Below are 72,089 nucleotides of genomic sequence, written 5' to 3' on the forward strand. Positions count from 1 at the left end.
CAAGAGATGATTGGTACAGTTAAAGCCACTGCTGGCTTGTATCTTGTCACTACCTTGCCTACTTCTAGTCAATCTAAACCGCATTGTTTTGCTCCTTTTATTAATTGTAATATCACAGACAAAACACTATGGCATTATAGACTAGGACACCCTTCACATGAAAGATTACATGTCTTAAGCAAACAATACTCTTTTATTACTGTTGATACTCATCATGTATGTGACACTTGTAGTCGTGCAAAACAGAGAAAACTTCATTTCACTTTAAGTAATACTGTTACCTCTGCTATTTTTGATCTTGTACACTTTGATATTTGGGGACCATGTTCCATAATTTCTATGCAAGGTTTTCGTTATTTCTTGACTATTGTTGATGATTACTCGCGTTATACTTGGGTTATTCTGTTGCATAATAAATCTGAAGTGCGTCAGCACATCATTAACTTCACTGTTTTCGTTCAAAATCATTTCAAAACTAATATCAAAACGATTCGTACTGACAATGGTGTTGAGTTTGCTATGTCAAATTTTTATGCTTCAAAGGGAATTATACATCAAAAATCTTGTGTTGAAACACCACAACAAAATGGCATTGTAGAACGTAAACATCAACACATACTAAATGTAACCCGGGCTTTACTTTTTCAAGTAAATCTTCCTCCTATTTTTTGGGAATTTGCTGTAAATCATGTTGTTTTCTTAATAAATGTTATTCCTACTCCATTACTTGATAACATCACTCCTCATGAAAAGTTGTTTGGAAAACCATATGACATTTCCTTTCTAAAAGTGTTTGGTTGTCTTTGTTATGCTAGTACCATTACTGCACATAGGAAAAAATTAGATGATAGATCTATCAAAGGTATTTTTCTTGGCTTCCCGCAAAATACAAAAGGTTATATTATCTTAAATTTAAAGTTTCATAGCATAGAGATATCAAGACATGTAATCTTTCATGAAAACCACTTTCCATATAAATTGGACAGTGGCTTGCCTAAGGACCCTAACACTTTATCTCTCCCTATTTCTAATGCATATAATTCTGCTTTTGATTTTTTTTCTGATACTGCACCTCCTGTCGAGCCATGTGCCTCTACTCCTGCACCCAATACTGTTCCTCCACCAGCCTCATTATCCTATGATCTTCCAACAAATAGTGCCTCTGCTCCTGCATCCAACATTGCACCTCCATCAGAATTATCACCGCCTGCATCTCACCCCAATTTCCAAGAAGATCAGCTCGTCCTCACCGACAACCTGCCTATCTTGCAGATTTCCACACTGCAACCAATACTGTAAGTACTAGATATCCTATTCATAATTACTTGTCTTACAATTCCTTATCTTCCAATTTTAGAAATGTTATTTCCTCTATCAATTCTCATCCTGAACCTCGGACATATAACGAAGCCTCCAAACATGCTTCTTGGCAATCTGCCATGCAAGATGAGCTTCAAGCTCTTGCTGCTAACAATACTTGGCAACTTACCCCTCTCCCTCCAGGAAAGAAAACTATTGGTTATAAATGGGTATATAAAATCAAATACCATTCTGATGGCACTGTTGAGCGCCACAAAGCTAGAGTTGTTGCCAAAGGGTTTACCCAACTTGAAGGACTTGATTTCTTAGACACTTTTGCACCTGTTGCTAAACTCACTACCCTCCGCCTTCTGCTTGCTATTGCCACTACCAAAAATTGGATTTTAAAACAACTTGATGTCAATAATGCATTTCTTCATGGTGATCTCCATGAAGAGATATACATGACCCCCCCACCTGGCCTCTCTCTTCCTTCTCCCCAGCATGTTTGCAAGCTTCAACGGTCTTTGTATGGCCTTCGTCAAGCTGGTCGCCAATGGTACGCCAAACTTTCTACTTTTCTTTTATCAAATAATTACTCTATTTCTATTGCTGATCACTCTCTTTTTCTTAAATATAATAATGATAAACTCACTGTTATTCTTGTTTATGTTGATGACTTGCTCTTAACTGGTGATGACACGGAGGAAATCAATACAATTACTGCATCCTTTCACCATCACTTCAAGATAAAAAATTTAGGTAATCTCACTTACTTTTTGGGACTGGAAATTGCTCGCAACAGTACTGGTCTTCATTTAAGTCAACGCAAGTATACTCTTGATCTCCTTCAAGAAACTGGCATGCTTGACTCTGCACCTGTGGCCACTCCTATGACTCACACCTCCCGTCTCTCTCCCGACCAAGGCTCACCTCTCGATGCTGATGCCACTTCTCAATACAGAAGACTCCTTGGACGTCTAATTTACTTAACCAACACGCGACCAGACATCGCCTTCGCTGTCCACAATTTAAGCCAATTCATATCTGACCCACAACTCATCATCAGCAAGCTGTCTCACGTCTTTTGCGTTACCTCAAGGGCACCCCTGGTGAAGGACTATATTTTTCTCACACTAGTTCACTTCACATTTGTGGTTTTAGTGACTCTGATTGGGCAACATGTCCTACCACACGCAAATCTGTCACTGGATATTCCATCTACTTAGGAGACTCCCTAATATCATGGAAATCAAAGAAGCAGTCAACTATCTCCCACAGCTCCTCTGAAGCCGAGTATAGAGCCCTTGCCACCACCACATGTGAGTTACAATGGTTGTCTTACCTCCTTCAGGATTTACATCTTCCTCTCTCCCAGCCTGCAACCCTGTACTGTGACAACAAATCTGCCCTTCAAATAGCTTCCAATCAAGTTTTTCATGAACGAACCAAGCATATCGAAATTGATTGCCACCTAGTTCGTGAAAAACTTAACTCTGGTCTCCTCAAACTACTACACATTACTTCTGCAATGCAAGTTGCTGACATATTCACCAAGCCCCTTGCTTCCGTACAATTCTCTACTCTCAAATCCAAGCTGGGCCTGACAAATATCTGCTCCCCAGCTTGAGGGGGTGTTAATATATTTAATTTTCTATTTTAAATTATTGGGCTTTATTTGTTTGACCCAACTTTCCTTTTTCTCTTTCAGCTAGATATTAATCTTTTTTTTATATATACACCATGTATTTTACTCTCTAATATACAAGTGAATAAAAGTTTCTTTTATATTTATTTTTCTCTCTACAATTAGGGTTCATCAAAACCTCTCTTTCTTCATTACGATTACGTGAGATTACGTATGCTACATTAAAGCATCACATCAGACAAGGAATATATTCATCTTCATTTACTGTAATATGGTTTATAATGAAGTCATAAAATTCGCCAATAATTGGCAAATGAAGTCATAAGATTGTTAAAAAAAGGAATTGTTTTCAAAAAGTAGAAAGGAGATTGTGGGAAAAAGGATGAAAGAAAAGGAAATTATTATTAAAGAAGATGATTAGGGATAATAAATAAATTTGTATATATAAATTTTATTTAAATATGTGTCAATGTTCATATAAAATATTTTGATTACTTAAATATGAGTATAAATATAACTAATTTTTAAATTTTTAAATTAGTACGAAATGAAAATTAATATGTAATATTTGTCTTATATTTATTTTATTTTTAATTTATTTAATTTTATTTTAAAATTTAGATAAACAAATTACTAAATTTTGCAGGGCATCTCTGATTTGGTGGTTGTGTTTGTTTCCCATAATAATAATAATAATATACTTCACACTTCTTGAACAGTAATAATTCGTCAAAATCCAATTTTGTATGCGCATCAAAATGCATAAAAAAATATTTTATATAAAAAGTTGAATCTTGTCATCAAATACTTGAACTGTAATAGATAAGTTGATGATCACTTTATCACAGAAAGACGAACACCAGGAATTTGTTAATGCCATTGAAGACCAATATCAATTTTTGTTCTCGGTTACAACAAAATGCAGCTTTAGCTCCTATAAAAAGCCAAAGGAAAAAACAATTCTAGCGAGGAATCCACCAAATCATTCATGTACAGTTGGTGTTCCAAGTTTCTCAGAGCAGTAAGTGGAATAGGGAGATCTATATATCCAACTACGTCTCTTGATCATGTATTGTAGCTTGACAAGATGGTTAGATCAGAATCTAGAATCAACAAAAAGAACCAGAATGTTTTCTTAATGTGCCATACAACTGCATTTAATGCAGGGTTAGATACTTAGTTAGACAGATTCTGCCCCATAATGTCCATCATGGGTGCTGCCATTTTCTTTGCTGAGTTTAGATTTTGGTAAAATAGAAGCCTGTTGTCGAGGTGATGGCTTGTTTGATTGTTGCCTCAGATTAAGGTAAGTGTAAATAGACATGCCAGCAATAGCTGTGAATGCGCCACAGATACTGATTTTCCCAGGATTGGATCCAAAGAGATAATAGTTTCCTAGAAGGAGGACACAGGTCTTGAATTGTCCAAGGACAACGTGGGAGATGGCAGATGTAGCCCTGCAAATTCAGGGTTGAAGAGAAAATATATGAAAAGCCCAACTCTTTAGAAGATTAGTAGACCACAGTGCATTCAGCCAAAAAAAACAAGATGACAATAATGTTCTGAATGTCACAAAGAATATCATCCAAAACATAGCACTCAAATGCAAGTGGTGAATGAATAGATTAAATTTGCTACACCAAAATTCATAGTAAAGAATCCATCCTAGTATTGTCACAATTTTATAAAAACATATATACAAGTTGACACTCGATTCTTGTATTGTGAACCTGGCCATAGAGTTCAATGTTAGTAATTTAATTTTAGCACATAATTATGCAATGCCATCTAATACAAACTTAAGTTAAAAGCAAATGTGCCATCACTGGTACTTTTCAGGTTCAAAGAGTGCTTCAGACATTGGAAATGGATTACTAAACTTTAGTACTACTAAAATATACAAATTCCAAAAATGCTTTAGGTCAATGGGATGCCAACCATAACAGGGATTCAGACTCTTGACTTCAAGTGATGGTTAAAAGCTAACAGTTCCGCGAGGCCTCAAGAAGTGACAGAACCGAGAAGAACATAAAGAATATATCAAATGCACCTCATGTTCTACTACAGTCTTACAATCTAGACAGCCAGTAAAATAATCAAGTGCCCTATAAAGTTCAACAGGAAATATTTTATGTAAAAGAAATTGAAATATCTTTTCAAACAAAATTATTGAACAACTAGAAATCTTACGTACCCAAGTGCTAAAGCACCAGACCACTGAAGCAAGAATCCAAGGATAGCTGATGCAAAAATCACCAAAATATTGCTCAAGTTCCAGTCAAAGGAGAGAACACCAGGTGGGTCTAAGCAGGGTAACATAGCAGCCAGGAAAATCAAAGTAATGGGTGTTGTATTCCACATTAGTCTGTTTGATCAATCCAAATTAGACTAGATAGAAAGAAATTATCTTATCGAAACTAAGAATTAAGAAGGGAGATGACGATAAAAATTATAAAAGGTGTAATTACTCACGACAAAGCAGTCCAGTTCTCTTGTTGCTGCAGTCTAGACCACAAGATTTTGTTTACAGCACTGGGAACAATCCATGCCAATGCTACACAAGCACCAAATACATGGAACTGCAGATCAGTCACAGTTGCCACAGCAATACCAATAGATACCACCGTTAATGCTAATGTCTGAAAAGTTTCAAATTTTCTGGTAAGCATTTAAACTTTAAATATCACAAAAGTTCCCAGAGGGAAATTGCTCCAGAATATAGATTGCACATATCATTAGTAGCAAGAAAGTATAAGCCAACTAAGTCAAGCAAAGGTTTTAGATAGGATGATGACAATAAGGATTCCAAAAACAATACACCTTTCGGCCCTTTACATAAGAAACAACTGAGCATATTTTTTACCTAATTATAAGAAATACCAATCCATTTTAAGAGTATATGTATATCCTTAATTTATTGTGAAATCTATTAATGAGATGCTCACATATTCTCCAAGCAAGTGGATGCATGTATTGACTTATTAACAATACAAGTCACTAATTGGTAGAAAGAAATTATCCCTTGAATTTTGTGTAGAGTCACTAAATATTACAACTAGGTACTTTCTATGGGTATTTTAGGTTAAACTTCAAGTATTAACTAAAACTAACTACTTTCAATGGTTGAAGAATTTGTTATTTGTTTTTTTTCATATAAAAGACCGGAGAGAGTATAATACAATCTAATAAGTAAAAAGCATTATTATATGATCCCAGTGGCTAGAACCCGTTAGCAACCACAATTTTGAACTGCTTACATAGGACTTTGGATACACATATAATATCATGTCACATGAGAAATAACATTAAATATACTCAGAGATTAAGTTATCTTCCACAAAGATGTAGGTGCAAAATAGGTGTTAGGATAAAAGAAGACCCATATATTCCTACTTATCTTTTCCTAACGAGAAATAAATTCAACACCAAAGTGAGTGCATATACCTTTGGGAAAGAAACTTTCTTCCTATACAATACAAATTCTGCAAAAACTATTGACGGTGTCACTGCAATCTTTGCCATCTGATAGAAACCAATGCTGAAGGTATAGAAATTAAATTAACAGTATAAAAAAATACTTGAATAAAAATATGAGTAGTTGGTTACCTATTATACTTCAAGCTGACATTAGCAAGGCCCGTGGATAGAGACATAACAAATCCAAGAGTAAATAAAGTAGACAGTCGAGTTGATTTTGAGGAAGGAGAAGCCGGAAGGAGAGAAAATGCTTTTAGTAATGCCATGAAGAACCAGCTCACTACATAGTGAATCAGTGTAAGAAGTATAGGAAATTTGAATTTAACAGTTTGAAGCACCTAAAACAAACAAGAAAAACCCAAGAAAGTCAGCAAATAAAAACCATGATACATTGAAATTTCAAAACAGAACACAGCTTAAACCAGATATAGGGAGAAATAAGAGTAAACAAACCATTTTGTTCATGAAAATAATACCAACTGCAACCAGAAAATTGAAGGAAAGTGCAACAGCTGGACCACATATGCGCTGCTGTTGACGCTTTGCACCTTCAGAGGAACGGAATTGATTAAAAAGAGAAGCTCTCACATCTTCCAAAGCTCTTCCTGCAATTAGAGGATGATTTAACTTTGAATTGACTGTTGAGTGTAAACACAAAGGAAAAGCCAACATTAACCATTGATTATCCAGATTAGTTTCAAGTAAAACCAATCTGAACCATTTATGTATGGTTGTGTGGCCAAGATTGACTCTTCTTACTTTCCATAATCACTTGTAAGGCATACAAACATATGTTCATATTTTGCATTTCAAATGTGAACTCAATTTCTACACCTACTACAAGGCTTTTGATGGGATTACAATGAGACACATACACTAGATTCTACTCTATAATTAAATTGTGCTTAGCAGGAACAGCAGTTACAGAAATATCTCCCTTATAAGCAGCAAAATAAAGGAAAATACACAACACCAGAACTTAAAAAAGTATATATTATCTCTTCATACAAGCTTAGAAAGATACTGAAGTGAGAACACGCTCTCAAAGGAACTAATCTGGACCATACACCATTATGCACAGCAACCTTCACTGATCATTACCAAAACACAGAAACACAGTTAATAGTGTACCATCTAACCAAGCCCCATTTGACAAAATGGTCCAAAATGCTCCCCAAACACAAATGGGCAAGAATGTGAAAGATAGAAACACTCATAAACTCAAGAAATTTGATGAAATAATAAATATAAAAAAAAAAAACAACCTTTTTCGCCAGCATCGCTGTCTTTGCGCTTGAGGATCTTTCTGACACCTTTCCTGATGAAGAAGCTAAACATTTTACAATTGCAGAGGGCAGATTGTTGAGACCAAACCCTAGAGAAGAATTCCAAGGAAGCTGAAAATAAATAAGTAAATTAACGAATGAGTGAGTGAGTGTGTGTGCAAGCTAAATTGCTGTTTATGCCGTGTTTGGTTGAATTCAAAATATGCAGAGGGGTAGACGGAGAAAAAAAGGAATAAGACAAAACAAAAACAGCAATGACACGTGGCGTTAAAACCGATAACAGCGGAAAATAGCAGCTGTCGGAACTCATATTCATCATAGCGCGTGTTTCATATACTTACTTCAGATACCACTTAACACCTAAATTTTACTATATGTTTGGTTTCACCATCAAATTTCGATTCTGAATTCAAATTAAAATTCATCATGAGACACCCAAATGCAATTTTAGATAGGATCAAAAAAAATTGAGATTTATTGTTAAAATATTTTCATTAAAAAAATATAGAAATATAAATTATACTATTTTGAAATTCATCATGGTGTTTCAAAACCACATATTTTAAAGTTAAAACAGTTAACTTAGATATAATGAGAAGATTAATACTTTAAAATAAAAATAAAAACAGAAACAGGAAAGATAAGATGATTAATGAAAAGTTTAGAAGTTAGTTAATTATTTACTAGTTCTAATAATAATAGGAAGTGATAATAATATATGAATTTATTGGACCACATTTATACAAAGTTGTTGTTCCCTTTTTGAGTGCTGTGTGTCGGCAGAAAGCTAAGTTCCCCCAGTCTGAAGAAAATATCTAATATCTAAAATAAACTTTAATAATAAAATATAAAATTGTATAGCCCAATTATATTGGTTCTGTGGCTTTGTTTTTAAGTGGAAAATAGGTTAATTCCGTGAGAGAGACTCATTAGTGAAGATACATAGCAAACAAGGTGAGAATAAAGACAAATTACTATGATTTGTGGTACATAACACTTTGGTAATTTCCATAGATATTAAAGTGTTAACTCTACCTATTTATTTATTTATGTGAGGCATTTCAAATTCTTTGTTTTCTCTAATCATAATATAATACTTAATTTCGTCCGAGTAAATAAAATATGTGTTTAATTAATTTGAGAAAAAAATATCAAATAAATTTTTTAAAATAAGGAAATTATAAATAAAATAAATACATAATAAAGTTAAAAAATATATATAATTGTGTTTTTCAAGATTACAAACTAAAAAAAAGCGGTTTTTTTTGTGGGCTGATTCATTCGGCCCAGCATTTCTAATATTTGCCTTTTGGCAGTTTCTTCCTGTACCCTTATATTTTTCTTCCTGCACTCCCATAATATTACGCAAAGACAAAAATAACCCATTATTTTTTGAAACCCCCCAAAATGAACTTGAGATCCACACTACTCTTTCTTCTTTCTTTGCTCATAGACTGCAAACACGTATTCCATTTCTCTGTGAACAGCACAGTGCTGCTCCATCTCAGCACAACAAGGTCTTTCTTTTGGTGGTAGTCAATAGTGTCTCGGATTATCATTTCCACAGTTTATATCCAGTATTCCAGACAATGCAATTCGGTAATTTTATAGAATCAAGAATTCGCATTTGTTTTTTCACATTCCAGATTTGAAAAACAATAAACCTTCTAGATTTGGAAATCTGTAAATCTTTCAGATTGGGAAATTCGTAAATCTTTTAGATCCATCAATCTGTAATAGAAATTAGACTTCCAGATTCGACAATCCAGAAATCAACAATACAATTTATTAACAATTTGCTTCCAGAATACCTCCTCATTCAGAAAACAGCATGATTCACTTTCAAATTGATGAATCCGTAACACAGTCCACCATGGTGCCCTTTTCCAAATAAAAGGTTAAGGCCAGTTTCGAAAATTTTAAAGTTGTGGAGGTGCAGGAAGAAAAATATAAAGGTGCAGGAAGAAGAAACCTCAGCTTTTTAATCTGGGCCCATTCGTTTGGCCCAAATTTTCTATTATTTGCCTTTTGTTTTCGATATATACAAATTTTGGGATAATTATATGAAGAAATATATTTTGAATAATAAAATTAATTTATTGAACAAACTATGTTGAACCATAATAATTGGATTTTTTACGTTAAGTAAATGAAAATGAAAAATAATATATATATATATATATATATATGAAATTGAGGTGATTATATTATGTCTACTTTTATATTATTTATTTTATTATAATATTAGCAATAGAAGAATATTTATACATATAGAGTAATTAATTGGAGCACTAAGTGAAGTGTTATTTATAATTAATTAGTTAAACATAATTTAATTAATTACAAAAAAATATTAAATAATTTAGTAGCACATTGATTAAAGTTTCTAGATCAACTTTTAAATTTTAAATCAAAATCATTTCAAGTTTTTTTTTGGAAAATAGAATTAAAAAACTAAATAAATTTGTCGTGCTTATGGTTTAATTCAGTTTGCTTCAATTTTAAACATGAAAATTGTAAATTAATTATAAGGAAGTAAACAATACAAGCTTTAATTAACTATTTTTTTTATTTGAATTGTTATGGTAAAAAGGTTTTATTTGTCAATCAATTAAAAAGAACTATTATAGAAGAAAAAAATAATATATATCACAATATGTAATTAAATAAAATTATAATATGTACATATTTATACACACTGTTTTTCTAAATTTTTAAATAATTTAAAATGTAGTTAAGTGTTTTATCAATATTTCGAGAGTGAAATACCATTTTAGTGTGTACCCATATATATATAACTTTGTAACGCTAATATTTAAAACTAAGGAAATTCTACATAAGCATAAGTCATCAATTTATTAATCTAAAATTCATAAAAGAATATAATATAAGTGGTAATTTTGATACTCAAACGAAAAATAATTTAAAAATAAAATATTCGAATATTTCCTAGCTTTGAGAAAACTAAATTGGAAATTTATTAGTATATTTAATATATAATTTAAAATAAAGAAAATAAATGAAAAGGAAAATCCACGTAAGCCTCTGAAATAACCAACCAATCACACACACCATGTGACTCATACTCACTCACCCTTTCTTTCACAGTTTCACACTTTCACACATAACTCAACCAACTCACTGCTCCTCTCTGTGGAAAACCCGACCCGCAAAATGCGAGCCAAATCGGAGCCCGCGGCCCAACCTCCATCCTCCTCCTCCGGCGGCGCTTCCTCCGGCGCGTCGCTGGATCCAATCTTCCACCTCCTCCGCGTGCTCCCCTTCAGCTTCCTCCGCCCCCCGCGGCTCCGCCTCAAACTCCCCTCCCTGACCCTCCCATCCCCCAACGTCGTCTTCGCCCTCCTCCTCCTCACCTACTTCATGGTCGTCTCCGGCATCGTGTACGACATCATCGTGGAACCTCCAGGCATCGGCTCCTCGCAGGACCCCCACACCGGCTCTGTGCGCCCCGTCGTCTTCATGTCCGGCCGCGTCAACGGGCAGTACATCATCGAAGGCCTCTCCTCCGGCTTCATGTTCGTGCTCGGCGGCATGGGCATAATTCTCCTTGATCTCGCGCTCGATCGCAACCGCGCGAAGTCCGTCAAGGTCTCCTACACCTCCGCCGGCGTCTCGTCCATCGTCCTCGCCTACGTTATGAGCATGCTCTTCATCCGCATCAAGATCCCCGCCTATCTCAGATGAACTCGTGCGCTTTAAGTCATTTGTAGTTTCACTTTTGATGAGGTTTCGTTTTCGCGGTTTCTAGGGTTGATGAAATTACATGGATATAGTAATTGAATCTGATTTGGTGTTATTTATATGGGATGTACTTTTTGGAGTAAAATTAATATGTCACAGCTGTGTTTTCTTGTATTTGATGTGCTCTCTGAATGTGATTCGTGAGTGTTGTTTGGATCGTTGTTAGTGTTGATTGATTGTGGATTGCAGCATGTTTGTTAAGGTGCAATCCTCTTTGGTGAACTACCTCGTTCTTATACACTCTCACACCCTACACAGTGTTTGGATGTTTTCTTCATTATTACTATGAGAGAGACTATTAGATTTGGGATTGCAGACAATCCCAGGAGCGGAAAAAGCTGGACAGTGAAAATGGGAGTGGCGATTCGATTATGGATTGGCTGATTGTTGTGTATGTGTATGAGCTTTATCTACACTTTTTCTAGTTTAGCTGTGGTTGTGGTATGATCTTGCTCTTCCTCTTGTTGATATGATGTGTGTATCCCTCTGTTTTGTGATTGAATGTCCTGCATTCTTCTAGCTTCAATTACTTAGAACAATAGTAGCTTGTGTTGTTGACCGCTACAAACCCACATAGGCCTCTCTTGTTCCAAGTAAAAATTTCCCTTCACTCCTTCCTCTCTAACACATGCTAGAATCTAAGTACTTTAGACAGCAATTTATGTCTTTGTTGTTTGTGAACTTTAGACTTGTTTAGATGAACTTCGCAATAAACACGTTTAGAAAAAGAAAATGAGAAGAAAAAAATGAAATAAGTTTTCTATAAACTAAAACTAGTTTATAGTTAAAATCATCATTTAGTGAAAACTAATATGAAAAAACTTTTACAAATTGATTTATGCATAAGAAGATTTAACTTAAGAAAAAATTTATATTAATTCTTTTGTTCTTTTCTTCATCTAGAATATTTATCGACCTTACTGCTTATAATAATCTTTCTTTCCTTATGTATGTCCTAGGGATGTCTGCAGAGCCATAAAATTTACTTGATTATTGCTCACCTTGCTGTTGATAATTATCACCAGGCTAATAGAAGGTGAAAGTCTCCTCTTTAATACCCAGTTGATATTCCATAGAACATGCATGCAATAGAATTATCAGAGTGGAAGATTACTTTCTTTTTTAGTTTCACTTTCAAATGATCTAGGCAAATCAGTCATTGCAGTTTTTTCCTCATTACCAAAAGCCTTCACTCAAGTGGCACCAAGTTCTTTCTCACTAAAGCTGATTTGCCCACACTTTAGTCTTCCATCCTACTTCCCAAACCAAGCCTTAGATGCCATTAGTAACCCTGAAACCAAAAGTTTAAAAATTGTCCACACAAAATGATTTTTGGTCTTGATTAGCTTTGCTCTTTTCTTCCCTCATTGTCTTTCTCCAGCCTTTGTGGCACTTTCTTACGGGACAGATTCCCCTTGGCTATGGAACTGAATTTCCTCTAAATTACTTTCTCCCACCTTGCATCCCGCATTGTCCAGCATAGGGAGTGGCAAACAGGTTACTACTGAGTCTTGTGGCTAATGGCTTCTCAAAATATTATTGTGATAGAAGTTGTGATTGAAACAAATCTTTAAATCGTGTATATGCAGTATTTCAAGCTTTTGGAGGAAGATTTATGTTACGAATTTAATTATGACCTGTGAAGGTTATCAGTTTGAGGTTTCTCTTGCAATCAGAAATTCAACTGTTTTTCACCCGGAGATATATATCTGTTTTTTGTGAGAGTGCATTATGTTAAACTGTCTAAGTTTGGCCTGCTTGCACTTTGTAATTTTATAGATACTTATTTCTTTTTATATATTTCTATACCAAGTGACTGTGTCAGCTGTTGTATACTCTTGCTTTTTAATGCCTGATATATGGTACTCGGGGATCATAATTAAGGGATCTTGGTTTCATTAAAAATCTTTTTTATAGACATCTTTAATATACTCGAACACTAGTTGAAAAAGTGAGTCCATAGCTATTCTTGACAAAATACTTCTTAGACATTGTTATCAAAAAGAATAAAAAAGAAATTTAAAAACAACTTTTATTATAAATAATGTAACACTCTTAACATTTTTTTCTGTGAGGCTTGATTTAGTATGACTTAACTGGTTATATTTTTAACTTTCAAAATGTTTTTAAAATTTCTGTTGTGAATTATAGGAAGTTGTAGAACTTAACAAAATTGGTTTTTTGGTGTGAATTATACCGTCAATTGTGTCTATGTGTCCTATATTTTGCACATTAACAATGTCTGTGTTGGAGTTTGTGCTTCATTGATAGCATTCTTGGAGTGTGGTTCAACCTTGAACTTCGTCATAGGTGATTAGTGGATGTCTGAAATGGTGGTTTGGTTTATTGTTCTACTGGTCTGCATGTGATAGGAACAAAACGTGCCTCAAAATGGGATGGCTGATCATTTCATGTCCGTTTTGCCTTTAAAGATTTTAAAAAAATTCTTTCTAGATATTCATATCACTAAGCCAAATCACAAATTTCTGTATATAAGTCTAGAATTAATATGTCACTTCTACACTTTGTTCTTATCTGAAACTTTGAAACTTTATCTGGACAACATAAATAACCTTCTAAATGTCAAGCTTCGTAAACAAATATAAATAAGTTATGAATTTCGATACTCAGTACCATTTACAGAACACCATTCCGGACATGAAAATCTATAACTCATAACTCACTTATGCAGATGGTCATCCAGAATCTTAAATGAAGTACGAAAATAACCTTTCAGATATCGAAATCCAGAACATATAACAATCACTTCTGGATTTTTGCTTAACGGTAAGCAAAAATGAAATAAAGGACAATGTTGAATTTTAAATTTTGCATTCGGGACATGTCTTAAATGATATGGTCCAGGAAAAAAAGTTGTTAAATGGGATAAGTTATCAGACTTAAGGTCCAAGCCCAAATCTAATAATAATTTGTGTTTTTCTTTGATAAAAGGTAGAAGGGGTCAAAAGAGGAATTTGGGTTGAGGAGGCATTTTTTGGAGGAGCCTCCACTCTTACCTTTCCATATCTCTTAGCTCAACCTTCTGTAACCATGGGATCCATGGCTACCACATTGCCCTACTCTTCATTTTGGAGGACTCTGAATTGCCTTTTCCAGAACTATAGGGTTACCATTTTGTGAAGGAAAGGCAGTTGCAGGTGGGGGTTTATCAGAACTCATTAAAAAAATAACGAAAAACAATCTAGAAAATATAACTAATTAAAATTTAATTTTTTTAATCAATTTATATTTTTTTTCCCCTAGATTTGAGTAGTTTGGTTGGCATTGTCATTTCAGAACGGTTCAAATCAAAATCAAACATTTAAATATTATTGTATCATTTATTATTCCTCTATATACTATAGAGATGTGTGTAAAAGAGGATAATCTAATGTATTTAAGTGTACTGCCTATAAATTTGTGACAAAGGATCAACATATTAATAAGGTTGAGGAAGAGTTTTCTTGGTAATGTGAACATTTAATTATCATTAGTCTTGAGGAAAAAAATTGCTAAAGCAAAATAAAATATTAATAGAAACAAAGAATACTAAGGCAAAATAAAATACTACTAGAAGCAAAGAATACAAAAGAATTAACTTTAATGTTTATGTTTTTGAATTTTGTTTGTACAAGTTTGTGTAAGTTTTGTTAAGTTTATGAAAAGTAAATCCTAGGGGTTATGGAATACTTATGACACAATGTATATATCTTTGTTATTTAACTTTCCATATTGTTGTAAAAACATAGAATAAAATTATTTAACATGATATAATGTTAAGTTGTCATGTAAAAAAAATCAAATACATATACTAATGTACTAATGAAAAGTTATATGATAAAACCACAAAACTAATCTAAACAACCCATAAAAATTGATTTAGTTTGGTTAAAAAAAATTATATTCAAACCACAATAATGAAATTAAATTATGGTAGAATAAAATTAGACATGAAAAATTTAAAAATCTAACTAAATTGCATTAACAATTATTTCATAACTAACCACATTTTCATCACATTCAACCGCCATAATGGATTGTTTTTAAATAAAAATCAAATTACCATGTAGTATACTACTAATAATATTTACTTAAATAATATTATTTACTTTTTAAGGTCAGAATTAGTTCCTGGAATTATAAATAAAGAAAATTGTTAATGAAAGAGAGAAATGTAAAAAATTATATTAATGAAAAAAAGAAGTAAAATAATTAAGAATATGCATTTATACATTTATATTGTTGCCCTATTTGTGTGGTGTGCTGGTTTAAATGTTTTTTAAGACTATAAAAGTTAAAGAATAAAAAATAGATTAGGCCTTATTTATAGATAATTGTAAAATACAACTAAATTTTTTTCGTTCTATCGGTTAGAAATTAATCTCACTTGTACTACAGCAACTTTGAATCACACTTTGACTCTCAACTTCTTTCATATATTTTGTTGAATTTTTTTCTCTTGGTTGATATTTTTAATTGGATATTATTGTTTGGGCTTAGACTATACCTAAAATTGGTTATATAATTGTTGACGTGTCCGTCATTGGGTCGCTTCTTTTGGTCTCACTCTAAGTCTCCTTTCTTAATTTGTTGGTTCTTGATTGGAGTTGACATGTAAAAGATACTTCGACAATCAAGTAAGTACTCAGCATTCAGAGTATATATTAAAGAATTGGTTCAAAGATTACCTTACTTTTGAATAAGGTTTATTTATAGTGTTTGGTCATGAGTCATCGGTAGTAATTGGCCGAATCTATCATATGTCAATGTTAACTTATTTTTAGGGAGATTTCCTGATTTCTTGGGATGTTATCGGATGTGTCCTCAATTCGTATGGAGTCTTTACCGTTGCCTTAACTGTTATTGATTGTAACTGTTTTAAATATGTTTTCGACCGGTTGGTTACCGTGACTGAGTAACGCAACTCGTCCGATGCCGACTAATATAGTTTCTATTCAAAGAAGCTACACAAATTTTTATTCATTAACATGATTTTGGTTTTTTTTTTCAACATTTTTTTACCACACGTCCTTCTTATTATCCTTGAAAGAATTATATTCAAAATTCATAAGCTGAGTATTTTTACTTATTTCATCAATAAACCCATAAAACATTTTAAGCATGTATAACAAAAAAAAAAGTGAAATACCTTTTGATCCTCTAAAAATTCTAGGTGTTTGCTGATTGATTCCCAATTTTTTTTATTGCAATTTGGCTATTAATTATATTAATTATATTAATTATGAATGATATCTAATAAATTCTCGATTTTAATAACATAATAAAAGTGAACTTTAAATCTTATAAAACCTAGTTATAAAGGAGATTTGCATTTTCTTATAAAAAAAGATAAGATTTCAATAAAAAATGAAGTCACGTCACAAAGTAAGATTTATCCCATTTCTTGTGTTGATAATTGTAACACCTTGATCGTTGGAATCCAGCACAGAGAACCAAACCATTCAACAACGTAGTTCGTGCCATCATAATCTTTAACATCTTCATGCAACATATTCAATTTTTTCAACTCCATGCAACATAAAAAAAAACTCAATTACTTATGAAAATCAATAGTAAGATTATGAACACAATCGATCTTAGTTTATGCAATAACTAATTTCTCTGGAAACGACAGTGATTTACAAAAGCATTCTCAGCTGAAGGAATTGCGGGGCGACGAGAAGAACCGAAGGGGTGAAAGCATGCCCATGAAGCCCGGCGAAGCAAGACCGTTGATATTCTGATGCTTAAGCATGTTGTAACCTTCTCCTCGTTTCCCTCCTCTACCTTGTTTATCGAAGGTTCCACACTTGACCATCTTCATCATCCACCACCTCTTCTTCGTTGGACGTTGATCACTCGAGTTCATCTTATGGTGCAGGTACTCCATCACCACATGCAGTCCCTGCTCCACCACCTCCATTGAGGGACACACCAAAGGGTTCCCTTCAACACTGAGCTTCTTGAGGTTCTTGAGGCAGCCAATGGAGTGAGGCAAGGTCTTGATGTTGTTGTAGCTGAGGTCAAGTTCGAGCAGGGACAAGAGGAGCCCTATGGAATAAGGGAGGGTTTCCAAGTAGTGGAAGTTCTGGCTCACATTCAGAGTCTCAAGGTTCACCAGGTTCTCTAGGTCCTCCGGAAGTTCCCTTAGGCAATTCAAGCGTGCATCAAGAACCTTCAGAGATGTTAGGTGTGAGGTTGAGCTTGGAAGAAAAACCAGCTTGTTGGAGTTCACTGACAGCTTCTTCAGGTTTATCAGCTCAAACCCTACTGTGTCTGGTAACTTGCTCAGCTTGTTGAAGTTTGCATTCAGTTCTTCTAATGCTCTGATCATGTCAAATCAATCAACCACCATCAAAAATCATATATGTATGAACTAGTATAAAGATGTGAAGATTAATAATGAAAGATCATGCAGAATAATGCATAATTTCCCTCACTTTCCATTCTCAGAAAACAATAGTTTCACCAACTTAGAGTTCTATATAATTTTTCATATGATGGATTTATAAATAAATACATATAATATATTATAAATTTGAAATTAAATAATGTAAAAAAATATTAAAATAATAGTTGTAATGTGGTTGTATAAAGAATTGTAAAGATATTATTATCTTATAGATTTTAATTTCATTTGTTTAAATTTAGAGTTTATGATTTAGGATAGGGTTTATGATTTAGGATTTAGATAGATTTTTGATATTTTGGAAACACTTACTCTATTATTTTTAAAAGGATTAAAACATCTATAAAAATGTATTTTAATTTGAAAGGAAAAGCATGATGCATGGCATGTTGAATTAGGATGGAAAATGATTGAGGAATTAGAATATTAAATGGAGATTATTCTTGTGGTTACACATAGTCCATTCATTTGACTTGTATAATATTGTAGAATTATTATTGATGTGCCTTTTGACAATGCAAAAGGTTGAGGTGTTAGATCATCAATTATAATTGGCCAAGAGTGTTTTGTTCAGTCATGCATTCAAACTCTTCCTTTACAACACCATTCATTTCAATCAAATTAACCCATATTTCAAATTTGTATTAATTATTGGACCTACCTTTGATTTTGATGTACAATCCAAAATATAACTACAATCACGGAAAATAATATAATATAAAAAAAAATGAAGTGTTCGTTTTTTCAAACTGTAACCCTTGATATCTGTGACTGGCAACCCACACTTTGGTTAGATTCTCAAATTATTTAACTCCATTTTCTTCAAAAGAATAGTATATGGGTTGCTATCATCAATACATTAAATAGCTCTAAAAATCTTTTAGACTATTATTTATTAAGCTTTCGAATAGGAAAATGATAGTGTGAGAATTTAAAAAAGTTGTGATAAGTTTAAAAATAAATATATATAATAAAAAATAAATTTATAATTAAATGATATAAAAAGTATTAAAATAATAGTACCGATGTAACGTTATATAAAAAAAAAAAAATTTGTCCATATCATTGGTCTTTCGAATATGAACATGGAGAAGGGTTTTTGCAGACTTTCGTACACAGAATTTCAGGCCGTTTATCACAAAAGAAAAATATAAAACGGAAACGTACGTTTTCTCTGCAAATTGTTTTTTATCATGATAACGTAGACCACAGGAAGAACCTTTCATATATATATATTTATAATTCTTTACTTTTAAAAAAAAAAGTATAATTCAGATAAAAAAATGTCGTTTTATATTAGATTTTAAAATAAATTCTCAGTGGTGTTTGATTTTCGTAAAAAAATACTGTTTTTTATGGTGATGTTGTTCTTATATATTTATTTGTGAATTTTATAATTTTCTATACTGAATTGACTCTTCCCTTTTCTTATAGGGTTGTGAATCCCAAATAAACAAATAAATAATAAAAAACATACATATTACAAACCAATAAAATAATATTTTAGTTATATTTAACTTATTTTTTGAATTTTAAATATCATTATATTATTATGTGGTTATGTGTTTCTAATGTGTGTGGTGTGTAAAAGAAATCTTTTCCCTTCTTATATCTCTCCCAAGTACTCAAAAAATGTGTGAAACTTGAATTTCTATTCTACAAAAGTGTATTCTACCATTTAAACCATAAATTGATTAAGTTTGTTGAATGCTAACTTCCTTAATTTAGTATAAGATCAGAAGTGAGTTAAATGGAGTAGATAGAAATAATTAATGAAGCGATTTGAACAGGATTAGTTTTAGCTAAACAGAAAAGTTTATAATTAATATATGCAGATTCCCAGAAGTTGATGATATAATTATAGCAGTGGAAAGAGAAGTGGTGAAAAAAAGATACCTGCAATTCTCAATGGTTTTGGGAAGGAATTGGATGAAGTTGGCAGAGACATTTAAAACCTTAAGCTTAGAGAGACAACCAATGGAATTCGGAAGAGACTTCAGCTGGTTCGACCCAACATCCAACACCTCCACATTTAGCAGTCTCGCAGTTAAGGATTCAGGAATCTCCTGTAACAATATTGACGAAAAACAAGTTCAGAAGTAAACAAACACTTCATTCCAACCTTAAAAAAAGCTATAAAATCAAAATCTCTTTATCAATACTGAGATTGGTTCCTTGATTCTTGAATTAATATAACCATAGAATGAAAGAGATTTGAGACTTCTTCTTATTCTGTATTAAACCAGTCATTAATATATATATTCATGACATATCCTTCAAAACTCATTTTTGTAACTGCATATATAGTAATAATATACAGTCAATTTTGTGTGAGAAAAATTAATCAGGAATGACTCTGTCAGATGCACAGAAAACTGGTATTATCAGGTTTTGAGCTTCTAAATAGACAGAAACATGATTATTTTGCAGAGATAGGTTTGAGAAGTGATTTTGAAAAGGTGGAAAGTGAAGGTACCTGGAGATTGTTATTAGACAAGTTCAACTTTGAAATGGTGGCTAAATCAAGAGAAGGTTTGGGAAGAGAGTCCAAGGCCATGCCACTCAAGTCCATGACCTGAAGCCTCTCTTTCTCCATGCCTTTGTTTCTCTCCCTCTTCTTCATCATCATGGGTGGTTGATGATGATGATGATGAAGCTGTTGCAAATGGTGCATATCTTTTCTTGGTTTTTGACTTTGAACAAAAGCTTGAGAGAGAAGAAGAGAAGAAGGGTTTGGATTATTATATAGTGTGAAGAGAAGAAGAGAAAGGCCAAATGGGAAAACAAGATAAGACGTACGGAATAGGAAGAGATGTTGATACAACACTGACGTGGCATCAAGTAAGAGAGCCGTAGGGTCAAATCTTGCTTCCAGACCCACGTTCTTTACTATTTACCACCACCTCTTAAATTCACATATATTAATAACTTCTTATTCAAAAAACATTAATTACAATAAAAAATATATACAGATAGAGAGAGATTTTAATATATAAAAAATTCCATACAACACCTGTTTCTGTGTTATTTCTTTTCTTTCACTCTTACCAATGTTCTCTGATATTCACCAATTATTTTACTGAGCTGTAAGTATGTAACGTGATTTATATATTTAATGATTATTTAATATGAGATTTAAAAATTATATAAAGTTAATATTTTATACTGGGAAGTGGTACCTTGACTAAAATACTAATAAAGGTTAATAGAAATTAAAATGGAATTAAGAGAACGTGGGGCTACAAAAAGAATTTTCAAAAATATTTCTTTTGCAATAAAAATTAAATAAAAACTGGAAAATAGAAGAAGCTTTGTTTTTCTTTTTAACTATGTTATTGGTATGAAATATCTTTATTTTACAACCATGAAAGATGTTTTTACGAAACATCTTATAAAGTTGCAGTGGCTTTGCTTTAGATTCCAGAAATTTGCACACTAAGATTTTATGTTCACATGTTATCAAGGGTAGTTATAGTATTCTATCATACACATTAATTGATTATGCTCATAAAAAAAAATTATTATGGTTTTTCTAATTAGGTTGTTTTGTAAAGTCACTATCTTATTTTAGAAAGTAAAGTAAATTGTTATAATAATTGATGATAAAAATATTTTTGATATTTTGTGTATATGAATAATAAATCGAAGATCTGTTGAAAAATCAATGCTATTTTTTTTATTAATGACTAATATTGTTTTATTTTTACTCTTTTGGATAAGCCTAATATATTTACGAAAGGTACATAGAAGATTAGATACATGGTTGAATGAATCTTGTGGTAGGAAAGTTAGAGTCATGTTTGAATTTATTTAACCTTTAACATCACATCAAATTTTAATTAGCTTGAGTAAGGTCAATCAAATTTTCATCAAATATATTTATCCAAATAAACCCAAACATTTATTCCTTTTTTCATTCCAATATTTATTAATAATAAATTTAAATAAAAAATAACTACACAGAATTTATCCTAAATGTTTTAAGGAATAAAAATAATTTGAACACAAATATGGAGATACATATCATCTTTAAAATGTAGGACACGAAGAAACATATTTATATATTATATAATTATGAATTATATAAATTGATAATAAAAAATTATGTACATGTTTCAAATTTTTTTTTACCAAAAAGATATTTTTCATGACTGGTTCAAAAAGATTTTTTTTTTAATTTTATAATCATAATAAAAATTTATAAATAAGTTTGAATTTTTAGAAAATTAATGTATTTTTTTTAAAATTGTGTTAGACTCGTGTTAGAATTGTCAGAAATCCAACAAATATTTTTTGAATTGGACACGATATGTGTCCTATGATATACGCATGTTAGTGTCCAATACATTTGTCCAACACAAACACATTATTTAAGTATGAGGAGTGTCTAAGCTTCATATTAAAAATAAAATGAAAATTTAAACTAAGTCAGATTATTTTTATACAAATATAAATAGAAGTGTCACTAATTAGATGAAATTTGTTTTGATATTTTGACTCTGACCTAATATTGTACCTAATCAACCTGGCACACCATATAAAAAACAAACACACTTGTGTAATTAAAAAAGGTATCGTTTTAAAAATAAGAATAAATAATGTCCACATAATTAAGAATAACCGTCAAAATAAGAAATAATTCTTTTTAAATTATACTAAAAGAAATTGATTCTTTCCATTTATTATATATACATATTTCACAATGTCAAAAACTTTATACCCTCCATTTTATAATAATCAACTCAAAAATTAAATTTATAATACTTTTATATTAATTACTTGTATAAAAATTATTATATCAAAATATATAAACCTCCAACTTCAAAAATAATTCTACTCAAAAAATAAATCACTGAAATATCTATATATTCACTTTTTTACTGTATTATTTTATTTTAATACATTGTATTTTTTTAAAATATAATATTATAATATACTGTTAGGTGGATATCACATTATTTATTCATTCCTTTTTCATATGATTATCCAACCTATTTTATTTTTTATCTTCGATTTATTTAATTTTTTAAATTAATACTTGTTTCTTGATTATGGATATAGTAAAAAATTGATTTGTATAGAGTAAACGTGAGAAATAGATAGCTAAAAAAATGATATATAAAGTTGAAAAAGGTTCTTCTTATCTGTCTTTGCGTGCCGCGAATCTTGGACTTGTTGTGATTTGTGTTGAGTTTACATAAACAATCATGCATTTCATTATGTTCATTCACATTTTTATGCACACACCATAAGTCACATTAATTTGTACAATTTTTTCAACTCTTATTATCATTTTGAATTGTTTAATCTTGTTAGACCAAATCAAACCTAGTTGGTATTGTCACACATCAATCAATCTCTACAAAATTAAGATTATCATTGAATTTAGAGTTGCAAGGTCAACAACTCTAAGATAAATGTCCTACAAATCATGCATAACATTCCAAAACATAGATCATGATGTTTTTATTCCATAAGTAACATGTGAATTGGATTCAAGATTTATATCAACTAAAAATATGATTAAACTATATGTATAAATATTACTTTATAAATTCATTTTATGAGATTAAATCTTAATTTATTTCTTAAGATAATAATATCAAAATCTATCTTAATGAAATTTATTAAGTTTATTGTATTATATATTATCTTATCTTATAATTTAATTTTGTAGAGTTGATTTGGAATTAAAATTTATTTTGTTCATTATAAGAAAATCATCAAATAGCAACCAACTTTAGAGACAGAAAAATAATTAGTCACTACATTAATTAAATTAGATACTATTTTAGAAACTAAAAAAATATTGATATATTTATAAGATGATGTCTAAATTAACTACTATATTTTAGATTATAAATTAGTCTCTAAAAGACAAATTTAAAATATAAGTAATTAGTAGTTAATGACTAAATACTAATTTAGAAACTATTTTATAAATCTATATTAATAATATAAACTATTATAAGGTGGATTTTAAACCTAACTCAACCCTATCAAATCAGCTCATGAGGTGAGGTTTGCCCCCACTTATATACAATAAATTGTCCTCATCTTTAGTCGATGTGGGATTTCCAACGTAAACTACTTTAGATATTAATAATTTTTAATTTATAAAATGATCTCTAATTTAGTCAATATAATAATTAATTATTTTAGTTTTTAAAATTAATTTATATTTAATGATTTTTTTAATGTGATTTCACTTTAACTATATGATTTTGCATTTTAAAATAAATCACAACAAATTAATTTTATTTTATTATGTTTCATTCATCATGTTTTAATAAGAATGCTAGTTACTTTTTATACTATATATGGTATCGTATGCTTAAAAATTGTTAAATTTTTGGACAAATATTGTTTTTAGTATAAATATAAATAGTTAAATTATACAGATAGTTATACCATTTAATGAGTTGTTTAATTATGATCATAAACTTTGGGCAACAATTTATTTTTTTTACCTAACTTTTATTCAAAAGTTGATTTTAAAAAATTGGTCAAGTTGAAAAATAAACTTTGGAGTGCTATATACATATTATTGAACGGTAACATAAAAAAAGCCGTACTTTAGAGATAGAAGAAAATTCAACTCTTCTTACAAAAAGTGTTAGCTCTAAATTTTTGTTAATACTATTAAATGCTAAGTTATAACCATCTTTAATTTGTAACTTCTTAAAGTTCATTTAAACGACTAAATTAGCTTTTTTTCTGACTTAATTAATGATATAGAGTTAGAATAAAATATATTTTCCATCTAAAAGATTTGAAGTTACATTAGTTTCAGTAAAAAAGAAAATAATCAATTTCATTCTCAAAAAAATTAAGATTTTTTTTCTCAATATAACTCTTTAACATTAATTTGAACACAAAAAAAACAAGTGTTTACAATTTAATCTTATAATAATTCCACAAAAATATCAAATAAACATAATTAAGTAAATTAAAATAGTAAGGGTAAAAATTGGTCTGTAAACCTAATTTACATTAATTCAATCCATCAATCGTACATGAACTTTTTTCAGTTAAGTCTATGGACTTGTTTTTAAGTCTTAGGTGAGAAAGTTTAAAGGTTAAAAGAAGAATGATAAGTATATTTTAAGTTTAGTTTTAAAGTTATAAATGGAAAAACAAATTATTTTATTCTTCATTTATCTTGATTTACTATCTTTTTAAAACTATTTTCTTTTACTTTTTCTTTACAAGTTTGCAAAGTTTTACTTCATCTTTTGATTAGTGATTCTAAGATATTCATGATCAAGCTTATATCATTGAATGAAAACTTAGTTTGGGAATATTAAGTTTCTTTTCGAATTTCTAGTTCTCTCATCTTCTTAGGTCTTACATGTGGGTTAAGAAAGTTCTATGAGACTCTCATTTTGTAGTAATGTATTTATTTGCTATGTTTTGACTCCCTAAAAACAATCTAAATGATCTTTTGAATGTAATTGATTCATCATTCTCTTCGGAGTTTAGTTATCTTCAAGAGCAAGACAACTTTAATTAAAGGGAAACTAGTCTTTGTATCATATTCTAAATTAGGTTTTTGTAATTATTTGATTTTCTATAGGATTAAAATTTTCAAATGAGTTATGAATTTAACTCGTGTTGGATCCAACACTTATTACTAGGTAAAAAATTATAGTTGATAATCAGAGCATAATTTTTTTTATTTAAGAGTGTAACAACTCAAACATCACGATTGAATTGTGACTTTTCACTCCGCCATGGGATAATCCAAAGATCATGATTGGACTGTTACGTTTCTCCGAACCTCTTCAAATATATATATGGTTTGGATAAAAATGAAATTGATGGTATTGTTTCACTCCAATTGTGTATTTTAATGTTGTTTTGAGTTGAACAAATTGTATGTAAATGTTTGTAGATTAAAAGCTAGCAATAATTATGGTTATTGTTTGAATTTGGTCATGTTTATCATAGGAAATGCTATATGTTGAAATGAACTATTTTACCTTAGGAAACTAAATAAATTGATTGAAATACTTGAAGAACTTGAGTTTTAGTAATCTGAATTACCTTGTGGTAAAATTAGATTAGGTTGAATTATTTCCAACATTTCTAGGATAATGGTTAGAGAAATTTTAGTGATGGTCAAGAATCTGTCAATAAATTTACTATTTATTACTTAACATTAACATTTTGTTGCAACATGGACTTGAACCCAAATTTCATAAGTACATATATAATCTATAAGCACTATATAATTTTTTTAATCGTCATGTTATCATTATTATAATTATTCTTATTCTTATTAATAGTGTTAATAATAATAATAATAATTTATTAATAATATTAATAAAACAATTATTATTCACAGTTTGCAAAAAGAAAATCAGTTCTTAGGCCTAAATTACTTTTAAGTTTGCAATCCCAAAGATTAAACTGATATGGAAATATTAATTTTGAAATTGGTTAGTTCATCATCACAAAGAGGCTAGTCGATTTCGTGTAATGTATAATTTTGCCTATTTTTGTGTGTGAATGGAATGTGCTGTTCATCTTTTTGTTTATAGAGAAAGATTATTATAAAATAATATAATTTGTGTTGTATGTAACAACTCGGTTTGTAATGTGCAGGTTCAATGTTCAGAAAATTGATCGTACATATAATATAATAATCATGTCAACTTTTAAAATACTTTTAAAAATTATCTTATAATAATATTTTTTAAAAAAAATCATTTATACTAGAATCATGAGCATATATGAAACATGTTAATATACATCTATTGAGATAAAATGTCTATCAAAAAATAATATTTTATGTTATTCATAAATATATAAATATGTAAAACTGATGTTTAAAGTTATTATTGTATTAGAAGAGAAAAGACATTTTTATAATAAAAAAATATTATAAAATAAATTATGTCAACTCTTATAAGAGTATCACTACAAGAAAATCATGAAATAAAAACTAATTTTAGAAAAAAAAAATAATTAGTTGCTACAGCGATTAAATTAGATACCATTTTAGAGACTAAATTTTATTATTGTTAAATGGTTTCTAAATTAGTATCTAATTAACAACCAAGGTTTTTGCTACCAAATTTAAAAACTGAATAATTGGTAGTTAAAACTTTGGTAGTTAATTAGATACCAATTTAGAAACCATTTAACATTTAAAAACTATTTTTTTTTTAGTTTCTAAAATGATCTCTAGTTTAGTTACTATTACAACTAATTATTTTGGTTTCCAAAAGTTGATTTCTATTTGATGATATATACTAAGACTTTATAGTCTTTGTAGGAATGTTAATTTAAATTTTGATAAATTATATATAGTTATTGATGATTTTTTTATAAAAAAGTTGGAGTACTTTAAGTATTCACATATAATATTTTTTTTTGTACTTTTAAAAGAAGATATATTAAAAATATTAGTCTTCCAGTACAATTAATATAGTCTCATATAGTTCAGGAGTCGAGGTTAAAGGTAAGGTATATATTCTTTCAACTCATCAAAATAATTTTAAGAATAAAACTATGACGGAATACTGACCTCTAAAGTGAACAATACCTCATATGCAATAATCAATCCTAACGATATTATTTCTTAGACTTGAAGTCAACAAACACTTTCGTATTAAAATTCTTGAAAGTTAATCAACCTCTCAACTAAATACCTTAATAAAAAAAATATTAAAAAAGCATTGGCATGTTTAATTCTATTGCATATGTGAAGATGCAAATGTTTAAAAATAAAAGAATGATAATACATGTGCATTTGTGTCTAAGTAGTTGTATTTGTTTTAAAAAAATGTTTTGGAGAATCTTATGTGGTTGAGTTACACACAAAACAATTCCACAAATTGTAACAATTTTGTTTGTTTGTGGTGTCTAGTAGGTGTACTAGGTCATCCAATGTTTTTGTTGCTTCCAAATCTTAAATTTTGCAAATCCTGTGATAAAATCTCAATATAAAATTACTTTGGTACAACTTTATCTTTCTTTGACTTTTCTCTATTTTGTTTTAATTTACTCTGACTTTAGTCTAGTTTGCTATTTTTATTCAAAATAAAACAGCTAATATTCTTTACTGTTTATTTCCCCCTTTTTCCGTACAAAAAAAATTCAACAAAGGTGACTTTACATCTGGTCAACGCTGGTACACAGTACGTTAGAAAACGGGCATTAATTTTTTAATGTCCATTTGGGAAATTTTAAAAATCAATTCCCATAAGTATTTGTTTCAAATTTAATATTATTTTTATCTAAAACAATTATTTTAAATTATTTATATGTGTTTATGAGTATTTTTGTGCCATTTATGAGTTGTCTTTATTGAATTGAAATATATTTAGTTTTGTTTTGCAAATTTACTCAGTTGTTGTAGCCAAAGTAAACAGCAGTTGGAATTTAATATTTTTAAAAAGTTAAATATTTTATTTACACTCTTTTTTATTATTTATTTATTTACTTAAACATTATATATACTTGTATCAAAAGTATATATATTGTAAATTAAACCCACTTTACTATATCTACTTTAAAAAAAAGTCAGTCGAAAAAAGTTGGAAACACATACAGCTGTAAACGTTGACTATATAATTATAATAACTTCATAAGGTTACTAAAAAATTTTAAATAGTATTTTGATTAATTGAAAAGATATTTTAAGGAAGTTCTTAATAAAAGTTGAAATAAAAGTTAATATCTTAAAGTAAAGTTTATATTTCTAAAAAACACAAAGTCTAGACCTTAACTTAACCTTTATTAAATAAAATTCTTGTTTTACCATATGCTTTCTTCAAAATATCTAATTTGCATGAAAATTTGGTCTATTATATATGCTTGTGTTTAAAAAGAATGTTTTGTTATAAGACCACCAAAATATTGAGGTTCTTATCATATTATTGGCCTATGTTAAAATTTAGAATTTTGTTTAACATTATTATATAATATATTTGTAACATAGTACCATGATCTATATGAGGACAAAATATTAATAGTTTATATCGAAAAGTAATGCATGAATATTAAACATGATGAAAACCATTCAAGTTCAAATCAAGTGCTAATTACATCATTTGGATTAATTTTTCACCTTGAGAAGGAACTATATTAGTCATAATAATGTCTTAGAATTTGTCAGAAGGTTTTGGAGTCCTTCTAACCTTGCAACAAGTCAAGTATTTTTGGAATTTCTTAATCCATCTTTCCAAGGTAACTCATTATTTTGCCAACTTTCTAATGTGTTTACAAATAAGCTAAAAGTGCATGTGGGATTGCAACTTGTGAATAGTCATATATAAAGCAACTCTCCCACGCCCCATAATTACCAATCAATAACTTTAATTGGACCAACATGACAAACAATAAACATAAATCAATTGCTTACTTTAGAATGTTTGAAGTCATAATCTTTTTCATTGTCTTTCATCACTCCCAAGTAAACCATGAATGAAGAAATTGTTGTTTAGTGGTCTTTGTAATAGCTTGTGATGCAATTTACACATATATGATGAAGCCTAAGTACAAAAGAAGGTCATACAACACTGAAGTTCAACACAATTTATCTATAAAGTATAGTGAAAATTTAAATTAAACTTATATTTTTTCTTACCCTCCACCATATGGTTGAATAATAAGATGATTCTTGGGTAGAGGTTGTTCCTCTTTTAAGTTTGAATTAAGTATGCAAGTAGACAAGTTTGATGATAAATTATCTTGTAATAATGATGGGACTCGTGTACATTGGGGTTGTGACTGTGATGTAGCTGCTTTTATGAATGCAGTTCATTGACTTTAGTATATCTAAATAACTTTTATGCAACCATAAGGGTTTATGGATATATGTTATTGATGAGGATGAACTTGTTGACACATATACTTGGTGATCTAAACTTGAAATTGATTGGTTCGTCCCAAGTTTCACTTTCTTTGTATCATGAATTGTATCATCTCAAACAATGACAGTGGTGAGATTGTCCACAGTGTATGACTAAATTGTCCCTTATTTTATCTGAATTGGATTGGTTATCAAAAATAGTGTCTTACATAAGTTTACATCGATTAAAGATTAAGATAATCAATTAAGATATTTCATTGTATATAATTGAGTGAAAACTTCATTCCATTTGAGTTAGGTTTAAAATCCACTTCATAATATGGTATTAGAGTCATTTAAAATCTATCCTAACAAGTGTTTAGTGAGCTTATCAGGTCATCCGATATCAGACCGTTTTCGAACCACTCATAATATGTTATCCTACACAAAACAAATTTCACTGGTTCTTCCAACACCTCTATGTGATTTTAAATATATCTATTTGTGTATACCTTTCATTTAGATTAAATAATTGAAAGCTAAAATTAAATCTGAGATTATATATCAAATTATACAATCTAAATCATAAATTTAATTTATATACAAAATGTATAATTTCGGATCTGATTTTAACTTCTCAATTATTCAATTCAATATATGCATTAAATTTATATTGTAAAATCTTGTATAATCTGATATTATAGTCAATTGTATAATCCCATATTATTTTTTTAATAATATATATATATATATATATATATATATATATATATATGGATCCGTTATATAAGGAATTCGTTATATATAACGGATTATCCAATCTGAAATATTAACAAGTATCAATACTACACAATAAAATAAAAACAAAGTCTGATGTGAGGAAGATTCACATATCTTACCTTCACAATAATAAAAGTTCTTAATGCTGATTGTTATCGATGTAATAACCTCGTATTGGAAGATAAACTATATTTTTATTAATGCACTTTAATCATTTTTGGTAACTTTATTTAAATTTTTAAGAGAAAAAAAAATTTCATATTTATTGAGGTTTCCTTCACTTCCATAATGTTCATTGTATTTAAAATCTACAATAATCAATATATATATATATATATATATTTGTCAAACAACTTTTCAAGCTGTTAAAGAAATCCTGTTAGAGCGAAGAACTTTGTCAAATTATTTATCCTAATTTTCAACAAGTACTTGAAAAAAAAATACAATGTATCATTGTTCCAAGTACCAATCAGATCAGAATAGAAAAAGAATCATAACGAGATTTTACAAAGATTTCAAATACCAATCAGAATAGAAAAACAAAAAAACAAAAGAGATTTCAAGTACCAATCAGAATAGAAAAACAAAGCATAACAAGATTTTACAGAGATTTCAAGTACAGAAAAACGAAGCATAACAAGATTTTCAAAAATCACCACTCAGATAGCTTCTAATTGGTCAATATTGAAACGGATTAACTTTCAGATTTTGCACAGTTTACACCCTTCATCAACCACACATTTGTCGATATTCGTATAAATTAATACAAGAAACTATTTAGTCGCAAGCCGGTGAAATTAACAGAAATACAGTTTCTCATTAGACTATATAATTAACTTCGAAGGGAATGAATGAATAGAAACACTGTTACTGAATCAACAGAAGAAACTGTAATCCAAACATAACCAAGAACAAACAACCAAATTGAAACCATTCATATCTTTACAACTCTCAAATCTGCAAAATATTAATAACATTTGTCAAGCTTGTATATTTAACATAAACCAAGACTGAGATTCGGTGTATTCTGGTTAGAACCTAGGTATAAGTTAATTCCAAATTAACAAGATAAAATGATGTTAGATCAGTAGAAAGATAAACTTCTTCTTCGTGTGTAGTATCCATTCCATTATATGCAGACAGTCAGAGAACCAAAGAAACAGCAGAATGAGATTCTTTGAAAAAGCAGAGACCATATCAATTAAGATTCCTCGGGCTCCTTCCTTCTAGAAGTTCCACATTTCGAAAAAACGTTATTGATAGGAGTAGTTGGCACTGGTATCAATTTCCCAATCACAGCAAGAGGCCAACTGAAAAATATGAAGAGTGTAAGGGGTGATATCCTGTGACCACTCTTGCATAATAAGCCTTTCAAGAAAATGCTTGGCAAGATTTAAACAATCAATTCTAAACATTTCAAGTTTTCACTCTGAAAACTTATTTAAAAGATAGCATGAAAAGAAAAGCATAAAATTTCGATAGGGCGTATGATTAACTGACCTAATGAATCCAATAATGACACAGATGATCCACTGCTTCCAATTTAACCTCACTGTTTTTGTAAACTTGCCCAGAAATTCAATGATGACAATCTGAAAAACAGTTGCAATTGTATGTCGCCCTTAGACACCTTTCACAGTCATGGCTTAAAACTACCAGAGGAGTGTTAAAGACTAACCTGAAGCACAAGAGTTAATCCAATTATACCCATAAAGAGGTAGTTTCTCGTCACTCCTTTAAATATGTTGTATTCATCTGGCTTTCGAGCATTAAACTCATTAAATATCTGCAGATTTGAAAGAATTTTGTCTTTCTCGTCACTCGTCAAATACAAGAGAATAAGAACAAAAACAACTTGACCACAAATATAAGAAGCAAATGAATTGGGAACATATCCCATGTATTTCCACAATCAAAACGATTTAGTAGCGATAAATGGAGGAAGAACCCAACATCAATGTTGATAAGAGGAAGTAGAATAAAATTGCTGGAACAATGAGGTAACAATCAAGCAAAAACGGCAAAACTATATATTGGAGGCAAGCCATCCGAAGTCTTTTGTGAATGGAAGTACTTTGGTTCTGTTACTTCATATCAATACGTATGAATAAGTTTAGCTCAAAAAGTTAAACGCTTCCAAGTGACTATAAAAAATTCCTAACACTTTCGAAAATCATGTATCTAACAACAGCTCCAGAGCTAATATGCAATTATGAATATTACATCAGAGCATATATCAGGGTATGGCTAGCTTTAGGCCACTAAAGCAGCCTCCTAACGCCCTCCTATATTTGAAGCCCCCCCGAAAGAAATTATTTTTAGGCAAAAAGCTATTTCGAGAGAATTTTTAGAGCTGTTTTTTGGTATTTTTATATCACTCAAAATGTTTAGTACTAGAAATTACTGATAACATATCCAAGTTATAAGCTTATCGCCATAATTTCCCTTATAATTTTATCCTCTAAACATGTACCATGAATATGAATTACTTTCTCTCTATCTAGGACAACTTCATCAACTGTCAATACCCTAAGTATATTCCCTCTCATTTTCTGCCCGAGCACCCAACATAATTTCAACAATGGAAGTGGGCAAGTCAACAGCTGAACAAACCCCCCACAACCAGATCCACACAATTGAAACTCTTTTGAGTCTGTTTGGTAAAGAAAAACAAATTGAATTGAAGGAAATAGAAAGGTGAAAGAAAAGACATCAAAACTAAAATAGAAATTTAAATAGTATAGTTGAAAGGAAGCAGAGAAAAAAATGAGGCAGAAAGTGAGAAATAAAGTGCAAAGTGACAATGAAATTAATCATATTTTTACTCTATTTCCATCCAACCAATTATTTCCACTCTTTCCCACCCTATTTTCACTCTATTTCCGTTCACCAAAATTAAATCCACTCTTTCCCTCTTATCTCCATCCAAGGAAACACAGCATAAGGAGGGTTGGTACTCAGGCCCAGTGTTGTTAACCAAATTATAGTATAAATGTGGATGTAAACTTCACCTTGCAAGGTGATTTTATAAAGTTAAATTAGACCTAAATCTACTTTCTAAGATAGTATCCAAGCATATGCTAATATCTAGCTGAACTCTCCATCGAGCCCATCAGCATGGATCAGCATGAAGTATGATCCCACATCGACCAAATTATAGTATATAAATAGGTGCAACCCTGTTATAAGGTTGAGTTAAGCCTAAATACTTTATAAGACATATTTATCATATATTTCAACTATTATGTGACTTCCACTCAAGATATAGCAGATTATTGGTTTTCCACCATTGACAACACTGCTCAAGCCGTGCATATATATCAACATTTTCACCTCCTAGTCACAAGAACCGCCAAACTATTATATTTGTCTAGTTATTGAAGGATGAGGTGCAAATTGGATTCGGCCCAGAATAGGAGAGGCAAAGTTGTCCAAGGAGAAGGATGGATTTTTGCATAGCAACCATGTTAAAAATCAGAAAGGTTTGCTTGTGGATGGGAGGAAAGAAGATGAGGCAAAAAAATGGATTTTAGAGATGAAAGCATCCGGCAGATTTCATTATCCAGTGGGACAGGTCTATGATACCACTTGCTATAGTGCAGTTCTTAAGCAGAGGTATTGATATTGTGTGTAATACTAATAGCCAAATAACATTGCTGAAAGGAACTCACAAGTTTGTCTATGACACTGCAAGAGTGAAAGCAAATTTTGGCGGCAGTGATCAGGTCAGGTGGGCTTGGTTATCATGCTTCAGTCAGTTAGAACATCACAGGGACTTTATTTTCATCAAAGCCCCCAGTTGTCCATCTTGAGGTCGAGGACAAGGTGAAATAGATACCCCTTACTAACAGTTAGTTGCAATAGTTTGTCAAGTTAGTTGGTTGAAATAGTAAGGCACATTGACAATAAGCATAGCTATCTGTATTTTCCCATTACAAGGTCATGAAGACTTACTTGACAGAGAACAAATGCGTTAAATATCAAAGTGTTCTTCACTTTAATTGCATGCTGATTGTTGTCATGGCTCAAACCCAGTATGCTTCTACCTCGGAAATTGAGTACAAGCAAGACAGAGACTTGGTACATTGCCTGAAAATTTCCAAAAATTATTGCTTTCAACAAAATAAATAAGTAATTTGTATTATTTCCTGATGCTTCAAAATCCTGTAGTTGGTTGCTTGTGAAATCCGCAAAAACTACAAGGGATACTAATAAATGAGAAAGATAATTTACCTGTATCAGCAAATTCCTCCACATAATATTTGTTATGAGAGGCTCTCTGAAAAGGCAAGCAAACAATTTGTCAATTCTATCACAAATATTAAGCAGATAGGCATCATCTATTGTTTTGGTAATAAAACTATAAACTATTGGCCCATAACTAATAAAGAAGAATTTGGATCTCATGTAATGAGAGAACGATACAAAACACAAAACTAATGGGCTCTGCACAGAATTTGCAAATAGCTTTTGTAAAGCATGAAATACTCAACAGATTTTCAATTCTTTTATGGATATCTCAATTTTAGTTTTTTGCAATATCCTCTTCAAATTTCTTTCTTCTGAAAGAAGGACCAAAATCATGTTTAGATAATAAAGCTGCAAATTGTTAACCCATTTTTCACAAACACATTCTGCAGATCCACGCATGCCTACATAAATTCAGCCTTCACTAACAGCTTAATGGCTATTGACAACTCTCTTATTTTATTTTTATTTTGTTTCAGAGGATTTTGCATATAGCTTAAAATGAGTGGACTGTATTTCAATTGATTAACATTCACTTTTAGCATTCCTCAAGTGATATCTCGTCCTGGTTTTGCATATTATCCTCTCTTTAAATATATTTCTTCTTTTAAACAATCCAAAGATAAGAAATCAGAAAAAGAATTGGTTTTCCAACTGTTTTGATACTTTTCCTGATTTTCCAAGCACTGTGTAATAATACAGTAATAAAATTTTTGACATTTTTCAAACAAATGCCATGATCTGAAGTACTCAATAAGAATCACAAAAAATAATATATCTGACCTTCGACCAACTGGAGATCGATCCATGAGGTGATCAGTTGGTGGTTCCGTTGCCAGGGCTAGTGCTCCCAGAGTGTCCATGATTAGATTTACCCAAAGAAGCTGTAGAGAAATCAACCATGATTAGATTTACCCAAAGAAGCTGTAGAGAAATCAACCGAGATTTTCAATGTCATCCTAACTTCATATCTGGGCATAACCCAGAAAGAGAAAGAGAAAATCAACCTGCACAGCATTCAATGGAACATCACCAGTAGAAATTGCAGCAACAACATTTATCACTAAGGCGGCCACATTTACTGTAAGCTGAAACTGGATAAATTTCTGAATATTTGCATAGACAGATCGTCCCCATCTGACAACCTACAATCATAGAGAAACACAATGTAATTATCAGTTGGGCTTCAAATATTTAGTGCATCCCAATTCTATAAAAATAAACATCTCATTATACAATCGTTAACCATAAAGTACGTTTCTACTACTGATGACAGAAAAACAGCCCTTCAAGAGGTGAAGAGCTAACATATACATCACTGCTAAGAACAAATCAAAATCTCTCAAAGTAGTGTAGTACTGACCTTTACAACTGAAGCAAAATTGTCATCCAAAATAATGATATCAGAGCTCTCTTTGGCAACTTCTGTACCTTGGATACCCATTGCAAGACCTATATCGGCCTATATCACAAAATATATAGAATTACATTGGAATGATAGTTCAAAACTTTAAAATTAAAATAAAACTGACATAATGTAACCACTAACAGGAATTTTACAAGTATACAACAATATAAGATAGACATACCAGCCACATTATCAAACTAAATGAACCATTACTATCGATTTCATCATTGCAGTGGATACTTACAAACAATACAAGCACGTGCCTAAAAAATACAAACATAAGCTACAAAAATTGTAAATACTATGCAAACCTCATGAAGGGCAGGAGCATCATTTGTTCCATCACCAGTTACAGCAACAACGTGACCCTTCCTCCTCAATGATTGTACTAGCAATAATTTGTCATTGGGAGATGACCGTCCCATTACCTGTTACACAGTATTTGCAATAAATGTTATTTGCAAAGAACATACCAGTACAAGAGCACAGCACAAAAACAAGGCCGTAATAGTAATTTGATTTTACCGATATCCTATCAGCAATTTCATCTCTCTGTGCTTCTGACAAGCCACGAAATGTTTTTCCTTCAATGATGTTTGGTTCTGTAGCATCAGCAAATGAACCAAGTATTCCACATTCCACAGCAATTGCTTTTGCAGTTTTCACATTGTCACCAGTGACCATTTTCACCTTGATTAGAAATTCAAACCACAAAAATAAAAAATCAAAGCAAAGCATATTTCATTTCTTAATTTAAATGCTCAATTAGATATTGGAGGAAATCAAATAAAGCTAGTGTTGATCTTTGGAATCTTAAAGGCTTCAAAATTCAAAGCAATTACACACATATTGGGTTGGTGCAGGCAGAGCGAAAATGGTACAGTAGGCACAATGCCTTTGCAAGGATCATAAATCTGTACTTATTTATGTAGCCACTAAAAAAAATGATTTATCTTTTCTTGAGAGGATAGAAAATTAGTAACTCAGTCCATTTAAGAAAAGTTTAGTCTTTATTTTTTTCTATAACAAGGTGATGCCTATGACACTAAAATTCAAGAGCCATGCTACACAATGTGTTAACTGTGTTGTCAAATAGCAGACAAGGCAAAGTGGTGTGATCAGATCAGATTCATGAAAACTGCCATATAAATGTCATGGCAAGTTTGTAATGACGTTAGCTACAACAATGTGACTACAAATGCCAATAGTACTTCTGTCATTTCATCAATTCATCTGTATGCAACACCTGTTTTGGTTTTCATCTGTGTCATTCCTCAACATCCATGTTGAGTGGGGGCTGTCACCAAATAGCACCCCCTGTCAGGGAAGGACAGTTGTCCCCCTGTTACATTTTCTTTTTGTTTAAGTTGAAACCCACTCTTCTACCCCTGTGCAAACCATCTCCCATGAACAGAACCATGCCATAATGCACAACCTCCATTGTGTCTCCGAATGACAGAAGCATACATCTGTTCTCTCATCTTCTTGTTCATGTCTTCCCTTTTTTAAATGGTGTGTAACCCAAGTACCTAAAATCAGCATGCCTATTCTGCCCAGATTTTAATTCTTTTCACCTTGTTTATGATTAGGGATAAGGTTAGTCAGTTAGACATGACAACATGCTTTTATGTTTATTATTTATGTTTGGTTCAAATTAATTTTGAGAATAATAGCTTTCTTTTGTTAATGTTTAGATACATAGGATTAGTATTGTCGATGTCATTCATTTCTTGACATCATTTATAAAGAGAAAAATTTCTATTTTGGTTCATCAAAGGACAATGTTTGTATGTTTCTTTATTATAGAGTCCTATATGGATTAAATTTTCATAAAATGTTGAAAATGCTTGAATACTTCACCGACATATCACTAAAGTATCCAAGAATATCAATATCAGATACACAAAGAAAATTGAAGTATAGGTATTTCATAGGTTTGATACTTCACTCACACATACTGATGATGTACCCAAGTATATTGTATCAAATATATATCATTAATAGATACATAAAGCAAATGGAAGCATCTATACTTTACAACAAAAAACTTTCAAAATCAATTATATGAAATACCTTAACCCCAGCTTTTTGACAAAGTAGCACTGCATCTTTGACACCAGGTCGACAAGGATCCTGAATTTTGATACATACAAAACAATAACAATATACAGAAACAGAATTTTAGCATGCGGAAAATATTTTAAGTCTGATGCTGTCAAAAACCAAACACGTCCAATGTTTCTCCATTAAGATACATAAAAGAACTTCCATGTAGTAAATCAAAGTGCAAGGAGAAAGACATAATAAATAAAATATTAAAACTTTTACTACATACAAAGTATGCAACAAAGTGGGAATAAATGGGGTATGAAGCCTGTAAATAATATGGCCAAACAGCTTTACCTTAAATTACATAGCTAAACTATGGGATATAATATCATAATACAAACAGAAAAATATAACAAAGGTGACAATGATAGGAAGGTTTCAAAATGCATACCTTAATACCAACAATAGCCAGTAAATTAAGATCATCCTCTGGTAAAGACCAGTGAGCAAGTAGTTCTTCATTAGTTGGAACCTTTTTCTTTTCATATGATCTATATGCAATGGCCACACAACGTAGACTATCAGCAGCCATGTCTTCAATAGCCTTTTTGAAAAATGACATCTGCAAGACAAAAAAAATTACACACATACACATGCATATTAATGAACAAGAGTCATCCACACAATTCATATATTAATTTTATTTGCTTTGTTTATGTAACATACATAAAATAAAACAACTTTAATATTCTCTAGTCATGAAGAAACTGTATAATAGAATCAGTTGAGATATCCCATTTCCTCTATTTTCTAAATACATTAGTTTCTTGTATATTCAGGTATCGTTGCTTGAGTGGTAGGGAATTCTGGGTATTTGCTATAAATTGTTTATCCCCCCCAAAATATAGGGGATTAAATTATGTAATGATGTGAATAAAAATCAGAAGGCTGTGATCTATTTCTAAAGCAATTCTCTACTGAATCCAACAAAAGAGGAGAAAAACCAGTTGGCAAGAGGGGCAGCTGGATAAAAAAAATACTATACATAGTAGTTTGAGATGATCTCCTATTTGGACAAGATACCCGGTCCCCCTCCCTCCCAATAAAAAACTGAACACAATCTAAGAAACGTCTGCCCTTAACTGATGTTAACATGTAACAAGTTTATCAAATCAAACCTTCTCCTCATCCATCCCCACCAGCTGGTCATTTGCATCAATATAGCCTGTACAGCAGGCTAGGACTATCTCGGCCGCACCTTTCCAGTGTATATGGATGTTAGAGTCCGCCTGCATATATGCATAAAATTATGATGCCCTGGCTAAAAGATATGGTATACTTTTAAGCAATATATTTTTTTTTATCAGCAATGATTAATTAAATAAAAGGGAGCACTTAAGCAATATATTAGCTACCAAGCAATGTTTCAGTTAGTCTAGAATACAAGTAAAATATCTGCATAATTGAATAAAAATGACAATAAAATTGTACCGTTTGTAATGCAACGCCGCCTCTTTTTTTCTCTGAATTGAATGGGAAAACATGTATAATTGATGATTCGGATCTAGCAGCCGTAAAATTCATCCCAAGCTGAGATTTTGTATAACAATCATCACTAGTTATAAGCACATATGTTAACACAAAATGAAAAGGAGGGGTGGGGAAAGAAAGGACAGCACTTCCAAAACACACCTGTATTCCCCAATGTAAAATTGCCTTTTCTGTTGGTGATCCAGAAACTTCAACATCATTAGCACCCTATTGGAGAAAAAAATCAGTGGAGAGTAGTAGATCGACCTAAGTCTATGTTAATATGTATTATACTTTTTCTTTCCTCGTTACCTCAGGAGCATAAACACTACCGTTAGTGTTCAGTGCAATACCCTCAATGAGCAGGGAGCGAAGCATAGAATTCTCCAACTTGTGAGGAGGATCAATTTTATTACTCCCAGCATAAGCCTCAACCACAGTCATCTGTCTCATGGAATTGAAAAATGTTAACATATTAAGAAAATCTGATGCATAAATGCCAAACAAGGCCAATAGAACGAACTTCCTAAAAATCTATATTTATCCAATAGAAATGTCTCATTGGTAGAATAGAAATAGAATAGTTGATATTTTGAGCTCCTACTTTATCTTAAAAAGCTCAAAGGATTCTTACTCAAATAAAAGCTTGCTCGCATAAAAACCATTAAAACAATAAACAATTGCAAGAAGTTCTCTCCAAGAAGCTGACGTAACTCGATATAAAAAATTACTATTTAAATCAATATTTTAAATACAGCGCCACAACTAACCTCATTCATAGTCAATGTGCCAGTCTTATCACTACATATGGTTGTGGCAGAGCCCATGGTCTCACAGGCAGAAAGCCTCCTTACCTACAATTCAATGTGTCATATTAAACACAGTTTCACATATATTTATGTAAAAATTCAATAAAAGTACAAACATCAATTGGCATACCAAGGCTTTATCTGCCATCATTTTTCTCATCGAGTAGGCCAGCCTATATAACATAATTTATGGAAAAGGGTGTGTAAGTACAAAGATTAGATAGTGAACCCAAAGAAAAAAAATTGTATAATATGAAAGAGGCGTATTAACAAACATAATTTTTTTTTCTTTTATTAGAGATCAGTGCTAGACTCTTACGAAAATAAAAGATTAGAAAAATGGAAAACTAAGCATCAACTATGGATTCTGTATTGGACCCAATGTGCAATTCACTGACAGATTTTTACTAATATATGGCAATAACAAAAACTAAGGAAGAAAACGTGATAAAATCAAAGTAAAATGAAAAAAATTTCAACAATGTTAAAACATGAATTATGACAGCAAAAACAAATGTATAAACTAATAAGCTCAGGTCAAAATGAGCAGACTTACGTTAAGGTAACTGCTAATGGGAGCCCCTCAGGAACTGCAACCACGACGATGGTGACCTATATACTCATTGGGTTATTATCACTATAAAGATATTAAAGCCTGAAATATAATGGATATCTTCAATTGCATCAACATGCTCTGGTAATATAGTATTTATCATCACACATACCGCAACAGTTACTATCTTAATTGCACCATCAACAGCATCACCAACTTTAGTCTTGCCAGCTTTAAATTGAGGCGAACCATCGGCGTTTTCAGTATGCCCAGAGAAATATCTGCCAACAAATTTCAACTTTAGAGGCATGCTGATTATAATCTTATCAACAAACCACATAAATATATAGCAACAATATGATAATAACTAAGTTACCTAGCCAGTAGCACAACCAGGACGACAACAGCAACAGAGAGTCCAACAATACCAATGAAAGTAGCTACACCATTTAAGCGAACCTATATTGAAAACTTGCATATATGAGTAAAGTATGAGAAATAGAAGAACTCAATAAGAAATCACAACTAAGAAAAAGACCTGCAATGGTGTTTCTTCGCCAGTATCTTCTGAGATGCTAGCCATTAGAAGCCCCCATTCAGTATTGGTACCAACACCAGTAACCTGTGGTAAATAATAAACAAGGAAAAAGTTAAATTAATATATTGAATTAAAAGAAATTTGGTAAAAGTAAATCTATATTTTATTGACTCCAAATTCTATATTCAACATGGGGAATAAAATCCTGTTAATAATAGTATGCATACAAGCAAACAACCAACATCTTTTTAAAAAAAATAGTAACATTCTCTACGGTCCTTTTGATAAGAAACACACTACAAAAGCTAGCCCTTGTAATTGGAGAGGCCAAGGGTCGCGTGTGGTATTTGAAAGATTTTTTTCAAAAAAGCTTTCGTCAATTGTTTATAATCTAAAATAGGTCATGATACTTTGTAAATTGATTTACCAAATGACGATAAAAAAATGATTTTTTAGTATTCCATATCTATAGGATTTTGAAATGCTCACGTAGTAAGAGTCATGGTATGGGATTCATTAATTGAATATTCAACTTTCTTAGAGTCTTTCGCTAGGCAAGTAATTCAGGTTTAGATGAAAACATAGAGAAAGTCACATGCAAAGAAAAATACAAAAACACAGTTTGCCTTTTTGTTTTATTCTATTGTTGAAATTCATTAAAGAAGAAATTATCTACTTCATCCAACTAGTTCTGGGAATTATCTGATGTGGGACTCAATCCCATACCTTGCAATTGGATCCGAACATCACACCACGCTCCACAACCCCATCACCCAGGTAGGCTGATGTGCAATAGCCCTTTCACTAGTTTTGGGAAATCATTGTAATGTTGGCGTCACCACCCACATAACCCTCTCTAAACTGCCTATTGCATAAAATTTTCTTTACAAAATTCCCTTTAAATATTAATGACCTTAATATTTTTTCTAGCCAATAAACAATACATGCAGCAAATTAATTTCTTAGAGACTTTGCTGAGGATAGAACAATTGCTAACTGTTACATAAGTGGATACACAATATTTAATTAGACAAAAAATTAATGAAAGAGTAATTCTAGAAAGTTATTCAAATGGTTGAGAAATTCGATACCACAGATTAAATCCTATAATTCTTGTGTAGCAATTAAAGGGATCCTAAATAGACAGCAAGAGGGTATATGAAGAATGTATAAACTGTTTTAAATCCAATTAAGAAACACTTCCACAATCAATGCATATTTTATTGGTCCTTGATATAATTACAACCCACACCTCCACCAAAGTAACTATTATGTGTTGATTACTACCTCAACAACTATCCTTTGAAAACTCCTCATTATGTAAACTAAAATCATGTCACACTTGAATTGCAAAAATAAACAGGGCAAAGTCTAAATTACCAGCATTGTGCCACTGCCATCAGCAACTTTACATCCAGACATCAGAAAAGGATCCTTGGAATCTTTATGGACCTGCAAAAAGCAAAAAACAAATATGAAGCAGAAAAAAAAAATCCAACTCCGTAGGAGATAAAAAATAAATACTTACAATTTTGCTCTCCCCAGTCATACTTGATTCATCAATTGCAAGAGAGTGACCAGTGATCAGAATTCCATCAGCAGGGACCTAGAAAAAGTATAAAGAACTTAATGGCAAAGAAAATGGAATCGACAAGAATAATAAGGAAAAGAATAACAGAAAAAAATCAAGTACCTGGTTACCAATATTTAGGGGTATAACATCTCCAACAACAATATCATATATAGAGATCTCAACCCTTCTACCACCTCTAATAACCTTCTCATGCACAAATCCAAATAAAAGGTTAAAAATATGGCAACAAAATTTCTAAAACATGTGTAATACAACACTCAAGTTTAACTGAAGAAACAAACAAACCTCCAGGTGTATATTTCTCTTCTCTTCATTTAGGTCTCGAAACTGAAGAGACTGCTTATAATCACTTATAGCTACAAAACAGCAAGAAAAGAAAGAGGTTGGTCATTTGAAGGAGAAATTAATAGACACCATTATTATAATTATAATTATAATAACATCTACAGTAAAAGACTGAATGGACAGCGTGGGTCATGAACTTGAACTACACCAAAAGCTTATCGAAGAGGAAATTGCAACAGAGTCATAAAAGCAGGTAAATTAACACCATGTATTATATACCTTACAAAGCCAATATAATACCTGTAACAACAATAACAAGAATAACTGCAAAAGCAATGCTTCCCCCATCATACCATCCTTCCTTAATACCCTGCAACAATTTTTTTGTCAAAAAATGAATTGAAAAAAAATCTGAATATTCACAAAAATGTTCTCTTAATCCTAGATTATGAAGAGAAGGACCAAACATAAAGAAAGTAGGGCAAAAGACCATATAAATTAATTGATTGTACAAGATAACATTTAAAAGAATGCATATAGATATTAAGTCTTGAAACTCTTGGATTTTACTTTAATTCAACATAATTAGCATCAAAAGAACAAAATATAGTCAAAACAAGACTCACAAATTGAAAGATTGAAAGATTTTCTTCCCCTAAATATAATGGATTCAAATAATAGCATGCATTGTTCAGATCAGCCTAAATATTTATTTGATTATATATTTGAGCATGAAACATAGTATAAAATATTCCAATACGACCAAAGCACTCACTCTATCAAACCATTGTATGCTAAATGTAGAATAGATTAAAACAGAAAAGGCTGCTATCAAATAGCTGTAGAGAAATCCAAAAATGCCAAAATGTGAAGGAGTAAGGTTTGAGGAATAATAATTTTATTAAAATGTCCAAATTAGTGGGAGAGAAATGGCAAAAAGTAAAGAACAATACAAAATTTGGAGAATAGTATTTGTAAATATGAGAGAAACCCACTTTCAGCACTCCCAACCAAGTACAAAGAATTGCATCATAACTTCACCAGCCAATCTTACCTCAGATTTTATCCCAAGTGCCAGTGAAGCTGCTGCAGCTACCATTAAAATAACCAAGGTCAGGTCCTTGCAAGCATCCCACATAAACATCTATAAAAACCATAGAAAAAAAAAGGTTACTATAGTATCCCAATCACAAAGAAGAAGAAACTTGTCTACCCCAAAATCATCAAGCATTTCATTACTCTGAATAAGTCATTACCAGAAAACCTCTTCCTTTCTTCCGAGGATAATTGTTGGAACCAAATGAATTCCTACGTTTTAGTAAATCAGCATCATCACCGTGAATTCCCTTCTCTGAATTTGTTTTCAACAAATTTGATAGTCCTACAACCTGATAATGATCCAAAAGCAACACTTGAAATTTATGACACTGAACAATACTATTACCAAGTGGAGAAAAAATATTCTTGGCAAACATACCCCTCCATATTGTTGCAGGGCAGCAGTGTCATGCTCCCTCGAAATTGAAGCAAGTTGCTCTTGTCCAATTGGAAATTCACCAGCAATGGGGGTCGGAGGAGGTTTAATAGGTTCTAACAATTTAAAGCATTACCCATCAATACTTAAAAAAAAAAGTGGCCTACACCTTACTATTACACTAGTTAAAATAAAGTAAGTTATTTAAATAAAGTTCCATGGAACAACAAAACTAACTACCATGAAGCATATTCACGATTAGGTTATGAATGCAAAAAGGAGAATGAACGTATACAACAAGGATGTCACAAATGCACATATACATTTTGGAATATGAACAAGATAGTGAACACTATGTGCCACATGCATCCATGTGTCCAATCTGATCATAATGGAGGCAACTTTTGTTCAATTGGTAGAAGTTAGGGCATAGGAAAATATCTTAATCTTATCATATCTTAGATTATCTTCTTCAAGTAGTTTACTTATTCGTTGTTGCTTAGCATTAGTTACTATATGTTCTTATCTTATCATGATTTGTTTGCTTGATTAATTAGGATTAGGATTAGCATAAAAGGACAGGTGCTCTAGCTGTTACTTACACATGAAGACATTGAAATACATATCAATCAGTGATTCATTCTCTTTTACCTCTCTTTCTCTATACCTAGAACCTCCTAATTTCAAAATGGTATATATAGAAGAGGTTACATTCTCCATGACCTTGCCCATCATTGTCCCACCAGTCACCTCCTCAATATTTGATATTCTAATTTATTTCCATGATTCTTTCTATTTGCGGTATCCCACTCTGATTTCAAAACTCGTCTTCTTCTCATCTTTTTGCACTTTTTGGGAAATGTTTTTGGCCACCATTGCCTCTGCCAAAGAAATTCCTATCAATTTATATGTCAAGACCAATTAATCTCCATCCACCACTCCCGAAAATTTCGGTATCACCAGTGTTAATAAGACACCCATCTGCATCATTCATTATCTCACCAACCAAATTATTAATCCTAAAAATCTCAAGAACATCAGAATCAAGACAAGTCCATATGCATCATTCTTCTCAGCTGCTATTATCTCCCTTGCATGCAGCAACAGCCATGCTATGAATGAAGGCCCTTTTACCATATGTTTCTCATGCCAAGGTCAACCCTAGCAGTATTCACTGGATTAGTGTAGAAACTCCTTCAAAAGTGCTCAAATATATATACCAATCTCCTTCAGCATGTAGTCTATGGTATGAAAACCATTTGCTGTCCTACAATCACTGATTCAATCCTCACTGGTACCATTCCAAGAGTCAGCTTCTTTTAGCCATATTTTTAAGGTATCAAATTTTGCATCTAGGTGAGATTCACTTCACACCTAGAAGTTACATGAACCATAACAGCAAAGAAGGGATTCTAATAAATTTTGCTGACTCTCTTCTTTCCCTACTTACATCCCTTATGGCTATTTGACTCTCTTGGTAGCTGATTTGTTCTTTGACATATGATGCTAGCTTTGAGGAAGAGAAGGGTGAAAGCTGTCTAGCCCTTTCTTTTATCCCGGACACTGTTTGGTCTGAGTCTGTCTAACCCAGAGTGCTCTTTCCAAACACCAATCACAGTGAATAATCCTTGGACAGCAGTAGTCACATATTTAGCCTAGTGGTCCCAAAAGATCGCCCTACTACTGTTGGTCTTTGTCCTATACTAGTCAATTTCACCAATCACCTAAGTTTCGTCTAATCTCTATGATGTTTTATCATAGAATTTCTTTAACTAGAAAAGCAACCATATTATTGAAAAGAAACAAAGAAGGGATGCAACAGACTTAAAACTTAGTAAGCTTTAGCTTGAGAAGTTGTGTTAAAATATAGTATGCATTTTACTGTATAAAGTTTTTTTGCCGTATCTTAGATTATCTTTAAAGATTAGTGATTAGTTTTCGCATTTCCTCGTTATCAATTAGGCTTAGTAGAGGGGTTTTATCATGATTCAATTCCTTAATTAAGAGGGTCTTTTAATACCATAAATAAGGGTTATTGCTCTTGATAGAGACTTGGGTATTATGAGGTGCCTAAAACTCACATCAAATAGTATGAGATGCTCATTAGGAGTATTGAAATGATTAGTTCTCTCCCTTAACAACTAGCTTTTAAGGAATGGTTTTCCAAGTACTTGAGTGAATTGCTATGAGAGCTACTTGTCATTGTCTTGGAATGGTTACATTTGGAATTTTTTATCACAAGGAAAGTTGAAAGAAATGAAATATCACAAAGTAAAGTGTAGTAGAGTGTGAATCGTTGAGATGTCGACTCATAGGAACTGATATGATTGGGAGTTGGGTATTATGGGATGTCTAAGACCCACATTAAATATTATAGATGCTAGTCGGTGGTATGATTGTGACTTGGGTATCATGGGATGTCTAAGACCCACATTGAATATCACGGATGCTTTTAAGGAGTGAGTTCATCAAGTGCTTGGGCGCTTATTACTCTACTTTTGTGAGTATCAAGGTCATCTATACATCTCAATCAATATTTCATTCCCTTTTATCTCTCGTACTCTCTTTAGACTTAATGCCACATAATTTCAACATAAATATTCAGTAAATCATAAAAAAATACTTAGAGATTGACAAGATACCTTCATTTAAAAGATGCTACGATGAAAAAGTAACATTGAAATATAAAATATAGACTTGGTCGGTAGAATGAACTTATTTATTAAATAATACAATATCGATTGAGTATTTTAAAATTTAGAGTTGTAACAATGCATTGTCTATCATTCCCCAAATTTTGCTTAGGAAGTAGTTGACTTTAAAGTGCAGCAATCCAAAAGACTTCTTTAAATAGGTAAATACCCCAAATTGTTACTACTGGATAACTAGTAAACAAATAAAAATATGACTATCTTGTATGTTACTGGATAACTAGTAAACAAATAAAAATATGACTATCTTGTATGTTACTGGATAACTGTATTAAACCAAATTAATTAAGACAGCAAAGATAGGCAAATAAAAATTTGAGTATAACTCAATTACTCACCATTTCCTGGCACCCCACCAGCTGCTTTGAAAAGATAAGCTGCCTAATAATGCAAAATGGATAATTAGTACACTTCATATGCCTGGCGTAAACGTAATAAAGAAAGCCAATTGAAGGAATCATACTCTAATGGCTTGTGCATGCGCCCTAATCTTTCTCAATATTTGTTTCTTCTCTTCTTCTTTTTTCAAGTCCAAGGTATAACGAAATCGACGAGAAGCATTAAGCACGAGCGCTGCTTGCTAAAAAAGATAACAACAAAAGGGTTTCTTATGTGTAAATAAGATAAACAGACTTAAAAATAGTAAATGTAGAATAATAAAATGAAGCTAACTATTGGTCTTGACAGTCGACAGTAAATTACAAAACAACATTCATACTGCAAAAAAGCTAAATGAAACTACAAATTAAATGTGGTATGCTTGAGAAGATGCATTCTTTTATAATAAGTTTTGGAAACATAAGTTATATCCGTACATGTAACTTTGCAATTTCAGAATAGCAAACCCATGCTTCTTATTTACCTAGGCTTTTCAAACTAATACAAAAATGTCAAACATTTACTATCAACCGAGAAAAAACACCTGGCATTGTTGTAGACAGATAGTACTAAAAAGTTTGAACAAAACAAATACATTAATGATGTTTAATACAATTTTCTCAAAAGGTACGTATAAGGGGCCCAGCCTTCTCGCTGTTCAAGCAATAATCTCCTAGTCCCAAATTCATCATTGCGTTACGTTATATAATAACTTTCCACATTTTTATGGGAATATATCATTCCCACCCCTCACAATAATAACCACAAATCATTTTTCAAAACTTGTATCATACATGAGAATATTGCATCCCCAAATTCAAATTCCCGTGAATAAACTTCCATTCGAAGGGGATGTATTGGATTAGAATTTCAAAGGATTTTAACTTTGTATATAGAAAAGTTTTATAGTATTCAATTAAAACTTTTAAATGATATAAATAATTTTTTGATATTCAATCAAAACTATTAGAATTTTTTAGGACAACAACAAAATCTCACGGTATTCATTTAAGACTTTTTACAAGTTATAAAAAGTTTCCAGTATTCAAAAATATACAAATTTTGATGAATTACTTTTTTGTGAAAGATTTTCATGGATTTGGCATACTTTTTAGGATGTATAAGTATCATATCCATGAAACAATCTCAACCAATTCCTTGTCAATTGTCAAACTTCTTTTTCCAATTATACATAATCCATTCTCCCTTAGATGAAGGCAGTCTAGACATTCATTCATGTGCAGCCCCTCTATGGAGAATGTATAAATATTGTATTCATAAAAAATCTCACCCAATTCATTGAGACTTTCCTAGATCCTCCCTTCCCCTTTTATCAATTGTCAAACTTTTTTTCCCATTACACATAATCCTTTCTCTCTTCCATGAAGGCAGTATAGACCATGTGCAACACATCATTACTCTTTTTCACGAAAAATATATTTCAAATCCATGAGCAGAAATTTTCAACTGATATCAAAGACTATAATTTTGAATCTATAGTTCAAATCCAAGAGCAGAAACGAGAAGATGCCAAAACATATAAGGCTAGTACAGGAGAAATGAACCTATAATGAAATAGATATTAAAAGATTGAAAAAATTGTATTTGTTTCACTCTTTTTATCAAACGATTCTTCTTGGCATATTGAATTTTGTAATTTTGAATGTTTTCTAAAGATTCGTTGAGCTTTTTCAAATATTATAAATCAATAAAATTCTTTCAGATCTTTTAAATTCTTACTGTATAAAATCCATTCAAATCCAAATAAAAAAATCTCATTCATAAAAGTACTTCTAAAAAAATGATAAATCATCACATTCAAATCCACAAGAATTTTTTATGTCAAGATAGTCTTTTAAAATCTCAATCCAATACACTACACTAAATGGATAAAACTCAACTATTACCGTTGAAATATAAAAGCTTCCCTTACTTTTTCTTTCACTAATAATCATTCTATCCATCCATACTTTGCATGCAGGAATCACCTATTGAAACTCAGCAAACCATTCAGTATTTAGTGCGCTAATTCAACACTATTAGACATAATTCAATCCCTAAAACTCAGCCTTGATTAGAGTCTTCTATTATCCAAGAGAGTCCACTCAAGGAAATAGCTCTTCTGAAATAAGGTAACAGTGGAAGAAAGACAATGTATTTAGATCAAAAGAATGTTAAACCACCATTCATTGACACAGGATTTATCATGGCCACTACAAGTGGATGAAATTAATTTGGCAAGCACAGCATCCTTGAATGCAAAGAAAAGGAAACGGAAAACATTGATTGGTAATGGAGCTTCCTAATTGATGCATTTTCATCATTTTCCATTGAACAGTGGCTCCATTCAGTTCATTTCCTCTTCATCCACCACAACTAAGTTAAAGCAATTGTAGGAACCCCTTCCCCTCTTTCCCTTCTTCACACCTCAGCTGTTGTGATAAAACATGGAATGAATGAAACTCAATCCTTCAGTCAAATTTTTAATTCCACTACACATCCCAAGAGTCAGCAGCACACAAATAAGAGGCTCAAAAACTGGCCTTAAACTGACCCCGTTAATATATTTCTACCAAGTATCTCAAGGGGGATTAAGAACTAACAATTGTGATGCCAGGACTGATTCTGGTAGTCCTCATGCACCTTAAAATGCTCTTGCATGCATGAAACATATTGCTTCTTGTGTTTCATTGCTTTGAAGAAGGAAGATAGTGTATTTAAAGAGAATCGTGAGTATTACTGAATATCCCAAAATTTTGCTAATTGATGCCAAGTTTCTCAAGGGAGATTAAGAACTTAGAATAGTGACGCCAGAGAAACTTATGGACTGCTTCTGTTAGTCCTGCTGCACCTTAAATATGCTCTTCGCATGCATGAAACATATTGCTTCTTCTGCTTAATTCCTTTGCAGAAAGTGAAACTGTATTTAAAGTGATTCATGAGTATTACTGAATACCCCAAAAATTGGCTAATTGAAACCAAGTTTGTCCAGGCTGATTAAGAACTTGGCATTGTGACGCCAGTAATGGGAGAAACTTATGGACTGCCGCTGTTAGTCCTGATGCACTTTAATATGCTCTTTGCATGCATGAAACATATTGCTTCCTCCTTTTCATTGCTTTGCAGAAGGGAGACACTGTACTTAAAGAGAATCATGAGTATGACTGAATATATCCCAAAATTTTGCTAATTGGAACTAAGATTTTCCAGGGGGATTAAGAACGTAGAATTGTGCTACCGGTTAAGAGAGGAACGTATAGACTGCTGTTAGTCCTGATGCACTTTAAATGTTCTCTTTGTATGCATTAAACATATTGCTTCTTCTGTTTCATTGCTTTGATCAAGGGAGACAGCATTTAAGGGGATTCCTAAATATTACTGAATTTCTCAAAATTTTGCTAACAGAAAATTTTATGTTCTCTTAGAAAATCTTCAGAGCAATTTCATAGGTTAACATTTCAATTTCCCAATCCAAGTGCTTGGAAAACTAAACATAAATCTATTTGAGAATAGGATATATATTATAAATGAAATAAGATTACCAAGCTTGTTACAAATTTGCACAGAAGGACTTAGGGAGACACTTAATGGATGAGTATTAACATTTAACTAATGCAACATCAAATATGTGAGCACAAATATATTCTGCCGCATTGGTGCTAAGTTTTCAATCTGAAAGATTGACTTCTGCACATGGACCTCCAAACTGCTTCACCCTCAAATAACAAATCACTAATTCGCATTACAATTCCCAGATGACATAACTATCCGAACTTGGGAGCTCTTTTAAGCCCCTTCTGAGCATCTTCTATTCCTTTTCCGTGTGTTGTTATACAGAAAATGCAACAAAGATTCGTAACCTTCAAAGGCCATTGCAAAACCCCCATACAAAGGCATGCAGAACAAGAAGATATCTCTACTCTAAAATTTGCATCACCAAAAATGCGAACAAAAATATCAACATATCTTAGGGAACTGCAAGTTTAGTTCTAAATAACCTCTTGCTGATATCACACCACTAACTTTCCTCATCATCCAGGAGAAACAAATAGTCCAATACTATTTCCTCCAATATATCTTGAAACATCATTCAGACATAACTACACTACTCCACCGCCTTAATCTACAACCACCAAATTTCCAAAAAAAATCCTCAAAAATCGCTCTCAGTCAATCAATTGCAAGCACAACTAGAGCATCCACTCTACAAACCCCTAAATCCACCAGAAGTTCATCGAGCAGTGAATACATTGCGTAAACAGTTAAAAAACATAGAAGCAGGCAGAAGAAAAAAAACAAAGTACAAGCAGAAGTTAAAGCCAAACAAAGAACATCAGAAAGTAAGCAAATGAATCAGAAGAGAAGACGTACCCTCCACCGCCTGAGGCGTTCAATGGAAGCGTTCTTAGTTCTGGCAATATCAAACGGATCGGATAAATCTCCGCTGTCGAGGTCAATGGAGCGGCGAGTGGCGGGACCAGCCTCGATATCACTCTCCGCCGCCTGCCGCATCGGAGAAGCACCGTTCAGGAAACTACTCATCGTTCCTGAAAAAAAAAAACTGTCGCAGGAGAGATGGCACCGTCACTTCTCTGCTTGGCTCCAAACCAATAAACAAACCACTTCACTCTTTTCCAAAACCAGACAGATCAAGATTTTTCAAACGAAATAAACAAAATAAAGAGTCTCTGAAACTCAATCTCCCTCCATCAATTACACATAACCATATTTGGGAAAACGCAACTAACTTTTCAGCAAATCACTATTCTCACTATCTTTCTACGTCTCAAATTTCAAACTCCCCATCCTCACTCCGCTTACTAACACGCTCTCTAGTTGGTATCTCTTTATCACGGGTCAATTGCACTATGGATTAATGTTCTCTATCACAAGGCTTTTGAAATTTTATCATTTCTAGAAATGTCTCACCCACTGCTACCACTACTATACAATGTACTTTAACTTCAGCGAAAATTCCTCTTTTGTCCCTCACACACCAAAACCATGAGTCTGTACTAACAGCTTTTTGTTTTTGTGAAAAATGCTGAAAACCTAAAAAACTTAAAAGTGAATTAAATTGCAACTGTTCATATTCTTCATATTCCTTACGACTCACAGTTCTCAAGATTCAGAGTGGATGAGCATTAAGCCTTTGCGTAACCGTGTGCACAATGCAACGTGGTTGATTATGCTTCCTTGAGCTGAAGGTCAAGTTTATGTGTTTTTTTTCTTTTCTTTTCTTTTCCTTTCTTTTCACATTCATTATTATAAATTATTTAGATTGATGCATTGCTTTGGAGACAGTTGTCCACGTTCCCGTGATTTGAGAAAAGAGGACAACCAAACACTTTGATTGAGGTTGGGGTTAGTTTTCAATACACACAATTTTTTTAATAAATCATTATAATTAATTGCTCTTGTAGTGCACGCAACACTTTCTCATACCCTAAAAATACAAGAGACAAAAACTTCATAACAAAAAAAAGTGTAAGAAACGGCATTTTCTCATACACTGAGAATACATACAAGAAACAAAAACTTACATAACAAAAAAAGTGTAAGAAACGGTTATGACTAGCTGTTAAAGGTGCAAGGTAGCGTGGCAAGTGCACAGCGAATGCATGTAAAAAAGTAACGCAACGTGGCCTGGTGCAGACTTACGTGTTGTGCATCAAATTCAATTGACCAAGTACAGTGAATAAACAAATAAAAAACAGAGAGATTCTGTGTTAGCTAGAACAACAAAAAGCACCTGATATATATATAATAAGAATGAACTAGATGATGATGATGATGGAAGCAGAAAAAAGAGACAATGGAAAATTATTTTGTTGAAGAACACAAAATTGTAGATAAAATATGATAACTCACCTCTGTGAGGTAGGAATTAAAACTTGAAGATCAAAAAAGTGCAAATCAATGAAGGACCTAACCCAACACTCACCATTCTTTATATACTTGTGTGACTCACACATTATGACACACATGTGTTTTTCATGCCTTGTGTTAACTCATAGTCATGGAGAAAAACGCGTGCAGGGTAAATTATGGAGAAAGCATTGAATTCATAAATGAAAAAAAAAAAAAGAGAATGTTATTTCTTTTAACTGCAAATTTTAATGCGCGGATAAGTGCTGCTGAATGTTGATATTTGAATTCAAAGGTCAATGTTCATACTTACAAATATTTGCTTTTAATATTTAAAATATTTGACAGGTTATGAAATTTAATAAAAATAACAGTTTTTTTTTCCTTATTTCTAAAATTGGTTTATGTTAAAATAAATATTTTTTATAAATATATTTGTTAAATATTAAATATAAAAATGTTGAAAAGTTAAAGGTATAGAATATACACGCATTAATGGGTCGCATTAATGGGTCAACGCGTGGTATGACATGAGGGAGTGGCGTGTTTTTTGGTTGTTATCATCGTGTTATAACTTACTTTTTATAAGATATGAAACAAACTAATAATATATAGTTATAATTTAATTATTTGATGGATTAAAATTACTGAAAAATCACTAATAAGTTAAATAAATTTAACAAATATCTTATTAAACCTCTATCTATCAAGTGACATGGATTTTCCAATGCTAAAAACAAAATGATAAATATTAAATTTTACTATAAAGTATGAAGGATATATAACATGTACAAGTTTTTGTGGATTCTACAAAAATTAATATATATAATTCTTCTACGTAATAACATGACTAAACATAGAAAACCCAACACCGACCTAAAAGAAAAAGAAGTATGTTGTGAAAGACACCTTTTGCCAAATTTAGTTGCACATATATCATTCTAAAAATATGATAAGTATTACCTAAAATGACCTAATAATCACCATGCACTTACTCAAGTTGCATAACCAATTTTGTTATGGATTCAATAAATACTCATACATCCCAATAATTTTTTTCTTTTCTTAACTTTAGTTATATTTGGACATATTTTTTTTTATAAAAATCTCTATAAATAAAATCAGAATTAGTTAGTTTATAAACAGTTTCTTTAATTTTTGTCCGAGTTAATATTAATTTATGAATAAACTTATGTAGTTTTTTTTTAATTATTTTTCTTCATGCAACGAGCAAAAAACCCTAAACTTATGAAATTTTTCACTCAAATCAAATGGCAAGAACAGAATAGAAACATATATAATTTTAATTAACTAAAGAAAATATCATATTTGACTCAAATACAGTAGACAGATATACCAATTTTTCTGTGAACATCTTCTCACTGTTTTGTTATTGATTGAATGTGAATTAGAATAATTTGAACTAGTTCCATTGCTTTTCATGTAGTTTAAGAAAATGAATTACTTTTTTAAAACTTTGTATCTAAATTTGCCTAATGCTAAACCACTATATCAATCATTCCAATAAAATAACAAAAGCATTTTACACTATTCTTTTTCTTTTTCTTCTGGTAAAATTTCCAAAGAACAGACCCTCCATTTCCTTTAATAGCAAAATCACAACTTTCAATCAAGCATGATATCACAAATTCCAGAATGATCAGAAACTACATATTGATCACAGACAAAGTTGCTAATATATTGATCACAGACAAAGTTGCTAATATATGGATCACAGACACTACTTTTAGCATATATGGATCACAGACAATATAATGGTCAAGAGATTTGTTACCTTTGCTGAAGGATGTTCCGATTCTTTTTCCTCAAGTTTTATGATTCCACTGATATGATGAATGTCAGTGGCTAATACTTTCTAATAGTGTATATCTGCAACAGCAAAAAAGAATTATAATAACTTATAAGAAATGACCTATCTCTTTGTGAAACCAACTTCTGTTCAATCATCAAAGATATAGATACATACAAATTATGCAGAGTTGATTGCAATTTGAGCATGCATGAATATACAAGTAGAAAACCAGCCAATAGTTGTTCAAGTGAATGAAATAGAAGGAGAATAGCAGGTAGAGGCTGGTAGCTGGCTTGATTCTTAACTTATAGATGAGTTAAAGTGAAAAATAAAGTAGGGAACTTTGTCTTTTGTTAGAAATAATCCAAATTAATAGTGCCTATAAATAGACAATTCTTTGTATTGTTTAAATAAGAAGAAATCATAACAGAACTTACTTCTCATATATTCTCACTGTGAGTTCCATCCTTGTGTGTGTCTGCTCTAACATCTGGTATCAGAGCTAGGCTTTCTTCTTCGATCCAAAGGTGCTTTCTGTTTGATTGTCCATGGGGCAAACTGGTGCAAACTTCATTGCTAATTGTCCTATTCTTGATGGAAAGAATTGGGATAGATGGAGTATCCAAATGAAAGCAATTATGGGGTATCAAGAAATCAGCGAAATTGTGGAAAATGGCTACACAGATCTGGCTGAAAGAGCAACAGAAGCACAGAGAGTCACACATAAGGAAGAAAAGAAGAAAGATTGCAAAGCCATGGTCCTTCTTCATCAATGTATCGATGATGCGCATTTTGAGAAGATTGCGGCAGCAACATCCTCCCATGAGGCATGGCAGATTCTTGAGAAATGTAATAAAGGGGCTGAACAGTTGAAGAAAGTTCGATTGCAGACATTGAGGCGTCAATATGAATTGATGCAAATGGAGTCACATGAAAGAATCGCTTCATTCTTCAATCGAATAATAAGCCACACGAACGCGATGAAGGCTTGCGGTGAGAAGATCTCGGATCAGTCAATGGTGGAAAAAATTCTTAGAACCCTAACCCCCAATTTCGATCATATCGTTGTGGCGATTGAGGAATCGAAAAAGATTGAAGACCTGAAAGTGGAGGACCTTCAAGGTTCCCTCGAAGCGCATGAGCAGAGGCTCATGGAGAGATCCACAGAGAAGCCTGTTGATCAGGCATTGGTGGCCCAGATTTCAAAGAAAGGGGGCTATAATGGTAGAGGTGGATACAAAGGTCGTGGTAAGGGAAAGGACTACAGAGGAGGGAATCCAAAAAATATCCAATATCAAGAACGTGAGAAGATTGATCATGCTGAAAGTTCCTCAAGAAAAGGGGGGAACAATTACTGGCGTGGTGGCAAGAAGAAGGTTGACAGAAAACGTATTAAGTGCTTTAATTGTGGGAAAGTTGGTCACTTTTCCAATGAGTGTCAAGTACCTCCAGATCAGAATGAACATAGAGGCAACCATTATGATGAAGCACACATAGCTAAAGAAGACAGTGAGGTAATTTCTGAGGAAAAACCTCTTCTTCTCATGATGATAACAAACCATGATTCCAGCTGTGATGATAAGTGGTATATGGATTCTGGTTGTTCCAATCATATGACTGGAAATCGAAATTGGTTAGTGAACTTTGATGAAACCAGAAAAAGCAATATTAGATTTGCAGATGATAGAGTCATACAAGCATAAGGGATTGGTGATGTTTTAATCAGTGGCAGAAATGGCAAGAAAGCCATACTTTCTGATGTACTCTATGTTCCTACCATGAATAGCAATTTGATTAGCCTTGGACAATTGCTGGAAAAAGGGTTTTCAATGAATATGAGTCAAGGATTTCTGGAAATTTTTGATGCTGCAAAGAAGATGGTTTTAAAGGCTCCTATGGCACAGAACAGAACTTTTCAAGTGAATCTGAAAACTGTTGAATCACAATGTTTCTCTGTTTCAATGCTTGCTAATGATTCCTGGCTATGGCATATGCGGTTAGGACATCTAAATTTTAGAGACTTGAGTTTGCTTAGATCTAAAGAACTAGTTCATGGCTTGCCTTCAATTCAGATTCCAAGCAAAGTCTGTGACAGCTGCCAAGTGAGCAAACAACCCCGAACTGCATTCAGTTCATATACTCCCTCTAGAGCTAAAGAGCTTCTGCAAGTGATCTACTCTGATGTTTGTGGACCCTTTGATGTCCCATCATTGGGAGAAAACAAATTTTTTGTGACTTTTGTTGATGAACTGAGCAGGAAAATCTGGATATATTTGCTGAAATTAAAGAGTGAGGTGTTCCAAATTTTTCGAAACTTCAAGAGCCTAGTTGAAAAGCAGTCAGGGAAATGCATTAAGGTACTCAGGACAGATGGTGGAGGAGAATTTACTTCTGGGGAACTTGAAACTTTCTGCATAGAACAAGGTATACTGCATGAGGTGACTGCACCTTACACACCTCAACATAATGGGATAGCAGAGAGAAGAAACAGAACCATTTTAAATATGGTGAGAAGCATGTTAACAGGTAAAACTCTTCCACATAATTTTTGGGGAGAGGCAGCAACCACTGCTGTCTATATCCTCAACAGATGTCCTACAAAGAGTTTACATTCTCAAGTTCCTGAAGAAGTTTGGTCTGGTCTGAAACCTTCAGTGAAGCATCTCAGGATTTTTGGCTCACTTTGCTATAAGCACATCCCTGATCAAAGAAGGAAGAAACTTGATGACAAAAGTGAGCCTATGATTCTTGTTGGCTACAACTCAACTGGCTCCTACAAACTCTATAACCCTGTCACAAGGCAAGTGATTTTCAGTAGGGATGTGTATTTTGATGAGTCCAATTCATGGAAGGATTTCAAAGAATCAACACCATTAATGAGCAAATGGATACTTGACTTGGATGACAGCAACACGGTTTCTCAAGAGACTCAAGAGAATGTGGTGAGATCACCACCATCCGTGAACGTTAGGCCATCAAGGGTCAGAAATTTACCTCCACATCTCACAGATTATCAACTGTTCGCTGCTAATGCTATCTCTGCAGAAGGTGATCTTGTGCAACACATGGCTTTGCTAGCTGATTCTGAACCAGTTCATTTTGAGGAAGCCATTCGCAGTGATATTTGGAGAGCAGCAATGATTGAAGAAATCAAGTCCATAGAGAAGAATGACACTTGGGAATTGGTATCTTTACCTGCAAAGAAGACTCCAATTTCTGTTAAATGGGTGTTCAAGACTAAGTTGAAGTCTGATGGTACAGTGGCCAAGCACAAAGCTAGGCTAGTTGCAAAGGGTTTTATGCAAAAGGAGGGGATTGACTATTCAGAGGTATTTGCACCAGTTGCTAGACTGGAAACTGTGAGAATGCTAGTAGCCTTAGCAACATGGAAAAACTGGAAATTGTGGCATTTAGATGTCAAGTCAGCCTTTCTAAATGGACCACTTGAAGAAGAAGTTTTTGTTGTTCAACCTCCTGGCTTTATCAATAAAGGGAATGAGGACAAGGTGCTGAGGTTGAAGAAAGCACTTTATGGGTTAAAACAAGCTCCAAGAGCTTGGAACAAGAGGATAGACTCCTTCTTATCAGGCTGTGGTTTTCAGAAATGTTTAGTTGAGCATGGTGTCTATGTTAAATCACTAAATCATAGTGATATCCTGTTTCTTTGCCTTTATGTAGATGATCTCTTAATCACGGGTAGTACCACAGCAGGAATTGATAAGCTGAAGCAAGATTTAAAAGGTGAGTTTGAGATGTCAGATATGGGAACATTGTCCTATTTTCTTGGTCTACAGTTTGTGCAAACTGATCAAGGCCTATTCATGCACCAGAAGAAGTACATTCTTGAGATTTTGAAGAAATTCCACATGTTAAACTGCAATGCGTCAGAAACTCCAGCAGAGGCAAATACCAAATTGGACAACTGCAAAAATGAACCTGCTGTTGATGCTACTATGTATAGACAAATGGTGGGGAGTTTGAGGTTTATTTGTCATACTAGGCCTGAAATTTCCTTTAGTGTTGGTGTGGTTAGCAGGTTTATGAGTGATCCAAGGCACTCACATCTAGTGGCAGCAAAAAGAATCTTGAGATACTTGCAAGGAACACTGACTTTTGGCATCATTTTTCCACAACAAGAAGAAAAGGTTGAACTACACCTTGTAGCCTATTCAGACTCAGATTGGTGTGGAGATTTATTGGATAGAAGGAGTACTATGGGATATGTTTTCACAATTGCTGGGGCACCTATATCTTGGTGTTCAAAAAAACAAACTGTGGTAGCTCTTTCCACATGCGAAGCAGAATATATAGCCGCCTGTTCTGCTGCCTGCCAAGCATTGTGGCTATCATCACTGATTCAAGAATTGAAGTTTGAAACTGGAAGTGTTGTTGAACTATTTGTGGACAATAAATCAGCAATCGATCTTGCAAAAAACCCAGTTTCACATGGCCGTAGCAAGCATATTGAAACCAAGTTTCACTTCCTTCGAGATCAAGTGTCCAAAGGAAGAATCAAGCTCACATATTGCAAAACTGAGTTGCAGTTAGCTGATATAATGACTAAAGCACTGAAGGGTGAGAGGTTTAAAGAACTAAGAAAGCTGATTGGAGTTGTGAGCTTGTAGTTTGAAATTTTTAAACAGATATGCAGACAGTTTTCTATCTTGATCAGTAGTTTTATTTTTCTGTCATGAACAGTTGTATTTTGGATTATGGTGGGGTGTTAGAAATAATCCAAATTAATAGTGCCTATAAATAGACAATTCTTTGTATTGTTTAAATAAGAAGAAATCATAACAGAACTTACTTCTCATATATTCTCACTGTGAGTTCCATCCTTGTGTGTGTCTGCTCTAACATCTTTGACGTTTGACCTTTGTTAACTCTTGCGTAAGTATATGGAAAGAGGACACAGCTCTTTTTCTTTGGAAAACAAATAGTCTTTGATGCGAAAATTCATAGTTTTGACAGTAATTATAGTTAGAACACAGTAGTTTTCTAATTTAATGGCGACTGTATTTTATATTTTAACTTGCATACTTTATTGACCAAACTTGCTATACCAATACTTTATTTAAATTAATCACTCTCATCGATTAGAGATTAGGACATTTTATAATATATAAGTGCAAATCTTACTCTAAAAGTCGGTTTTATAAAGTTAGGTTAGATTTAAAATCTACTTCTTAATATGATATCAAACTAGTGAGTGTTTGTTGGACTTAACAGGTCATCTTTATCAAACCATCGCTATCAAACCATCGCTGTCTTGCCGGAAAGACAGTAAATGAGGTGGATTTAAGGTGAAGTTTCGAGTGAACTTTGTTCCTTGAGTCTTATATATCCTCTCTCAGACAAGTCAAGCTCGTATTATATCCATTGAAGTTACTTTACCATCCTGACATGTTGCATTTTACCATTCTGAATCGATCACAATCACATGCATGCTTTCAACAAAATAAAATAACAGTGTATAATATTATGGACTCATCTTTTTAGTCTCTTGAATCTATTCCTTACTTTAGCATCCAACAAGGTTCACCATGTGCCTCTGCATCAAGCATATTGAAGTGAAATTTCCATAAGATTTTCTGGGAAAAGACACACCCCTTGAGTTGGCACTTTTCTTTTCTAGCTGGTGTGATTTTGACTGGTTGGTTGCATGGCATAGCCATTGACACCGTACGAGGAATAACGAAAGAGTGTTGAATCTGCGATGCACATATGAGCTACATCTATAACTTTAAATTGACTCTACCACAACTTTTCATGGTGTTCACAATTTCTGAACTGACATGTGTTTCATTTCTGGGTCTTTTTCCAATTGGTGCATGTGAAATAATAAGGCATCTTTTAGATTAAAAAGAAAAGAAGAGTTTAATGCTTTTGGTAACAAGTGTTTTTAGTAAACAATTATTAGATTTTTTTAGTTTAATTTTACATTTATATGTCAAATAATAAAACCTATTGTAATTATAATTTTAAAGTAATTATTATAAGTCATTTAATATTAATATAATGTAACTATAAGAAAATTATTAAATATAAATTAACTTTAAAGACAACAAATAATTAGTGACTATTAATTAAATTATATATTATTTTAGATAAATTTAAAATAGTTTTTATTATTAATTAAATTTATAAATTGATATTTAATTAGTTATTAAAATTTTAGTTACTAATTATTTAAATATTAATAATTTTTTAATTTATAAAATATTATATAATTTAGTTAACATGATAATTAATTATTTTTATATTTAAAATTGGTCTTTATATAATAATTTTGTAATGGTGAAAATGTAATAGAGAAAAGTATTGTTTGAAGAAGCTATCAAGGAGACTACCTCAAATCGTATTTAGTGATGTTTTAAAATTTATGTGAAATATATAATTATAGTTATATTTTTGAATTATTGTCTTATCTATTTTATGACTACAATAACCTTTGAATAATATAAAGAATTATATTATTGGTGAATTTTAATTTAATTTTTCTTTTGTCTTCGTATTATATTTATTGTATCTCTCTTTTAACTGTTTTATTTCATCACGTATTTTTTTCGTATACTTAAAATATTTTTCTGCCCAATCAATTTATGAAAATCACTGTCTTACTATACTCTATAAAAATTGATTGCTAATTTTCTTACGTGTTTATTTTATGTTAAACCAGCTTAACCATGTTAGAACTTTTGGAATCCTAATTTATTAAATTAGAAAAGTAAAAGTAATAAAAAAAAATTGTCTAATCGTAATTCTTGTGATTTGAAAAAAAAAAATCATTTTGAGGGAGAAAACTATTTCAAATTATTAACCTCCAATACATATTACTTCAACAATTTTATTACTCTCCCCATCACTATTATTACACCACAACCATTAAATAAATATCAATTTTACAAAACAAAAATAATTAATTATTATATAAATTAAATTAAATATTATATTAAAGATTACAAAAATTATATATATATATGGTTTCCATTATTAATAAAATTTATAAATTAATTTTAAAAGATTTAGATATTAATTACTTTAAATTTAGAGTTAGTAGTTAAAATAGTTAATTAAATATCAATTTAAAACTAATTTATAAATTTATTAATAATATAAACTATTTTAAATACTAATATTTTTTTAATATATAAAATAATATATAATTTAATTGATTAATCTTTTAAAATGATTTTTTATTTAATAATTTTTTTTTTGTAAATATGTGATTTAAGTTTTTTTTATAAATTTTAAAATTAACTGACATTTACTTTTTTAAATGGAATGAAAATTATATCCTATTTTAATATTAATCTAAATTTTTTTATTGTTAATCATAAATCAGAGCCACTACTTTGTCATAATTTCTATGAGAATGCTTTCATAACTTTAATTCCTCCATAATTGGATGGTTATTATCACCACTTTACCTTTCTTTTTCTTTACCACTTTAATTTATCCATCAATCAATCTGAAATGATAAGAAATTGTGATAGAAAAAATAAATTTCTTTCAACCGTTAAAATTGCTCGAAATAAATGTCTCATCAAATAAGAACAATCTACTATTTTGTTTAACAGGTAAATAACATAGCTTAATTATTTAACACAGTTACGAAACAAAATCATTTAGAAATTTTCTTGTATAATTGTCATGATAGCATTGGTTAACATGTTCTTTGACAAAGTGAGAATTGAAATCAACTTTGCCCTAATCAAAGGACAAATTTGTTGTGGCAATCCATGTCAATGTTAGCAAATCCTTCACAATTAAGGAATCAGATTCATTTGCCGACGAATCAAAAATTATGAACAGATTAAAAATTATAGAAGACTTATAAGCCAAGTGAACCTTTTCTTTTTCTTAAGAAAAAGGTATATTCACTTTTTAGTCTTCAAAATAAACATAAAGAAATTGACTAATGAACCCAAATAAAATTAAAACAACACTTATTTTAAATATTATTGTGCTGAGGTAGGGCATGGGATTGGAAAAGAAAGCAAAATGAGGGAACTATAGTCTCTCTTGTGTGATGATGACTGAACCATCAACATCCAGAAAATGAAAGATTGAAATTGAAATTCTGAAACTCAAAATATTGTTAACCAGATTGGGGAAGGTATATGCGACATTCCAACACACTCTCACAATACTATTTATTTATTGGGGTTTTTTTAAAGAGAAAAATATTTTACATCAAATGATCTAGAAACAATTTATATAAAAAGATATAAAATTATTTTTGTGGTGATTAATTATGTGTAACAGATTGTCTGTTAAAGAGTTTAGTGAGATGCTTAAAAAAAAAAAGCATAGAGAAGTCCAATAATGTTAAGACGAATTAGACTCTAATGTGTGTTTATTGTAAAAGTATTTTCTTTCATCTTATTATTGTGTTTCTTGTTTTGTTGTTATTTTTTTTTATAAAAATTTGTATGTTAGGTATTACTATGCAACTTGACATTTCGGTTAGACTGACACCTTAAATAACAACAATTATCTGTCATCACATGAAAAAATTATTATTAAAAAAAGAAAAAAGAAAGAAAATGCAAAAATATTTTCAACTTAAAATTTTTAAAATAATGAGTTTGATAAGTTTTTTTGTTATATATTATTCATAGTGTTTATTCCAATCATCATCATAATAGTAGAAGCCACTACACAATTTCACTAATGCAACAAATACTTTTATGACGATTAAAATAGATTTTTTTATATCGTTTTAGAATGTCATAAAGGCGAGAGAGTCTCCATCTTCTGTGACGGTTGTATAACCATCATAGAAAGTAATTTTTTTATGACAGACCTAAAAGATCTGTCAAAATTCACTTTTCTATGATTGATTTATCTTTAATCATCATAGAAAGTAACACATTTTATGACACTTAGAATTACATTAGCTATAGAAAATATAACTTTTTATGACATATAATATTTTAACTATCAGACATATAATGTTTTAACCGTCATATGTTATTTTCTATTATGGTTAAAGACAAATCAGTAATAAAAAATAATATTTTTAATGATAAATTTAGCAATAACCGTCATAAATAAAAATATTTCATACTTTTTTAATTTACAAATAAATACAAAATCTTTAAAAAATATGAAAAAGATAAAGAAGCACATTAAATTCTTTCAATTCAACTTTTATCATTCAAACTCGGTATATTTTCATTCACATCAAACTCATAAATTAATATATGAAACACTTTAGGAAACTAATTTTACTCATCTAAACCATGTTCAAAACTCAGTTTAATAAATTATATATTTTAACATGCATAATATAATCATTATATATTACTATCTCAACAACAACAGTTTCATATTCAAAATATTTTAAAACAATTTTTTATTGCCCAAAATCTCAAATAACATTTTCACTCAATTTCAAACATTCAAATTGTTTTCGAGCAAAACACAATTCCTACATAGAAATTAAGATATTGTGACTAGGTCACAATCACATCCAGGTCATATATCCTAACGTTTTATAAAAAAAAACAAATAGTTTCTCTTACCTATAATTCTTTATTTTAAAATAACTTTCAACTCAAGTAATATAACTACTTAAACCCCCCCCCCTCACCATGGTTTTTTTTTTTCTCTCTCTCTCCATGTTCTCTTTTAGAACATGATCCGACCACGTTATAGCTTGCGAGTTAAGGAACATTTTTATCTGGTCAGATTTTCAAACAGAGTACGTTCTCTATTTTTTCTTAGGATTTAGTCATCAATCTCGGTGGGGTCAGTTGAGAAGTTTAATCCTCTCAACTTATTCTACTATATACTGAATTTTTGTTATGTTTGCATAACTTGCATTAGACCCGTAAATCTTGAAGCTTATCGAGACTGTGGGGAATAAAATTCTAGAAGTTTAATGGAAAGCAAGCAATTAAGGTAAGGGAAGCTATAGAAGATCTGAATGTGGAAGGGACGTGGTCTCAATATCCAATTTCTCTTACAGGGATGTTGTGTGTTTACATATTGTGTTATTTGTTTATATATTATTTAAACTTGTAAAAAATATTATTTGATGGTTTAGTATTTAAGTATTGTTTTTTAAGTTAACTGGACTTTTGAATACTGTGGATCATGTTTTGAATGATATTGTATGATGAAAACGGAATGGAATTGAATTCATACATTTGGGATAATATATGGACTGATGTTTGTATGTGTATTAAGTATTGATGCCTATGTGGTGGTAACAGAGATCTTCGAGTTTCACTGATGATCTAAGTCACAAAGACTAAGATATCAGGTGGTGAGAAGTTGATGGGGAGTTCATGTACACCATGACATATAAGATGCACGACTTGGGTTGTATTGAACTTACCCTGATCCTTTCTATTGGATTCGCTAGTAATCTTTGGATCAGGTGTTAGTCTCTGGTAAGACTTACTTAATTGTTGAATATCCTGGATATGTAAATCCATGTGAGATCTATGTGATTGTTTTATGGTTGAGATTTGAAGAAGATTGAATAATTTGAGAAATTGATCATGTAATTTGGTTTTCTCTTTTGATTTAATTGTGTATATTATAAAATTATATTTTCACTAGCTTACCCTTGCTTTTCTTGTTGTGTTTAACTGCGATGATTGTACTAGTATACGAGCAGATGATCTTACAGATGTAAGAAGGTTTGAAGAGCTTTAAGGTGTTGATTTTGAAACATATATTGTAAATATTTGTATTTCTATATGTTTTAGTCATGTATTAGGAATGCTTTGAAAAACTTTAAACTTGTATAGAAATATGTAGAACCTGTAATAGTTAGATGTTATTTTCCGGGGTGTTACACCTGGAGCAGAAAATCCAAACATCAAAAAATTTAAGTATAAACTTAACCAAGTCAAGAGGATCACTTTTCTTAATTAACCTCAGCAAAATTAATGAGAAATTCAAAAGAAAATGAAAAATCTTTAGAGTAAACAGGAACTTACTCTTATTAAAACTTCTCACTTGAAACTAATCCTTAAGTCTTGTCTATTATTTCCTTAAGTCCTTGTCTATTATTAGAGGTAGTGATCAAATTCTGAAAGAAATTATGCATAGAAGAATAAATACCCAAAAAGAAAATAAATTTATAACGATGAAAGAGAATAGAGAAATGTGATGACATTAACGTGTATTCAAAGAAAAATATTATAACTTAATAAGAATTAAAATAGTCTTTTTCTTATTACTAACTTTAAATATTGGTTACATATGGTTTAGTTTCAAAGAATAAAGCAAAATTAGATTAAGAAGTAATGTAAAATCAAACCTATTTCAAGAATGATCAAAGTACATGAAACCTTTGAAAGCAATTACGCCGCCATTTTTTTTTTCTAAATTTAAACATACACAAAACCATGATTTCCTAAAAATTTTAAGAGGTCAACAATAATATTAAAAATCTAAATATGAGTTAAAAATATTTAATAAATGAAAAATTATATAACATAAAAAAAAAAAAACTCTTTATTTTTAATTTTTTAAAATATTATAATCCTTTTAGTTATAATTCATTAGTGTCAAATCTTGCATATCTTTCTTAAAATAAAATTATTTTTACTTAAAAGAAGCCTACTAACACCTACTTCTTCGCCGCAATTTGACTTCAAAGATAAAACAAGTGAGAATTTATTATTTATAAAAAATAGAATTTGGTTTAAACTCTCAATATATTTGCTTATGTTACTTTTGTAAGGTTTTTTTTCTTATGAGTTTGATTCAATCTTTGTTTTTGTTTTATTTTTATTTTTTTTATGTTATTTTTCATGTAAACTTTATATGTTAGCATGAATTTTATTAGAAATGAGAAATTATTAGTTTTATTTTGGTTTATACGACTACTTTTTGAAAGTAAGAAGCTGGTGAAAATGAATATTGACAATGTCCTTCGGATTTTGTTTCTGAAAAAAGCTTATGAATGGGTTAAATGAATGGACATTCTGGATTTTATTTTGACAAATTTTGCTGCCAAAGTTCTTTCGGTGGCATCAGAGACTTTTTGTCAGATAAACTTTTAGAATACTAATTCCTTTAGAGAACAAATATATTCTCTTTTAGTTCTTCTAAAAATATTTTTTTTTTATTTCGGTACAATTAATATATAGTCTTACAACGCGTGATTTAAATATATATTTTTTTAATTTATTAAAATATTTTTTGTTTAAATAATTTTTTTTAATTTATTAAAATATCTTTTAAAAATAAAATTGTGATGAAACGTTAACTTTCAAAACAATACCTCAAATACAATTATTGATAGCAATCTTATCTAAAAATATTATACATAATAGACTTATAGTAATTTGTGTTTAGTGTTTTTCAAATAATTAAGAATATTAATGTAAGAGTAGGAAAGAATATAATTGCACAAAACTTTTAAGTACAGTTAGTTTAGCTTTCAAAAAGGAATATTAGTTTAACTTACTTTAATTTATTTTATTTCAACTAATCCCAAAAGCACATTACTCATAATTTTTTACTTTAACAAAAGTGGTGGTTATTGTAAATAACGCTTATTTGAATTTAGATTTTATTTCATTTATTTTTTAATTATCATTTTAATATGTTTTAAAATACATTAATTTTAAAAAATTGAATCATATCAAAATCAATATATTTTAAAGACATAAAAGAAACAATACTAAAAATCCATTAAAAAATTGTAAATTCGTTTATTTGAACGAACTTATATTTAAATTCGGTGCAAAAATATTCACATACTTTTATTCAAAACAAAGTTTTAAACAGAAAATCCAAATTAATCTTGTATTTAATAAAATCCATGTTTGACAAAATCTAGAAAGTTAGTTGGTAGTTGGAATTTGATAGCTAGTAGCCGAAAGCAGTTAATTAAACTTCTCTCTAAAGCCTTTCTTTGGAAAATTATGGAAACTTTTTATAATAAATTTTCTGGAAAACTAAATAAATACGACTTAACTATAAAATTTATAAAATCGATTATTATTACATAACCTAACTCACAATCTAGTTATACCCATAAAATATAAATAAAATAAAATTTTTATTCTCACTAAAGAATTTTTCTTTGGTTTTCTAGTTAAATTTTTACTAAAAAATTATTAAATAATAACTAATTTTAGAAAAAAATAATTATTATTATATTATTTAAGTTAAATAGTTATAAAATAAAAACTATATCTATACCTATATATAAAGGGGATTCCCTCTTTAACTGCTCTAAATTTTTTTCCTATTTTATCCTTAGATTAACATTTGGTTTTATTTCATTATTTTGGTTATTGCGTCATTTTCTACTTTATAAAAATATTTGAAATAGATTATCGGTTTTGAATGGAAAGATATGATTTATTTTAAAATTATGAGAGAGAAACAAATATTAGAAACCGTGAGTAGTGGCCAAAGTAGTGACAACAATTTTGAAATGTAACATCTTATTTTTAACTTCTTTCATAAATATTTTAACTCTCCACTTCTTGAGTTAACATCCACGATTCCTCTTTAACTGTTAACTCCTTATTTTAAGTCATTTATCCTTTAACTCCTTATTTTAAGTCACTAACACCCAACCTTCTCAAAAGAAATTATTACTTTTACTTTTGGAGAATAAGAAGGAAAGAGAAGTGTTCTTCTATATATTCATTCTTTTTGTTAGTATGTTTCCTCTCAACGGAGAGTGACGAAGACAAAGAATGGTTCCGATGGAGTTATTGGAAAGAAGGCTTAACATATGCAATTTAGAGGTATCATCACTCAGTCAGACACTTAATTGAAAGGGAGATAGACGCAACTTCGTGACTCGATCATTGGTGCACGCTACTCCTCTCCAATCGGTGCACGCTACTGCCGCTTACTAATGTCATAACAACTCCCCTTTCTATTTTTTTTTTGTTTCGATTCGTTCTTTTATAATAATTTATTATTTACATCTTTGTCTCCTCTTCCCTTTCTATCTTTTTTTTTCCATCCTTTTATAATAATTTATTATTTATCCGTAACTATACCAATCTTTTTTAAAAATACCATTATCTTTGAGTTGATTTGAGTTCTAATGAGATCATTCATTTTTTAAATTGTTTTTGTTCAATATTTTTGTAATATAAAAATGTGTATATTTAATTGTTGTGTAATAACAGAAGCGGTTAGTAGATTTTAATTTTTTTAAAACAAAAAGAATTTAACAAATAAAATCAATAGATACAAGTTTATTATTTGTTTTTTTATTTATTTTTATTCGCTGTTAGTTTGGGATTTTATAGAAAAAGGGTGTTCATTATTAAGGTAGTGTTAAAAAGGGTGTTGATTATTAATGTTTTAAAATAAATAATTAATATTATTTTAAAAAATTAATATATTTTGATGTCATAGATGAAAATATTTTATTGTTAAAGATACATTTTTTGTTGTGAGTATCATTTGGAAGTAAAATATTTTATTTATTCTCACTTAATGGAGAGATTAGTACGATTAATTTTATTTTTTGTTATCACCTAACTGGCAGGAGAGTGGAGAGATTGGTTACTTTTTTTTGTTTTAAACTGATATTATTATTTATTAAATAAGCATATTTTATTTGTTCTCACTTAACTGACGAGAGATTGGTGCCTTCTATTAGGGAAGAGTGGAGAGAGAGAGGGGTGAAATGTGGATTTATAGACGATTACTCTTGTTTTTAGGCAAAAAAGTGATATATATAAAAAAACTGTGAAAGAGAAATAATATAAAAACATATGTCTCTCAAATCCTCCAAAATCTTAATTTTGAGATTCTGATAGAGTGATATATAAAAGAATTGTGAGAAAGAAATAATATAAAAACATGTTAATGTCTCCAAAATCCTAATTTTGAGATTCAAAACTGTATTGTTGTTCTTCCGTCTCCTCAATATTTCATCACCGTCAATTCACCAGGTCTTCCATCTCCTCAATGCTTCAAATTCAAAAACCCTAATGTTGACATTTTGAAATGGTGTATTGCTAATTTTATTCATATTTCATCTCTTTTATTTATCTTATTTTAAACATATTTAATTAAAATAAATATAAATATAAATAATAAAAAATTAACACAAATAATAATATATTATTTAATTTGATTAAATTTTATATTTAATTATATAAAAATAAAATAAAAAATCGGATACACATGCGCGAGAGCGCCGTGTGCCGCTAGTATATTTAAAGTAGTTTCTATTATCAATATAAATTTATTAATTATCAAAATTTTATTTACTAACAACAGATCGATTAGTTCCGTTCATCTTCGACGTGAGTTATTACGCACTCTTTCAAAGGTGATTGCTTCTAGTTCTAAACTAATCTTTGTATAAATTTTATTCTTTATTCATTGTAATTTTATTATTTTGAAATATATTTAACCAATAAAAAATATATTAAAAATAATACATTGGGAAAGGACTCCTCTATCAATATACATAGGAAAAAGTTTCCGAATTTACTTTTCTAATGAATAAATAAAAAATAATAAAATCTTATCCATAACAAATAAAATTTACGTGGTCATTACGGAATGATATGGTCTTATAAGAGAAAGAGTAAATAATGTTTGACTATGGACATGTAAAGCAGGTCTCACGTAGTCTTAATACAATAATATCAGTGTTTCAATATATTAATTTAATACTTTATATTATATATAGTTTTCTTTTATATAGCAAAAAGGATTTCACTGGGTTATATTGTGGTTGTCCATTGACAAAAAAAAAACATTTTTGTTCAAGTTTATAATAAAAAGTACATTATTATAAAATTATTCTGATAAAAAATATCATTCATCTATAACTATATAGAGAATTCTTCTCGTTTACAAATTTACTTTTTAATTTTATCTATATATTAATATTTCAAAAATAAGTTTTTTTTTAACATTTTATTGTTATTTTGACACTATTATCATTTTTTTATTCATTTTTATTTTTTAATTCTATTATCTAAAAACCAAACCTTCTTTCAACCTTTCTATAAAAAACTTCACACTTTCTTTTTTATCAAAAATTTAACTTATTTCAAGTCTCACTCCTTTCTCTCACATCCTTACTCTTGGAGACACACCTTCCCTCCTCACTTTTTTTTTTCTTTTCTTTACTCTTTTATGTAAAAAAGTACTCTCATCCTCAATTATTTTTCAAAATCGACTCACAACTATGACAACAATAGGAGAACTCAAAATTCACCGCGTTGCAAACCCACAAAAAAAATACTTGCAATGCATGAATTCATATCATTTGACCTTTGTGGGTGACTTCACCGTTGCAACATCTAACCAGTAAGTGTGTATTTAGAAACCTAAAATTTCATAGAAGGCAAAAAGTGTCCACGCAATGATGACAAACACTTCTCTCTTTTTTTCTTTTTTTTACC

General features: G+C 31.0%; 4 protein-coding genes across 7 annotated transcripts; 1 reads left to right on the top strand and 3 right to left on the bottom strand.

Moving 5' to 3' along the window:
- Nucleotides 1-3,805: 3,805 nt before the first annotated feature.
- On the bottom strand, nucleotides 3,806-8,058 carry LOC137821316 (nucleotide-sugar uncharacterized transporter 1-like). Its single transcript, XM_068625836.1, has 7 exons — nucleotides 7,690-8,058; nucleotides 6,878-7,029; nucleotides 6,554-6,762; nucleotides 6,392-6,485; nucleotides 5,420-5,586; nucleotides 5,142-5,312; nucleotides 3,806-4,404 (listed from the first exon to the last, which is right to left on the bottom strand). The coding sequence occupies exons 1-7, from the start codon at nucleotides 7,760-7,762 to the stop codon at nucleotides 4,128-4,130; spliced, it is 1,143 nt and encodes a 380-aa protein (XP_068481937.1). The 5' UTR covers nucleotides 7,763-8,058; the 3' UTR covers nucleotides 3,806-4,127.
- Nucleotides 8,059-10,790: 2,732 nt separating this feature from the next.
- Nucleotides 10,791-11,586, top strand: LOC137821188 (uncharacterized). The gene has a single exon (XM_068625661.1). The coding sequence runs from the start codon at nucleotides 10,885-10,887 to the stop codon at nucleotides 11,413-11,415; it is 531 nt and encodes a 176-aa protein (XP_068481762.1). The 5' UTR covers nucleotides 10,791-10,884; the 3' UTR covers nucleotides 11,416-11,586.
- Nucleotides 11,587-17,014: 5,428 nt separating this feature from the next.
- LOC137821836 (plant intracellular Ras-group-related LRR protein 6-like) lies at nucleotides 17,015-20,621 on the bottom strand. The gene is made up of 3 exons (XM_068626608.1): nucleotides 20,358-20,621; nucleotides 19,778-19,947; nucleotides 17,015-17,798 (listed from the first exon to the last, which is right to left on the bottom strand). The coding sequence occupies exons 1-3, from the start codon at nucleotides 20,553-20,555 to the stop codon at nucleotides 17,126-17,128; spliced, it is 1,041 nt and encodes a 346-aa protein (XP_068482709.1). The 5' UTR covers nucleotides 20,556-20,621; the 3' UTR covers nucleotides 17,015-17,125.
- Nucleotides 20,622-31,363: 10,742 nt separating this feature from the next.
- LOC137821189 (calcium-transporting ATPase 8, plasma membrane-type) lies at nucleotides 31,364-56,070 on the bottom strand. 4 transcript variants are annotated; one of them, XM_068625664.1, is made up of 35 exons: nucleotides 55,894-56,070; nucleotides 55,702-55,796; nucleotides 52,410-52,599; nucleotides 48,124-48,240; nucleotides 47,999-48,041; nucleotides 44,953-45,065; nucleotides 44,732-44,863; nucleotides 44,530-44,619; nucleotides 43,776-43,845; nucleotides 43,476-43,546; nucleotides 43,290-43,373; nucleotides 43,125-43,202; nucleotides 42,977-43,048; nucleotides 41,597-41,680; nucleotides 41,435-41,517; nucleotides 41,231-41,339; nucleotides 41,062-41,117; nucleotides 40,636-40,678; nucleotides 40,467-40,550; nucleotides 40,009-40,140; nucleotides 39,859-39,924; nucleotides 39,658-39,756; nucleotides 39,345-39,455; nucleotides 38,618-38,788; nucleotides 38,191-38,250; nucleotides 36,643-36,807; nucleotides 36,429-36,545; nucleotides 36,073-36,171; nucleotides 35,717-35,854; nucleotides 35,493-35,593; nucleotides 34,695-34,740; nucleotides 34,416-34,550; nucleotides 32,140-32,247; nucleotides 31,962-32,053; nucleotides 31,364-31,771 (listed from the first exon to the last, which is right to left on the bottom strand). In XM_068625664.1, the coding sequence occupies exons 3-35, from the start codon at nucleotides 52,578-52,580 to the stop codon at nucleotides 31,663-31,665; spliced, it is 3,249 nt and encodes a 1,082-aa protein (XP_068481765.1). In that variant the 5' UTR covers nucleotides 52,581-52,599; nucleotides 55,702-55,796; nucleotides 55,894-56,070; the 3' UTR covers nucleotides 31,364-31,662. The 4 variants fall into 4 exon arrangements, 3 of the variants coding, with proteins under 3 accessions (XP_068481765.1, XP_068481763.1, XP_068481764.1); XR_011082753.1 differs by lacking the exons at nucleotides 55,702-55,796; nucleotides 55,894-56,070 and adding an exon at nucleotides 53,910-53,954 and having other exon boundaries at nucleotides 35,493-35,633; XM_068625662.1 differs by lacking the exons at nucleotides 55,702-55,796; nucleotides 55,894-56,070 and adding an exon at nucleotides 53,910-53,968.
- Between the last annotated feature and the right edge of the window lie 16,019 nt (nucleotides 56,071-72,089).

This window comes from Phaseolus vulgaris, chromosome 9 (genome assembly GCF_000499845.2).
Source record: "Phaseolus vulgaris cultivar G19833 chromosome 9, P. vulgaris v2.0, whole genome shotgun sequence".
In the NCBI taxonomy this organism is placed as follows: domain Eukaryota; kingdom Viridiplantae; phylum Streptophyta; class Magnoliopsida; order Fabales; family Fabaceae; genus Phaseolus; species Phaseolus vulgaris.

Excerpts from the sequence above, each read along its gene's own strand:
- LOC137821316 (XM_068625836.1), bottom strand. The coding sequence starts at position 7,762 with ATGTTTAGCTTCTTCATCAGGAAAGGTGTCAGAAAGATCCTCAAGCGC. Across the intron at positions 7,030-7,689 it reads CAGCGATGCTGGCGAAAAAG|GAAGAGCTTTGGAAGATGTG; the intron begins GTTGTTTTTTTT and ends CTCTAATTGCAG. Across the intron at positions 6,486-6,553 it reads GTCAGCTTGAAGTATAATAG|CATTGGTTTCTATCAGATGG; the intron begins GTAACCAACTAC and ends CTATACCTTCAG.
- LOC137821188 (XM_068625661.1), top strand. The coding sequence starts at position 10,885 with ATGCGAGCCAAATCGGAGCCCGCGGCCCAACCTCCATCCTCCTCCTCC.
- LOC137821836 (XM_068626608.1), bottom strand. The coding sequence starts at position 20,555 with ATGCACCATTTGCAACAGCTTCATCATCATCATCATCAACCACCCATG. Across the intron at positions 19,948-20,357 it reads TGTCTAATAACAATCTCCAG|GAGATTCCTGAATCCTTAAC; the intron begins GTACCTTCACTT and ends ATATTGTTACAG. Across the intron at positions 17,799-19,777 it reads AAAACCATTGAGAATTGCAG|AGCATTAGAAGAACTGAATG; the intron begins GTATCTTTTTTT and ends TGACATGATCAG.
- LOC137821189 (XM_068625664.1), bottom strand. The coding sequence starts at position 52,580 with ATGAGTAGTTTCCTGAACGGTGCTTCTCCGATGCGGCAGGCGGCGGAG. Across the intron at positions 43,049-43,124 it reads TGACTGGGGAGAGCAAAATT|GTCCATAAAGATTCCAAGGA; the intron begins GTAAGTATTTAT and ends TGCTTTTTGCAG. Across the intron at positions 38,789-39,344 it reads TGGGGATGGATGAGGAGAAG|ATGTCATTTTTCAAAAAGGC; the intron begins GTTTGATTTGAT and ends TTTGTCTTGCAG.